At 33.9% G+C, this 72,089-nt stretch overlaps 2 protein-coding genes and 1 long non-coding RNA gene across 4 annotated transcripts; 2 read left to right on the top strand and 1 right to left on the bottom strand.

Annotated features, from left to right (window-relative positions):
• Positions 1 to 12,089: 12,089 nt before the first annotated feature.
• On the top strand, positions 12,090 to 15,048 carry LOC130955818 (growth-regulating factor 1). The gene is made up of 4 exons (XM_057882794.1): positions 12,090 to 12,935; positions 13,103 to 13,273; positions 13,365 to 13,803; positions 13,983 to 15,048. Exons 1-4 carry the CDS (start codon positions 12,395 to 12,397, stop codon positions 14,728 to 14,730), a joined length of 1,899 nt encoding a protein of 632 aa, XP_057738777.1. The 5' UTR covers positions 12,090 to 12,394; the 3' UTR covers positions 14,731 to 15,048.
• Positions 15,049 to 25,862: 10,814 nt separating this feature from the next.
• On the bottom strand, positions 25,863 to 29,422 carry LOC130957972 (putative receptor-like protein kinase At3g47110). 2 transcript variants are annotated; one of them, XM_057884843.1, is made up of 3 exons: positions 28,347 to 29,422; positions 26,814 to 28,130; positions 25,863 to 26,486 (listed from the first exon to the last, which is right to left on the bottom strand). In XM_057884843.1, the coding sequence occupies exons 1-3, from the start codon at positions 29,392 to 29,394 to the stop codon at positions 26,080 to 26,082; spliced, it is 2,772 nt and encodes a 923-aa protein (XP_057740826.1). In that variant the 5' UTR covers positions 29,395 to 29,422; the 3' UTR covers positions 25,863 to 26,079. The 2 variants fall into 2 exon arrangements, with proteins under 2 accessions (XP_057740826.1, XP_057740825.1); XM_057884842.1 differs by having other exon boundaries at positions 26,814 to 29,422.
• A 15,773-nt stretch (positions 29,423 to 45,195) lies between these two features.
• LOC130954263 (uncharacterized) lies at positions 45,196 to 46,570 on the top strand. Its single transcript, XR_009076236.1, has 2 exons — positions 45,196 to 45,455; positions 46,304 to 46,570. It is a non-coding gene; the product is annotated as an uncharacterized LOC130954263 (long non-coding RNA).
• The last annotated feature ends 25,519 nt before the right edge of the window (positions 46,571 to 72,089 follow it).

The following is a 72,089-nucleotide window of genomic DNA, read 5'->3' as shown; positions in this document are numbered from 1 at the left end:
ATGATAGCGGCTTCTGTTGGCAGGTTTTGTATATCCAGGCAGGTCTTGTTGAATCTCTCCATGTAGTTGCGCAGGATTTCCCTTTCTCATTGTCTGATTCCCAATAAGCTCGGCGCATGTTTAGCTTTGTCCTTTTGGATGGAAAATCTGGCCAGGAATTTCTTAGCCATGTCATTGAAACTCAAGATGGATCTAGGAGGGAGGTTGTCGAACCATCTAATTACTATTTTTATTAAAGTAGTTGGAAAGGCTTTGCAACGAACTGCATCTGAGGCGTCGGTAAGATACATTCTGCTCCTGAAGTTGCTAAGATGATGGTTAGGATCCGTAGTGCCGTCGTACAAGGTCATGTCTGGGAGTTTAAAGTCTTTTGGGATTCTTGTCTTCATGATCTCCTTGGTGAATGGATCTTGCTCCTTGTGGGTGCTATCTTCGGGAGTGGATCGATTGGCTTTAGTCTTGACATCGGCTTCAAGTTTTAGGAGTTTGTTATCCAATTCTCGGTGTCACCTTATTTCTCTTTGCAGGTCCTTTTTAGCCTCTCGTTGACGTAGAGCTTCTTCCTCAAGTTGTTTTAACCGATCTTGAAACGCATCCAGGGCTCCCTCGTTTGGGGAGTTCTTTTTATTGTTGATTTGGGGAGTATCTTTTGGTGTAGTGTCCGTATTTTTGTGCGGCGTTCTATCCTCTAGATCTTAGTCGTGGTTGTTGTCATGGTCGTCCGCCATGGTGCTGGGATGACTTTCAGGTTCACCGGCAACGGCGCCAATGTTCCGAGGGTTACCTGAAACTGTAGGTCGATCTCAGACGAGATCTTCTGAGCTGGTCGGGGCTGTTGTGTCCGACTTGGTGATGGTGTTGATCCTTCGTCCCTGGAGAGTGGGGGGTACCTGCAAGGGACTCCGATGCTTAAGTTAGCAAGGGTATTAACCAGGTATTGAGTAGAATCAGAGTATGAGTTATACCTGGGTGCTCCAGTGTATTTATAATGGCGTAGAATGACCTTCTTAGATAAGATAAGTTAGTTTATCTTATCTTTATCTTTATCTTATCTTCAAGTGAGGTCATCTTATCTTCATGGGAATCGCCTTTTTCTCTACGGGCTTGGGCTGCCCTTGGATTTGGGACGTGTTCCTCTATTTGGGCCCTTTGTTGGGCTTTCCTGTGACTTGGCCGAGCTCTTTGAGAAGAGGTCGGGTCATCCTGACCTGAAGAGGTCGGTCGCTTTGCCTATAGAACATCCCGGGTCGGACAGCTCGACCCAGAGTATGAACAGATACCATTACATTCTTTTGCCATTCCAAGAAAAAGGCGGGCTCATCATTTTCATCCAGAAAAAAAGGGTCGAGCTCCTTCAACAGCTTGGACCCTAAAAAAGTAATTTTTGAAGTCGCGGAAAGATTCGTCAAACATGGAGAAAACCTTTTTTCCCTGGGAAGCTCGGAAAGAAACCCAAGCGGCTTTCTTCTTAACCACCCCAGGCTTTGTCAAAACAAAGAGATAAAAGAAGAGGAATTGTGAAGCAGGGATACCGAGCTCATGACACAGCAACTGAAAGATTTTTATAAAACCCCAGGAATTAAGGTGAAGTTGGGATGGAGCTACATTACATGACCATAATAGGTTGGTCTCAAAAGGGGTAAAAGGAAGAGTAATATTCATTTGACTAAAAAAGAAGTTGTATGCATAGAAAAAGGGGCGCTCTACAGCAATTCGGGTAGAAAAACATAACCTTTCCTCAGAATTTGGAGATACGAGCTCATAGTTCTTCTCATCACTACCATTACCACAAATCCTATGAAATTGCCTAAGTTGCTGACAAAACTCAGAGTCAACCAACGAAACACACAGAAGAACCATTGAATCCACTCAATCAGCCATGCCCTTAGGGACTTGAGAAGATGTCTCGACAATATTTTTGTGAGAAGACATGAGGTCAACTAGTCCTACAACAAGAAAAGAAGATTTGATTACTCAAAAAAATCTCGGACGAAAGCAAAATAACTCGGCTAACATAATCCAGTGCAGTAAAAAACAACAAAAGGAAACCTCAGGACCCACACCAAAGATCCAAGGGCATCCTTTGGAGGCAGTCACAGAACAAGGACTCAGGAAAACCTACAAGCTCACACCTCGATAACGACCCCTTTCAACTAAAACAACACTCTGAATAGAAGGCCACGAGCCACAAGTAAAATCATCAAAATAACTACCCTTCAGACCCACAGTCCCAGTTTAGTCAACAAACGACGCAACCAAATAACAAAACAGCTCAAGAAGAAGTCATCAAAGACAACCTTTTTCAAAGAAATACAAAGGTCCCACAACCTTTTTCCCCAGGACCCACACCCTTTATCAACAAAGAAAACTATCAACGTGGCGAAAGACATCAAAGGAACAACCTTTTGAGAAAGCAAGTGGGTTCATGCAGATCGCAAAAGAAGAAAAATAAATGGCACAAACCCTAAGATACAGAAGGTTCATTTCAAAAGCAAGAAACACTCCCACAACAATAAACAAGCAGATGCACGATAATACAAAAAGGTTCAAACTTTCTAAAGTCAAAAAAGACACAATGCAAGCAACGAAGAAAGTAAGAAAGAACCAACCTGAAAAAAGGGAGAAAACTCTGGAGAAAGCTGAAAGCAGAAGTGGCAGGGATTAGAGTCACCTCTCAAACAGAAAGCTTCACAGAAGTTGAAAATGGAAGATGGAATCCAGAGTCGCCCTTTCACAGCAAGGAAAGCACTAATGATCGCCAAGAATACGGGACAAAGAAGAAATACGAAAACTACGAACTTCAGAAAACAGAAAGAGAGAAAGAAAAGAAGTTACGGAGAAGAGAAACCGTTTTTTAAGTGTGAAACTCAAAATAGAGAGGCTAAGAGAAACAGGACAATTAAAAACCAATTAATGAGGGTACTAAACCCTCGCATATTCCCAAGGCTAAGAGCGCTAATGCAAAAGCGCGCGCTTTTAAGAAGAAGCAAAAGAAAACATTCCATATTCATAAAAGGAGAACGCTACAAAGATGAAGTCGACAAGATGCTCGAGTTCGGCTTCACCAGAGAAGGATCGAAGTCCTAAAACTAAGACTCGACCTCAAAAAGAAAGACCGAGCTCGAGTAGAGGCACTGTTCATACCCTGGGTCAAGCTATCCGACCCGGGATGTTTAGCGACAAGGCGACCAATCTCTTTAGGTCAGACTATCCGACCTCTTCTCAAAGAGCTCGACCGAATTACCAAGAAAGCCCAAATAAAGGGCCCGAATAGAGGAACACGATCCAAATCCAAAGGCAGCCCAAGCCTATGAAGATAAGGGCGGTTCCCTTGAAGATAGCTGACCTCACCCAAAGATAGATAAGATAAGATAAAATAACTAACTTATCTTATCTAAAAAGGTCATTCCACACCTCTATAAATACACTGGAGCACCCAGGTATAACTCATACTCTGATTCTACTAAAAACCTGCTTAATACCCTTGCTAAATTAAGCATCAGAGTCCCTTGTAGGTACTCCCACCCTCCGGTGACGAAGGATCAACAGCATTGCCAGTCCAACAAGTCAGACACGATAGCTCCGGCCGCCACGCACAAGCCGGACACGTCATCTCCAATCAGTACAGAAGATCTCATCCGAGATCGACCTATAGTTTCAGGTAACCCTCGGAACACTTTATCTCCCAGGGATTTGGGAAGTCTTGCAAGGAATTTTTCTTTCTAAAAGGGTTGTTGACTGTCTTCTCTTGTATAGACTCTAGTAAGGAAGGTGTCCTTATACCATCGAAAGTCAGACAAAGTTTTGCACCTTAGATTGGAAAGTAATTCAGCAGAACTATCTTTCCAAAGAGATGGGTCACCAATGAAATGGCTGGCTATGGTAAAGATTAAGGTGTTAACGGCATCAGGGATGGGTTCTCCGTCATCACCAATTATGGGTTCATTTTGATCATCAACTTTGATAGCAAAAAAAATTGAGTATTTTTGGCTATTGGAAAGGTAGTTATCCCATCATCCTTTGAGTTGACCACTGAACCTAGAAACAATAACATTGGCTATTGCTTCTTCGGAGGTTTCATGGGCAGCCTGGTAAGCTGTGCCTACCATAGTCATATGCTGAAGCATACTCATGATGTTATATTCGGTTTTTCCGTCTATGTTCCATTCGTAAACATTATTGGCATTGAAGCTGACAAAACCTAGTTCTCTTTCTTCAAGATCTAGATCCGGAGTAGATACTCGATTATAACCATGCATAGAGGGTTTGGTTAAACACTTCTACTTGGTTAGAGAGTTGGTCATAATAGGGCTGACCTTGAAGGACGCCTTGCCAGAATCATCACTTTGCTCGGAGGAATATTCATTGGAATCATGGCCAAGGACATTAATGGCTTTGAATGAGCGAGTTTGAATATGAGAGGTAGATTCACCAGAGTTTGTAGGAGTTTCAGGGACAGTAGAAAGACGATTTAGAAGTTGATCAATCCTTTGCATGACTTCTGAATCACTAGACTGTTGTTTTAAAATAGAGGTTTTAAGACTTTGTTTTGCTTTGATACTTATTTTAAAAGGTTTGAAAAGGGGTTTTTCAATAGTTTTGGAAATAGAGGTTTCATGGGTGTTTTTTGAAGACAAAAAGTATCCTGAAGATGAAAGGTTGTCACCCAGACATTGTAAAAATCTGTTGGTGTAATTTGCCTGTTCAATAAGATTTTTTATATCTTTCGGGGCGACTGCTTCATCTATATTTTTGGTTTTGAAAGGAGAGGCCATAACCGGGTTATGTCCTTCCGTATTTGAAATAACAAAAGGTCCTTTCGGAGGAAATTCAGATCTGACTAAATTCCCATCTTTAACTTTCCAAGTTGAGATGACATTTGCTGAAAGTGAAGTTTGTTTGTTTTTGAAAGGATAATCGATATTATTTTTGATGGAATAAGCATGAAACCATTCAAAGAAAAGGACATGCATTTTAACATCGTTTAAAAATTTGTAGTACTTTCTTTGAATGATGAAATTTGAGCTGCTGTATACGTACGTAAATACCATTCTCTATGGAGGTCATATTCCTCAGATTCAAGGTTTTTACGTAAAGCTTCTCTATTTATAAAAAATTCTGTGTTACTCATTGGGCATCATTCATAGAAGAGTATTGGGCATCATTCATAGTTGAGTATGTTGGAGATAGAATGGAAGATTCTATTTCAACATCATCATCTGAATGCTTACCATCGATTTGATAAACTGCTTGAGAAATGTTTGAATTATTTTGTAATCCTGAAATATTGATTTTAGAATGTACTGGTTTTGAAATTTTTGAAAACTGAGATTGAGAAGTCACGGAGAAAGACCTTCTTGCTGAAGCAAAATTATTAGATGTTCCTGCTTCAGATCTGGAAGAAAAGGAGTTTCGTCTGTCAAAGAAAATCTCTACTTTTCCTGATTCGTCCTGTTTTATTTCTTGCAAGAGAGGCGCTTGTTTAGGTTGCATTGGGATGGCTCGGTCAATTGACCATGACTGGGAGAGGTCAATTTCATCCCACCTTATGAGCCTTTGGGATCGTGATGTTGGCCTTTGTCATGTCGGTGACAAACAAAGTGGTCTCACGATCTTGGGATTTAAGAAGGACTCTAGAGTTACAAGTGTTCATAACCTTGTATTGAATCCTATAGATTAAAGCGGTTGGAATGGATCCTTCCTTCATGTTGAGACTATGAATTTGGATGTTTAGGAAAAGAGAGTCAAGAATGTTAACATCTAACAAACTGACAGTTTTGTTTGGGAAACAATTGAAGTAGACCGGACTGTGTCCTAGACTTGTTTCAACTGTTTCGATTAAGGAGTCTTGGAAGTCATTATGTCTAATATCTCTAAGACACATGAGGATGGAGGCATTCAAACCTTCTCAGATGAGAGGCTTGACGGCAACTTGGACACACCCTATGTGGAGATATCTGTAGTGACAGGCATGTTCTCTGACTGATTGTTTGGTCAAAAGATGGAATTCCTCACCAAAATCTGGTCCTAGAGGAATGTTATTTTCAGCAGTTTTGATGATATAGTCTGATTTTCTTTTGTTGTCCTCAGGGATATATAAGTCTTCTGGAGGGATTTTGGGTATTTCCCAATTGCCAATGGCTTGATTGATATCTTTGAAGCAAACTTCTTCCTCAAAGATATTGTGTTTGGGAGAAAGTTCCTCAGGACGAGCTACTTTCTCGGTAAGCGGATTGGAGGAAGAATGGATTGGAGAGGTGGAAGAGGAAGACGGAGAAGAAGAGGAAAAACGTCTAGAAAGAGAGCGGAAGAGTTTAGATATATTTTCATAAAATCTGATATCATTGCCCTCCTTTGGTTCAGAAAGAACATATTTATTATCACTAAACTATCACTCAAATTTTTTAATCTGGGGTTTTTTAACTCTTTTTTTTAATAAATCCATAGCCACCAGGAGTTCTTACGTTCTGATCTTATCACCTTCAGGAACATCGTTAAATTAGCCTTACTGCCCAATCTCAAGGGTCTTACTACTATAGTTCCTTTAAGTGATAAGATTAAATAGCCTATACTTCCAGATTTAAAGTATTGAACAGTAAATAAGAACATGAACAGTAAACTAAATTCCCAGATCCATGAATTTCAGAGATAGTTTAAATAAAATAAATGGACCAAATATTTATCCAAATGTAACAATTGAAAACTGATTATTTTGTTGTCCTATTTTTTTTTATGTAAATCATAGAACTCCTTCTATTTTTTACAAAAACATAAAAATCGTAGTACCCTTTCCACGGTTTATGAAAAATGTAAAAAACACGTAAATCGTGGTACCCCTTCCACGGTTTATGAATAGTAAGCATGCATACATAATCCGTTCTACTCCTTCCACAGTTTATGAGGAGTAAAAAATTTATATATGCTCGGTGAAATCAATTGTATAGAAGAGTATTATTTTTACAATGGCAAGTGAAAAAGAGGATTTTCTAAAACTAGTGCATTGCTCTAGGAAAATTCATAGAAGCAACAGATGTGGTGTGAAGTTCACTGACAGAGAATCTTCGAGTGTATTTATCAGTTCATCGAATACGTTGTCAGATTTAAAAAACATCATATTGCAGAAGCTTGGGGTGAAGAAGTTATTCTATAAGATCCATATCGCAGTTGTGCCAACCGGTGTGAAGTATGATACGTTTGTGATAGCGTCCAATAAAGATCTTCGGGTTCTATTTCATTGTTGTAGGAGTTTTCCAAAGGTCAGAATACACGAGCTGTATGCGAAGTTGGAGGTCAGTGTTGACAGTTCTGGGCATCAGCTAATCTTCAGTTGACTGCCATGGGAGGTGCTTCTAGTTCGATGGCTGCGGTTGCCCCAACTCATCTGTCTGTTGCATCTCCTTCCTTCGCACCTGATTTAGACCGTACGGATGCAATTGGTTCTGTACCATTTGAGAACCATTCGGTCCGACAGCAGACAGTTGAGGTGGCTAGTAGTCCTGGCATTATTCCTGATGTTGTAAGGTTAGGGAAACCTGATCGAGTTGAGAATGCAATGCAGAAGGATGATTCAGACTAGGAGCCTGTTGATATAATTGGGGACAGTGATGACGATACAGGTGCCAATCCACGTACACAACATGACCCATCAAGTTCCGGCACACAGCAGTATCCTCTGCACTTTTCAACTCTAAACTTGGAGGCTATGGGGCAACAGCCAGACGGAGATGCTGTCATTGGACATTCTTCTACAGAATTTCAGATTGGACAATCGTTCTTCAGCATGTCTGCTATATCCATATAGCACTGTGTCTCACTGACATGATCCCCATTGTTCATACTCATACCAGTGGTAGCAAAATCAGTAAAGACACGTGTCTCGACATCCTCGAACAACTTAGAGCTGCTACCGAAAGTGTAGGTGTCATGATCGAGCCCAGCGTCGAAACCTCTGACACCCACACCCGCAGTATGATCTACCTGCTCTGCACCAACAGGACTACTGCTGTCTGCAGCCTGTCCATGACCACCTCTCCCCCCGTATCGTCTGGCTCTACCTCGATGAACACGATGATTGACATGGCCTCCATCATCAGCATCCCCTTCACATTCATCCATCACATCGTCTAGCCATCGCCACTCTCAATCGGTGGCACGTGTACTAATGCATCGGTGCTGCTCAACATGCATGTTATCAGACATGTTTGGTATTTGCACCCTAGCAAGTGCCTGGGATAACCCTCTGCGATGAGCCTTCTCCGAGATAACCATCAGCCTAGGATCATGAAATGCAGCATCCGGGAACAGAACTATGTGGGCCACACGATGCCACCAGTCCATGTACTCTCCCGATGGACCTGGATCAGCAACTCGCTCGAACTAGATGACTAAATCAACCCTATTACTCCAGTACAGATGCCATGTTTGATAATAAGTGGGAAACTATCGATATCCACCCCTACCATATTTTGCATGGAGCTAGTATATGTTCAGAGCCGGCTGAGAGATATGCTATAAGCCGCCGAGTTGCGGTACCACTCTATCAACCTGATGCCACTCTATCACGGCAAAATATATCAAGCTTGCGACTGCCCTCCACAGCCTATTGTCAACCAGTATCTTTGGATGGACAACTGCTGCCACCTCAGGAATAGAATACGGCTCTCATAAAAACTGTAAAGGACAAGTTAAGTCTAGATAACACCATAAAAAGATGCATAATATGAACTGCAAATTCGACAAACAGCAACAACTAAACAACTTATGTCTCTCAATCACACAATCTATCCAAAGAAAGACGTGTTGACACCACTCTTTGCTCTCTAGCATCGAAGGTTGGTAGATATGTTGCGCACCTACAATATTCATTGTAAGCATTGCATAGAAAATGATAGTACATCAAAATAGGCATGTAAGCTGCACAAAACATTAATCCATATCTAGAGGCTAGCGAAACTCCAAACATGTCAAAACCACTAGGTCTTAGTGTGAAAAACCTCTAGAAATTCCAGGACTATAGTAGCTGAAGTGGTCTGGCCAAGTTAATCATATTTCTGTTTGTCACTCGACACATATATCTATACAACTAGGCCAGTGCAGGAGAGCCCCAGTTGTATTTTCCCAACTCGTCCATCGACGCCACAAATGGCAACCATCAAAGGTGAACCCGGTTCGCGTTCTTGTCCCAAAACAGCTAAGTTGACAACAACATCATGATGAAAGCATGCGCGTATATACGCACTGTCTCCTCACTCGCATCTGATGGGAGCACCCGAAACCTCTCATTAAACCATGTGAAGTGAACCGTCATTTGTTTGACTTTATTTGGTGGCGGTAGCTCACTGAATAATTCTTGAAACTACTTCCACGTTGGTCTTTCATTGTCCATGAACTACTCAAAGTCAGTGAGGCACGCACTAATGGCCTCCCCATTAATGGGCAAACCTAGCTGATATGCCACATCTTTAGAGTGACGGTGCATTCTTCAAACGGCTTATGGAAGGTGTGTGTCTCAGGATGTCACCTCTCAATGAATGCGCTAAGTAGAGACTTATCAACCCAGAACCAATGACTGTTCAATCTAGCCAAGTGATACAAACTCGTAGTTTCCAAATACGGCCTGATCCGTTCATATAGAGGCATATTATGTTGTCTCCTAACACTATAAATACACCTAGTCAGCTGCAACATGTGGAAGAAAAAAAATATTTTGAAACTAATCAAATTTTAAAAATATACAGTTCATTAAGGAAAAAAATTAATTCGACATATCAAATTTTAAAAAAATACGGTTCATTAACGAAAAGTTTAATTCGATACTAATCAAAATTTAACGTACAAATCACTATAATATAAATTATTTACGAATTACACAAAGCACACATAACATTCTAACACATAAATTAACAAAAACAAATTAACTCCTTACTAATGAAATTTTAACATATAAAAAATTAAGCTCTTGGTTGATGTTTCTAGCCACGTGAGCAACACCGTTCAATCGGTACATGCGATCTTAGTTTTCCATGACCCCACCACGCCAAAGTCTCGATGCCCCGGATTCTCTCCCAAATGTTGTTATCTCTAATAACTCTAACACCAAACAATATAACCCGTCATTCAGGGTCGCGAATTATGTATATATATAGCTCTTCATAAACCGTGAAAGGGGTACCACGGTTTGTGCTCACATTGTTTTTTTTTTGTAAACCGTGGAAGGGATACCACGCTTTATACACACAAATTTCTCTTTGTAAACCATGGAAGGAGTATTATGGTTTGTGCATACATTTTTTTCTTCATAAATAGTAGAAGAGGTATCACAGTTTACATATTTTTGTAAAAAATGGAAGGAATTTCACATTTTACATAAAATAAAAAATAAGATAATCAAGTAATTATTTTTCAATTGTTGTATTTGGATAAATATTTGATCCATTTATTTTTTATATATATATATATATATATTTTTTAAATAATGAAGATTTTATTAACAGATATTATTTTAAATAATTTTATCAAAGTTAAAAATCTAAAAGAAGATAGTAAAAAATTATACATTAATTTGATATTTATATTTATATTTAATTTTTTAATTATCACGTCTTTGTATTAATTTCATTATTTTTTTTAATTTAAGCGGGTAGCCTGCCAACTCGTAATAAAGCGAGGTGAAATAGTATTTTGAGTCCGCTTTATTTGGCAGGATAAATCGGCCCACTCTATTTTTGGGACGGGTCTTAGCGGAGTCAGTGAGAACAAACTACTTGCTTTGTCACTCTTAGCATTAAAATTTGGTATTCTTAGCTATTTTCCGTTTTGTTGTATACTTTCTTATGATATATAATGAGACACGATACGATAAAATATAATGTCATAACATCTATATAAAATATACAATATTTTTTGGATAAATTATAAATAGTCCAAAATTTTTTTGTTATTAAAATATATATTATTTTTTTATTTTTTTTATTTTTTAATTATATAAAATATTTAAAATATATTTTTATTTTAATAAATAATAATATATGTATTTTTAAATTTTTTTATAAATACATATTAAAAATAAGGTTTGATATACTTAAGTATGTTTAATGTATCTATTTTTTACTAAAATATAACTAAATAAAAAAAATATAAATATCAAACAAATATCAATAAGTGTCTTACTCAAAATATGTTTAACAAGCAATCATAATTCAACCAAAAATTTGTACTTTTTTTTTCAAATAGACAGAATAAGCAAGATAAAATTATATTATCCTTTCTTAAAAATATTATTATATATTAAAATTAATTATTATATATTTGAATATATATATTTTTAATATATATTTTATATTAATAATTATTTTAAGGGAGTCACTCAGATAAAGACACTTAAAACGTCTTTTTTTAAAGATATTTTTCAGTAATTAAAATTTAATACATATAATTGATTAAATTATATTATTTTTGTCAAAATTAAATAAGACAAATTAATCTTGACCAAAAAATTAGTAAACTACATCTTGATTTAGTCTAAATTAATATTTTTTTATAAAAAATGACCATAATATCTATTCTATTATAAAAAAAGACTAAAATACTATTATTATTATTATTATTATTATTATTATTATTATTATTATTATTATTATTTTGAGAACTAAAAATTTTAATTCTTCTCTTATCTCTGTACTATCATAAAATTAGAATTTAAAATTTTTAAAATTATACGGAATATATATGTTATTTTTTATAATAGAATTATTATAATTATTTTTATAAAAAATATTAATTTAGTCAATTCAAAATTTAATTTATTAATTTTTGATTAAATTAATTTGTATGATCTAATTTTAATAAAAATAATACGATTTAATTAATTAATTATATGTATTAAATTTTAATAATTAAAAATATTTTTTAAAAAAATATTTTAAACGTATTTATGTAAGTCTTTAATTTAATAGTTGATTTTAAAATACGGCCGTACTCTTTCGTGCACGCAAAAGTGATAGATACGTTACCACAATAAAAATAAATAAATAATAAAAAAAAAGGGATAAGCTTTCACACTATTTTGTCCGATAGCGTGAGGTGCGAATGTTGGAAGCATGGAAGCAAAGCAAAGGGCGAGAATGGCGGCAACCCATAACTCGATCATAAATCCCCCATCAACCCTCTCACTTTCTTTTCTCCATTGAGAAACACCTGGCATCGCCACCAAGAGAGAAGATTCCACGTTTGCGTTTGTTACTTTTTATTATTTTACTGTTGCACACACCCACAACCCCCCTTCTTCGACTTCAACTTCAACTTCAACTTCAACTCAAAGTATCTTCCTTACTTCAAAAAAGTGATCTTTTCCTATTTTGGTAAAGTGGGTTCTATTCGAGAATTCATCAGGGCAATGGGTGAATTTGGCGTTTCGCTCAAGGAAACTAAAAAAAATAGTGTTGCTGCTGCTACTAGTAATAGTAATGTTCTTGGGTTGGGTAGTGTGAGTAACAAGGTGCAGGTGCAGCAGCAGCAGCAGCATAATAATATTAATATTAATAATAATTATCTTGAAGCATTTCCTAGTAAGACGAGGATGATGATGATGATGATGATGATGGTGCATCATAATCATCACCACCATCCATTTGACAGTGATTCATCTGCTTCTGCTCTCGGTGGTGATGGTGATGGTGATGGTCCCACGCTTCAGCACCATCTGTTAACTACTAATCATAATCATAGTATAAACAACGCTGCAGCTGCTAATAGTGGTGTTAATACCGTTGTTGTTGATGATGATGATGATGGTGCAGCAGCATCTGTAGAAGAAACAAGACAACCTTTGCAGCAGCCTTTTCACTTTTCTCACTCTCCGTATTATTCTCCTTCTTCTGCTACTACAACTACAACCACAACCACAACTACTACTCGCTATCCCTTCAAATCGCCAGGTTCTTCTTACTTTGTGGGTTTGGTTCTGAATAATTTTTATATTAAAAAAGATTGCATCTTTTTAACCGGTAAAAAAAAAAAAAAAAGTGAAAGAGGGTCAGAAGAGAGAGAGAGAGTACTGTTTACTATGTCGGAGATTCTGAGAAACATGCTTGTGTTAATCTAGGAACAAGTGGTGGAATGATGGCGGCATCTTTAGGGAGGTTCCCTTTCACAAGTGCGCAATGGAGGGAACTTGAAAGACAAGCTATGATTTACAAGTACATGATGGCTTCTATTCCTGTTCCTCCTGAGCTACTCCTTATGCCTATCGCTGCTGCTTCTCGCTCATCTCCTTGTATGCTTATTTCACTTTGACACTCAAAAAGTTTGTGCCTTTTCATGTTGTTTCTGTTTATGTATTCTAATTCTACTGTTTGTTGGAGCAGTGGAAGGAGGAGGAGGTGGTGGTGGTTTCAATCTGAGGCTTTCAAGCAGTAACAATAATGATGCAGAACCAAATAGGTGCAGGAGAACAGATGGTAAGAAATGGAGATGTTCAAGAGAGGTTGCTCCTAATCACAAGTACTGTGAGCGTCATATGCATAGAGGCCGTCCCCGTTCAAGAAAGCCTGTGGAACTTCACAACAACAACAACAACAATGGACACAATCTACTTAAGAGGGCTCGCCATGATTCTCATCCTTATGCTGCCTCTAGTGCTGCTGTTACTGTCGCATTCTCTAACCACTCTACAAGGAAAGATCCTTCTTCACCTCATTTTCTTGCTTCTGCTACCACCAATCATCATTCATACCTTGAATCTGCTTCTTCCCTTTCTCTTCACAACTTCGGTGCTGGTTCTGTTCCATCAAGTAGGGAGCCCAGGTGAGTGTGTTTCAACTTTCAAGTTTGGATTTTTATTATGTTTCTGTCTTCATTCATGGCCTTCTCTTTCTTCATTTTTATTTAATTTTTTTCATATTCTGTTTGTTCCTGTTCTGTTATCATAGAAATGTTTGCTAGGCTAATAATCCTCTTGACCAATTTGTAAAATGATCTTGAAGGGGGTTGGATTGGATGCTGAATGGAGATCCTATTTCGCTTGGAACATCGGATTCAGAATGGAACACTCTGATGAACAACAACAAAGTTGGATTCAATGCTATGAGTTCCTGCAGTAACACTGAGCCTCAATATATGAACTCATTCCCAGTCTATAGCCCTGGATTGGATCAACAACACAACAAGCGCTCTCCAACTTTCCTTAACCCTGTTCTGGTTCCTATGGAAACTCTCCAATCTGATAAACCAAGGGTTTTCATCGATGCTTGGTCGAACGCGGCAACAGATCAAGAAACTAATGATGCCGACAACAAAAACTCTGTTTCATCAATTGAGAAATTGTCCCTCTCTTCTCTTGATTTATCAATGGGAGGTGGATATATGCATGAAGAAGTGGGGTTAGGCCTAATGGAAGAGCCAGAGCCAGAAGAGAACAACACAAGCAATGGCAATAAATCTGGCTTCTCAAATTGGCCCACACCACCACCTTGGGTAGCTTCAACCACCACACCTGGTGGTCCACTAGCTGAAGTTCTCATGCCAAGTACGGTCACTTCAACCAATGATGGTGCCGCCGCCACTTCCAATTCGAATCTGTCGTCTCCGGCCACGACAATGGTGTCATCTCCATCTGGGGTATTGCACAAGACACTTGCTTCATTGTCTGATAGCAGTAGCAATAGCAGCCCAAGGGTTCCATCTTCAGGGGCAAATTCTGAAATTGCCTTGCTCAGGTTCAATCAGAAGTAGTAAAAAAGTTATTAGCTTCTTTTTCCTCTTTAGTTTTTATATTTTGTTGAATTTGATTATCTTTCACTGTTTTGTGATCTTGCTTTTGCCTTTGCTTTTGCATATTTAGCTAACTGTGTTTGTGAATTATATAGCCTGTTATTTTGTTTAGGGCTGTTTGTTAATGTAAAAAAGCAAAACTGTGATGAACACAAACCTGTGTATCCTGTTCTTATGTGAAGAGACTATTTTGCAGCTTTAATAAATTCCAAGTTGCTACATTTCTCTTCCCCGTTATGTACTATAACTGAAAATGAATGTTCATCGGTTGTTTCGATTTGTGGTCCTTGGTCCAAGCTTTTGGAGAAGACATGAATATACCTTTGACTGTGTCAACCACTCATGTCTGTGTTCTCTCCCACCACAACATATCAAGTTGTTCCACTTTCACTTACATTTTTGCAATTATGTTATTTGCATATTAGAATTGGTGTTCGTAGCTTTTGATTAAATTACATGTGTTTTTTCAACACTTTAAAATGTAGTATATTAAATTAAATAAACATCAAAGTAAATAAATAAGCATACAATTAAATGTGCAAATAAATAAATATCCTTATAACATAATTAACTATATACTTACTGTTTATACAGTAAAGCATGTTTCAAAATCATTTCTATGTTAGACATGCTGATTTTAAACAACTTTAAATTAGCCTTATGGAATGGTTGTATTGTTGAAAAATTGAAGATATCAATTTCAATGGGAAAAAGAAGTATCTAACAACCAAATTTCACAGGAAAACATTCGAACCCTAAAAATTGAAAAAATTTCCTGTTTGTACGGGGTGGATCAAAACTCAAAACCAACAAGAATCGTACTTTGGTGGAGCCCAAATAGTATAAAAATTTAAACCTAAAAGATGCAGCAGTTAGGTGCAATAACGAAACTGTTGCAAATGAAAAGGAATAGACGTTAGAGAGAGGCATGAAAGAAGTGGAAGGGGAGCCACTGAAGTAGTGCATGATTATTATTGCTTAGGCACATGGCAGCAATAACATTCTCAGCTTCCAACACAGTAGAAGCCTGTGCCATATGATCACTCTTGTTATGTTAGGAAGCTACGTTATCCATCTTTGTAATTTTCCTACCTTACAAGAATCCTTCTTCATCAGTACGGAGTACAATTGCTTTTCATGTGAAAGCACAGTAAGTAGGGCAAGTATATATGCTCTTCAAATTACTTAGATTTGATAAGACATACATGCACCATACGGTTTAAAGATATTTATACGGCTCCAAAGCGATTCTTCAAATTAGTTTTATGTACTGACTTAATGTATGGATTAGTTGTATTTTTTTTTTTTTTTTGTTTCTTATGGTATATTTTAATTTGGCATATCAAGACCTAATTTGGTTAACCGGTTATTGTAATCCAAATTGTTCCTCATTAAATTGTTCACCAAAATACAACACCCAATAAAGGACAATTTACACATCTAAAATAATTAGAGCTTGATGCATAGGTAGCTTTTAGTTAGTGATTTTGTTATTGTAATTGAGATTTTTGTGCTTTAATTAATGTTTTTTGGAGTTGTTTTGAGCTTTGATATGCTTAGGAAAAAATCGAAAGATTTTAGGCAAAAACAAAAGAAGAGAAAGACAACCAAAGAAGCTCCTGGAAGAAACAAGGAAGGTAGCATGCAAAAGGAAGCAATCTCCCAGAAAACCAAGAATTGAAGACAAGTCCCATGGAAGTGTAAAAAAAATTTGTAGATGATGTCAGTCATGACCTCTTCATATTCCAACGAACATAACTTGAGATATGCAAAGCTTCGAAACGATATGCATATGTCTATAATGAACTTTCAGTTTAGGCTACAAACGACCCTCACTTTTGAGCTCATAAAAACAACGCTCAAAACCGGCGTACCACGCCTTCGATCACGCCCTCAACCAGCTTCCTCAAGGGCATGTCACGCTGCTCCTTGGAATGGCACACGGGGCCAAAAACCAGCAAGTCTCCTTGCCACTTCCAAGCCTAATGTGGCATGCCCATACACGCCCACACATGCCCGTGCATCCATCTTCTTAGGCCAACTCTCAGTGTTCATCCAAGTACAACACCACTCCACCCAAATCTCAAGCCAATTCTCTAAGTCCAAGGTCAAGTTGCAAACTCATGATTTCAACAAAGTATTATACCGAGTTTTGAATTTCAAATAGAATAAGAAAATCATTTTTAGTTTAAGATTAATTAAAAAAAGATTTGATTTGATTAGAATTGATTCTATTTGATTTTGTTTTGAATTTAAAAGATAGGTTTAAGTTAGAATATAAAAAGTCTAAGGAATTCATCGGAGGCTTTTTATCACGTGTTATACATTTTACTTTACAATCTTAGTTTTTTTTTTTTTTTTTTTGCATCATGAGTAACTAATCTCTTCTGTTAAGATTAAGAATTTTGTTTATTTTTATGAATTAATAATCTAAGTGTTTTATTTTGTTTGAGGTTTATATATTGATCTATTTTATGATTGTGTTTTTGTTCTTCATCCTTAAATATTAGAATTGTTGGAAATTCTAACTCCGTTTTGGATTCTAGTATTACTTTAAAAAATTTGATATTGGAATCACCTTGAAAATTATTTCTCATGACTTTTTTGTTTAATTAAAAATAGTGTTTCAAAAAGTGTGTGACACTTTATAATTTTCAATTATCTCTAGTTTTGAATAAGTGACATAAAATTCGGATTAGAAAACTTTTGAAAATTATACTTTCTTGTAAGTTTCAATTGTTTAGGATTAGCTTGAATACGTGACATATAATTTAATCTAAGAATTACTTTTGAATCTTATTTAAATCTAAATCAGATTTGTGCTTAACCTCTTTTGTTAAGTAGTTGACCAAGGAATTGACCGTTAGTTAATTAAGAAGAAATTGGATTGTCAAGAAATTTAAATTAAATTATAGGGTAAAAAACACATATATGCCAAGGGAAGATTGATACTACGCAAATCAGCCAAACAAGAATCTCATTCATCAATCAACCAGAATACACTATAATATAATTCGAATCAACTAAATTCGAATTATATTTTTTCATAATTCGAATCAACCTAGATCGAATATGACCAACCCAAGCATACAAGTAGTTCAAATCAAGTAGGGTCGAATTAGACAGCCATAATTCGAATTTAGTCCATTCGAATTATATGCATCACGTGACAAGGGGAAGTTCGAATCATATTGATTTGAATTACTCCCTCTTCGTAACAAATTCTAATAAATTTTTTTAATGAATTTATTTAAATTATACTACAAAAAATATTTTATTCTATGCAAAATAATTTTAAAAAATGGCTTAAAAATATTTTTTAAATTATTTTGCATACAATAAAATATTTTTTTGTGGTATAATTTAAATAAATTTATTAAAAAATATTTATGAGCTATCAAGAATGGACAGAAGAGTATTGTATAAAATTCGAATTGCTCACAGTATAATTTGAATAAGGCTTGGTTTGGTAAAACTTTTACTTTTTCAGAGTAGCTCATGAAAGCTGTCTTTTAAAAGACGACTTTTTAAAAACTACAGCACTTGCGTTTGGTAAAATCACATTAAAAATAGCTTTTAATAAGCACAAGTACTATAATTGTGTTTGGTAAAACAGCTTTTAAAAATTAAAAAAAATTATAATAAACATATTTATAACGAAAAATATTTTTTTTTTCAAATTTTAGAGACTAATAATTTAAATATTTATTTGATTTACTCTCTATATTAACATAAATAGAGTTATCATTAGTCAATAATAAAGCTTGTACTGATACGTCTATTACCCATTTATATATATTGACTCACTTATACAAATCACAAAAAATGAGACATATCTCAAGTAAAATTATATGAAGATTGTGTTAGAATTTGTGAAGGTTAGGTTGAAAAATTAGAAATATATGAGGATTCCAATGGCAATATAATGACAGGAAATATGTGTGGAAAAATAAATAAAATATATTTTTTATTGTTTTGTATGGAATAAAATATTTTCTTTAATTTCTAAATTATTATTAACTATGTAGAGTACTTTATTTAAAATTTGAGTACATGCATGTATTTACCTAAGTCATTAGAACATTATAAATTTTTATAATATTCCTAACATTTTTTTTAAGCCATTTTTTTAAATTGTTTTGCATAGAATAAAATATTTTTTGTAGTATAATTTAAATAAATTCATTAAAAAATTTATTAAAAAATATTTATGAGCTATTAAAAATGGACAAAAGTGTATTGTATGGAATTCGAATTGATAACTCATTAATATTTTAAAGAAGTCTCGTAATTAAATATTTTGTTAGTTTTTTTTAATGCATGAAATAAAATATATATTTTTTAATTTTTAAATTATTTTTTTAATAAATTTTTTTAATAAATCAAGGTGTAATTCGAATCATCCTGATTCGAATTATATGTAAATGGAGTTCGAATTGAGTAGATTCGAACTGTATAAAAATGGCTATTGGTAGATTCATGAAGTAGATTTTCATTTGGCTTATTTGTGTAAATTTTTTCTTCTCTTGATTTAATATAGTGATTTACCCTAAATTATATATGATTTGTCGTGAATTGGTTTCTGTAAACCTCAAATAAATTAACACAAGAATTGTTTTCTAGAGAGTGAACATTTTTGAAATCTTAACATTCTTATCATCATTGTTTTCATTCACAGCTTTGCTATTTATTTGCCTCTGTTCAACGTTCAATTCTCATTCCTCTATTTTTGATTTGTCTAATTAGAAGTAATCAATTAATTGTTGCTTGCTCGGTCCATTGATTCTCATGAGAATAATATCCACTCACCGTGGTATTACTTGATATGATTCGGTGCACTTGTCGAGTTGGTTTTACGACCATCAGAACTCAATTACACAAATGCAACATTCTCAAACAATTTACATTTTGGTCCTAACTGTAATTTATGTAAACCGCTACAAGCGACAGAACTTTTAAAATTTTCATATAAACTGCCATGCTCTGTCACGGATTATGTTTGAACACTGATAAACGTAAACCGTTGCAGCTTAAGGAGGATTATGCAAAGAACTGAAGTGTAGAAACCACTATAGGATACTGTTGATTATAAATGAAGTTGGTGACGTAATCCGTTGTAGCTTGCAACAGATTGCATGTTGAATATATTTTTGATAAATTAAAATTTAAAATTTAATTTTTGTTATCTAAATAAAATTTAACATAAATAAAAATAAAAATAAAAAATTTATACATAATTTACGTATAATAATAATAATAATAATAATAATAATAATAATAATATAGATGTATAGTATGTACTAATTATAGAAATATATATAAACCATGTTGCATTAGCTATAAATTCTATTTAGATCACATGATGTAAATCTATTTAATTGCACTACAAGAAAAACGATGATTACCGCCAGATTTACTGATGGTTTTGATGTGAAATTTATTTGGTCAAATCGTTATCGATGAATTCTTGATTCCGACGATAAATTCGTTGGTAATACTAGGAGGAAAAATAAACAGGAGAAATAAGCGCGAAATGTAGCGTGGGATTTATCATCAGAACAATTCTCCGGCAAACTCATTTTAGTAAAACGCTACGTTTTGGTCACTCGCAATGAGTTATCAACGGATTTATCCGCTGATAGATCTAACGGTAATGAGTCCTAAAATTCAAAGCACAAATCGTCTCCCTTTTCAATTCGAAACTACTCTTTGTAACCTGTCTTCTCCCTTTCGCTCTCTAGTCGCCTTTGAGACTCGCCGCGTTGTCAGCCCCACCGCCGCCACCGACGACGAGGCCTCCCTCCTTTCTGTGCACCTCCCATTCACCGCGACATTTTCATTGCAGCCACAGTAGCAAACCCTAGCCTCCGTTGCAGCCGCCGCTCTTCTCACTGTCGGCTAGCATCGTTGTTTGCGTCAGCAGCTTCTTTCCCTCGTCCAGCACGCTTTGTCTGGTGCCAGGTTTGTCGTCCTCCGCTAGATCTAGGTTAGAATCTGATTTAGCATTTTTTATAACATTTTTTGTTATTATTATTTCTTTTTGACATTGGCTCATATGGTAGTGTACATTTATACATATATTGTGGGTTTTTTAAGTGAATTTGATGAATTTGCCAATGCTTGTTGCAATAGATTTATACTAACGATTATATATATGGATTTAGTTTCTTTACCATGTGGTTGAAGATTTATTTTTTGCTGCATATATTAACAAGGATACCTATTACTTTTCGTTAGAAATATTTGCAAGTTTCTCTTCACTTAACATGTAAATTTTATTTTTCTATGTAGTTCCTTTGTAATACTTGTAGTAATTTAGTGATGTTAATATTAAGTTTCTTCCTACAATCTACCATGACTTGTTCTAATGAAAATTTATGACATTTTAGTTTGGCTATGAATGTGACATTACATATTATTTCGTTGTATGGAGAATTATTTTTTGAATTCTTTTTTTTAGTTGTGTTATATGGATACTTAGAATGTAAATTATTATAGACTCATATTTTACTTATTGATAGATATACAATTTACGTAGAACTTAGATTTCATACCATGTTTGGAAGAGGATGGGATTTTATTCTAATGAAAATTAGATGTGTCTATTGTATTTTGGTTCAGATTTGATAGGTTTTAAGTTATTGGTTAATTGGTTATGTAGGTTTTAAATTCAGCTATCAATCAGATTTTCTTAATTCTTATCAAAATCGAATAGCAACTTCCTTTAAATATATGTAATTGATTCCCCAATAAGCAAAATCACATGGGATAAAGTCCGAGGTGAAGATGGGAGATGTCTAGTATTAGAGCAAGAAGTTGTGGAGCATTTCATTAACTATGTAAACTATGGTAAATTTTGGAAATATGATTGTCAAAACTGATTTTTTACAGAATGTGATAAGTGGATAGTTAACTTCTAAAATTTATAAATGGTTTCATAGGGATCAAAATTACATAAGACTAAATGCTGATGAAAGGTAGATGTGTCTAGTATAATAGTATAGATTTTGAGAGAATTTTGATTTAGAATTTAGTGTGAATTTTTAAATAAGGATTGCCTTATTGATTTTTTTTTCCTAATTTGATTTTAGCAACAATGCAACAGCTTTAAAAATTCGTAATAAATTTTACGAAAACTTGAATTTATGTGGAACAAAAACAAAAATGAAGTTTAGTGTCCCTAAGGCTACGTTTAGTTTTGAGAACAGGAAAAGATAAGATAATAAGAATAATACACAAAAAATAGAGACACAAAATTATGAAAATCTAATTTATTCTTATTTTTTTATTCAAAAAATTTAGAACAAAAAATATAATAATAAAAAAATAATTATGAAACATTAACAATAATAATTGAAAGAAAAAATGAAAAATAAGTTATCTCTTGTTAGTGTCTTTGTGTCTTTCCTGTAAGGATGAATACAAAATACACTAATTCAGTTTCTCTAGATACAATGTATTTGTTTATGTCTCATCTGTCAAACATGATTTTGTGTCTCTGTATCCCTATCTTAGTATCCCGTGCATGTAAACAAACGTAACATAGGATACCTCTATCAAAGAAGTGAGTTAGCGCGGAGTCATTACCCATCATTTAAAAATTTTACAAGAAAACAATATGTAGTGTTGAGAGAATAGGGACCTCGAGTTCTCCCTTATTTTCTGGAGCTAAGATGTTCAGAACATATTTATTTATAGGGCAAAATATACTTTTTGTCCCTGATGTTTACTAAAAATTTTAAAAATATCCATAAATTTTAATTTATTTTAATTTTATCCCTCAAATTTTTTATTTGTATTAATTTTACTCTTGCTGTTAATTTTTTAATAATTAATATTTTTTTTCAATTATACTCTCTCCTATCCCTATCCCCTATCATCATCATCATCATCATCATCATCATCATCATCATCATCATCATCATCATCATCTCTCTCTCTCTCTCTCTCTACCACCATCTCCGTCGAGCTCCATTCTCAATGACCACCACTCTTTTTTTTCTTCGCACAAATCCAACACCACCGAAACCATCTCTCTCCCTTTTTCTTTGTTCACGGGCAATCACTCAATGTCGTCACGGCTCCTCTCCCTTTTCTTTTCTTCTTTTCCCTCTTCTTCTCTCCCTAACCCACTCTCCCTGTGTCTCACTCACTCTTAAACACAAAATTAGAATAGAGCAACATTATTTTTCTTCTTTTCGATGAGCTTGACATTTCAGTGACCACGTCTATTGCCTCTAATTTCTGTTAGTTAATTTTAATTTGGAGAGTTAAATTGATTAATTAGTTAGTAAAATACAGATATAATTTTCTATTTTAATGAATATTCTATTCTACGATTATTAAGTTGTGATATATTGTTGAAAGTATTGAAAATTGACTGAATTGATGAGATATGCCTCTATTGATATCGTAGATTTCAGATCTCGCCAAAGAAAAGTCACCGACGATATATCTTGGAACGGTTCGACAACAACAATAGTAGAATTACAGAAAATGTCTTTTATTATTGTAGAAATTTAAGTGGGTGGCAATTGTGAGGACGGTGTGTTCGGTAATGGTGAAATGTTAGAGAGAAAGAGAGAGAGTGAAAGAAGTGTGATGATGATGGTGTAGGAGAAGAGTATAATTGAAAAAAAAATTAATTATAAAAAAATTTATAAGAAGGAAAAAAATGGATACAAATCGAAAAGTTAAAAAATAAATTAAAATAAATTAAAATTTAAAAATATTTTTAAAATTTTTAATAAATATTAAGGATTAAAAATATACTTTATTTTTTTTATAATATTAAAAGATTTAGTTAAATTGAAATTAGCTTAATGTTACATACAAAATAAAGTTTGAAAAAAAGAGGGGAGGGAGGAGAGTTTTCATAATAGCCAGCCTCTTGTAGTTTATTTTAGTTTTTGACATGCTAGATCATCCTTATGCTTTCTTGATGTTTAGAGGGTGTTTGGAAACTTCTTGAAATTTAATTCCTAAGAATTGAATTTAATTCTAGCGTTTGAAATAAAAATAATTAAATTAGTTTATATGGAATTTAATTTATTTCTTTATTTTCTCTCAATTTCAATTCTAAATCAAATAGGTTCGATTTAAAATTTTATTCCATTAGAATTTCACTTAAAATTTAAAATGACTAAAATATTCTTTGAATCTAATTTCTTATTAACTTTTCTTACTCACTTTCTTTCTATGTGTCCCACCTTTCAACACACTCTCTCTTCTCTCACCACTTTCATTTCTTTTTTCCTTTCTTTCAATTTACTTAATATAATATATACTTTTTTTAAAAGGTCTACTATATAAATCTAAAAAAATACACACACGAATAGATTTTAAGTGTTTAACTTTGATTAATGACATCAAACATTTGTCAATACGTCTGAACATTTCAAGTGAAGTTGTGTCAATCATGATACTAACAAAAAGTGGCATAATTTTGTTCCATTTTAATCACATGAATTAATTGCTATAATGTACTATTAATAACTAGCCTTTTTTTTTACTTGCTATGTCATTAGACCACTCAACAAGTTGGTTCTTGATAGTTCATATTTGTTTTTTTTTTGCTGGTTTGTCGTTAGAATCAACCATGAAGAATCAATTAATTTTTTTAATTAATAATAATATTTTTTAAATTTAATATTTTTAGATGTATTTTAATTATTTTATATGATTTAATAAATATATTTATTATTTAAATATGATGTTATATTAATAAAAAAATTATTTATTATAAAATTTTAATTCATATGATAAACATTTTAATCACTAAAATTAAATTTAATTCTATAATTTTATTAATTCATTTTAAATACTAGAATCCCATTAAATTTTAAATGGAATTTAATTTTTTATGGAAGTCAATTCAATTCTATATCATTAAAATTTTTTGTTAAAGATCCATCTCAATTTAAATAATAAATCACGGTTACTGTAAGAAAAAGCATTCACAAACTAAATAGAATATAAGATGAACAAGCAAGTCCGGAAATGAATTGGTATTGTTGTGGGTTTGCTGTCAAAGTCTATGACTCACGCAATGGTTACTTGTGGTTGTGTAAGCATCTGTATATTTGGGAGGAGTGGGAGAATTGGCTTTGGCTTTGTGTCAACTTGTTTCAGAAAAGCACAAGTTTTTGGCTTGGTTGTGTCTTAAGAAGGCTCTTCCTGCTGCAAGTTTTCACTTTAGAAGAGAAATATCGTCATCGGATAGATATCCAAGATGTCTTTCTAGCTAGAAATCGGTTTTACATTGTATTCGGGATTGTCCAAAAGCTCAACTTGTCTGGCATAGGTTGGATATTTCTTGTCATCCTTTGGATTTGAAGAACTAGTTCTTGTATCATAACAGAGATCATCCGTTCAAGTTCTTTTTGAGACTTTGGTGGATATGGCGAGAAAGGAACAATGACATCTTTAATTCTCATGAAACTTGGCCTCCGGAAAAAGTGATTTGTCTGGCATTAACTTCAGAAAAAGAGTTTAGGAATATTTTTGAATTACAACGTATGTCCCTTCCCTCTACTCTAAATGGTTTTTGAAATCCTCCATCCATTGGTACTTTTAAGATTAATTGTGATGTTAGTTATTTTGGTTCGGGTGATAGTGTTACTTTTGCTTGTGTTATTAGAGATTGTAATGGGAGTTGGCAAATGGGGTGTTTATAAATGATTGAGAGTAATAGTATTTTTCAAGAAAAATTGTTTGTTATTTGGAGAGGATATCTCTTAGCTTGGGATGTGGGTCAACTGGATGTTATTTGTGAAACGGATTGTGTGGAAACATTTAATCTTATGGTTTTGGGTTTATTGATCTATTGGTGCTCAAAATAAGAAATATCATGCATTAGAATTGGCGTGTTGACTTTCGTTTGATTATGAGAGATGCAAACACGGTGGCAGATACTATGGCAAAGATGGCGATGAAGTTACAACTTTCTCATGTGGAGCTTCCTTCACCTTGGGAGGAATTTTAAAGTAGTCTTAAACTGAATTATTCCTCTATTTAAACAGTTCTTTTGTTTTGTTTGTTTTGTTTTCTTTGTTTAGTTTATTTCCGTAAAAAAAAAAAAATAGAGTATAAGATACTATAAATAAAAAATAATCCTTATAGATACTTGGTTTGCGAATTTGCGCACAAGCTATATATATACCAGATGATTACGGAAAAAAATTACATAGGTAAAATAAACTATAATTCTTTGCGATTTTTCTTTCATTCATTGGTGTTAAAATAAAATATTATTTAATTTAATTTAAATAATCATAATAATTTGAGCATGAAATCATATCAATATCAAATTCACAAGGCCAACATAGACTTTCTAATTGCTTGCAACTTAATTGAGGTGTCTCTCATGGTGCAACGATCTTTAGGTTGTTGAGCTGTACATGACAACCCTACTCTTATCACTGCATCTACACATTCTTCTGCTTTGCGCCTCCAATGATGCACACTATGGTTATCTACCTCAATGCTATAGCTTTGTGTTGAATATTCACTACTCTCATTTGTAAGAAACCTTCCATCACCAACCTTCATTATTACTTTATTCTCATGATCATCCATTGCTGAGGCAAATTTGTTTAGGCATAACCCTTCTTTGAACATTTCATCAGTTGGCCTTTTTCCTATGAACATCTCCAGCACTAAGATCCCAAAGCTGTACACATCTCCACTTGTTGAAACCTTCCCTCCTTCCCCGTATTCTGAAATTATATATAGATAGATATAACCCCAATATTAGAATAAACTAGTATTTTTATCCATAATAACATGACGCAAATATAAATTTTTTAAGAGAGATAGAATGAGTGAAAAAATGGGAGAAATAAATAAAAAGAGAAAGAGAAGGAAAAAATAACATGTTACTAACGATAAGAAGACTCGAACCCACAACCTCTAAATGAATATAAAGAGATTATGCCGTTTGAGCTATAGCTTGTTGGGATTAATAAATATAATAGATTATAAAACTTTTATACTACCAATACATGATAAAGATTAATATGGTTTATGAAAGCAATATTTTGTACCTGGTGCAATGTAGCCTATTGATCCCTTAAGTCCAAGTGTGCCACTTTCTTTCTGTGTTGCATTTTCAGGAAGAAGCCTTGCCAATCCAAAGTCTCCAACATGTGCAACCATGTTGTCATCTAGAAGAACATTCATTGGCTTCATATCACAGTGGACTATTGGTGGGTCACAATCATGGTGTAAATAGTCCATAGCTGAAGCAACATCAATGGCGATGTTCAATCTTTGCAACAAAGAAAGAGATGATCCTGACTCATCATCATTTGGGTGTAACCACATGTCCAAGTTTCCACTTGCCATAAACTGCATAACAAGTGCCTTGAAATCCTCTCCCTTAGAATCAAGACTGGAACAAGAAGTAATAACCTTCACTAGGTTCCGGTGCCTTGCATTCTTCAAAGCTTCACATTCTGCATTGAAACTCTTACAAGCCTTGCTTTGTTGCATGTCCAACACTTTAACAGCAAAGGTGGTGGTTTCACCGGTGTCTAGGGTGAACTCGCCCTTGTAAACAGATCCAAATGCTCCTTTTCCGATCAAATTTTCAGCTGCGAAATTCTCTGTGGCAATCCGTATCTCATTGTATGACATACTTTGGGGTAACCCCATCACTAGAGCAGATGTTGAATTGACATTGCTCTCTCTACTTCTCCTCCTTTTGAATATTACTATCCACAATAGAGAAAGCATTGAAATGAGAAGAATAGTAGCACCTATAACTGCAAGAATGATAGGGAGTAAAATATGTCTCTTCTTTTTGCCTACATGACATAAAAGTATCCCCAACTTCCTTGCAATTTCCATGTCAATGCTACAAAGCATGTCATTTGCATGGAGATCAACCCGGCTAAGGTTCATGAAAACACCTTTCATGGGAACTTGTCCTTCCAAATGGTTGAAAGACAAATTTAATGTATTTAGATCCTGCAGCTTCTCCAAACTTTCAGGAATAATGCCACTGAGGTTATTTGATGAAAGATTCAAAGTCTCCAAGGATGCTAAACTCCCTAGAGTACTTGGGATTAAGCCACTGAAATTGTTTCTCCCCATCTCAAGTATCTTCAAGGTAGAACATTCTCCTATTTCAGAAGGAATGGAACCTGAAAAATGGTTGTTGGAGACATCAAATGTCTCAAGCTGTTTCATGGTACTCACGCCAGATGAAATTGATCCATGCAATGAGTTTCCTCCAACGGATAAGTGTACTAAGCCAGGAAGGTCAAAAATCTCCTTTGGTATAGTTCCACCAAGCTTATTCATTCCAATATAAAGAGAGTTTAGTCCCTTGCATTGTCCTATACTTTGGTGAATTCTACCTGTGAATTGGTTGTATGCCATTGAAATAAAAGACAGAGAAGTGAGATTCCCAAAAATATCTGGTATTTCCCCTGACAATACATTGTCATCTATTGTAAGTTCCACCAGATTACTTAGAGATCCGATCTCTGATGGCAACTCACCAGAGAAATGGTTGGATTCAAAAGATAAAAACTCAAGATTTTGAAGTTTCTTCCATCCTTGAGGAATCTTACCAGTGAGAAAATTATCAGCTACACAGAACCAATATAGTTTGGTAGACAAATTTTGAATAGAACTTGGAAGTTCTCCAGCCAAATTGTTGTGATAGAGTATGAGAAATTGAAGCTTAGTTGAGTTTGTGAGGGAATCAAAGAACTGAGAATTCAAGGAAGTGGTGGAAGAGAGAGAATTGTTTCCAAGAGCAAGGTATACAAGATTTTCAAAGTTGTTGAACAAAGGCAAGTTCCCATGAAAGAAGTTGTTAGAAAGATCAAGGTGCTCAAGTTGTGAAGAATTGGATATGAAATGAGGAATCGGCCCTTCAAACCTATTTGTTGCAAGGGAGAGATTCTTTATATTTGGAAGTGAAAATCCTAAAGAAGCTGGCAACTTTCCTGAGAGATTGTTGCTTGTGACAGACAAGTATGTTAACTGAGAGATGTGGAAAAGTGAAGAGGGAAGTTGGCCGCTGAGATCGTTTTCCGATATTTGAAGCTGCGAAAGATTGCCAAGGTTTCCTATTTGAGTTGGAATTTCACCTGACAAGTGATTCCTTGCAATGGCAAGATACTTAAGAGATGAGAGATTGCACAACGTTGAAGGGATTTCACCGGTGAGATTATTCACAGACAAATCCAAGCTATGTAAACGTTTGAGTTGTCCCAACTGCGGTGGAATTGTGCCGCTGAGGTTGTTGGAAGATAAGAAAAGGATATTGAGAAGGGAAAGGTAAGAAATGTCTGGTGGAATTTGGCCATGGAATGAGTTGGCAGAGAGGTCAAGTGAGTGAAGGTAAGTGAGTTTGGAGAGTTGAGAGGGTAATTTTCCAGAGAGGCTCAGTCCTCTTAGATTCAGAGATTTGACCCTTCTTCCAATATTGGAGCACTTCACACCGTACCATTTGCAATGCTGGGAGTCTGTCGTCCAGCTTGAGAGTGTGTTTTGGGGGTCAATGACTTGGGATTTGAATGAAAGAAGGGCTTCTTTGTCTGTGGCAAAGTTGCATGCAATGCCTCTAAGATGAACGAGTAGGAAACAAAGGAGAAACAACATTGTTGTCATGAATTTAAGTATTTAACTATGTGTTGAGTTGGAACTCATGGTTCCTTAATGAATATGCATACATATATTTATAACTGAATATTTACTTGCATTACTTCACGCGTTTGTTTGATATATCGTTGTTTTTGCTTGGGAAGGGAGAATGAGTCATAAACGTAACCAAAAAGCTAGACATATCAACATTTCAGCATATGTTTTAGAATCTGATTTTGTTAGACAGACAATAATTTTTTTAAATAATGTAAATAATAAGTTTTAGAATTGATTTAATAAAGTAAAAAAACATTCTACTTCTAAATTATATTCTAAACTTTAACATTAGAATAATCATCCGCATACCTAATAAATTGATCATCTAACCATTGTTAATTGTGCATGAGTAAATTGAATAAAAAAATAACTATCCAAATAAGAATAATCAATATAATCATCTACATACCTATTGAATTAAATATTTAATATATCTATTGTTTATATTATTCAGAATGTCTTTATACTTTTTCTTTAGAATAAGTCTCTTTGTTTAATTTCCAAAGTGCCAACACTTGAATGTCGACATTGTGTTAAGACTTAAGAATGGAAAAAAGTGCAATGAAAAGCGATGTAGAGGTCCATGATACTCACAAGGGGTCTTGTTGAACTTAGTGTCTACTTCAAAGTATATACGTCCAAGCAGCAAGGCACTTGACTCATTCAACTTACTTTTATGTTTATATTCACATCTTCACATAAAAGATAATAATTCAGAATTATTAGATAATTTAATATATTTAATTAAATTATTTAATTAAATATATTTATATTTTAATTATTATTTTTACATAAAAATATCACGTGAATAACTATTTTATTTGTAAAAAAATTATTTTAAAATTACTAAATTACCTTGTTAAAAATATAATTCCCTTCAATTTTCCTCCACTTATTAGCCACCAACGTTACCATTTAATTTGGCAACATAATTGACTAGAAAATATTTTTATTATTCAATTTCCATTTTCATAAATCTTACCAAATCTAACCAATTATAAAATTGTTTGTGCGTGTATTTTTCTAGAAATGAAGTTTCTATCATATAACAACTAAATTAGTTTTTGGTGACTTATTTAGTTGTTATATGTCAGGAAAAACTAATTTAGTTGTTATAAAATTAGTTTGAAACTTAATATTTATCACTCTTATTTTTCTAAATCTAAATAAAAACTAAATTGATACAAGATATACATAAACTTGTGGATTAGTCTATTGCATAACTAGTTATAATACACGGAGAAGAAACATTTTTCGAAAAAATGATCACACCACCACATTGGACTTTTGTTTATTTCTAAAGTTAGGTTTGGTTCGATAAAATAAGATACTAAACATAAAATATAAAAAATAAAAATATAAAAATTAATATTTTTATATTTTATTTAATGATAAATTAAAATAAATTTTAAAAATTTAATTTATTTTTAATTTTTTAATAAAAAATATAATTATAAAAAGTCAATAAAAAAATAAAAATAAAAATAATTATATCTTTGGTTAGTATTTTTATAAAATTTTTTAATTAGAATATAAAATATATTATTTAATACATCTAAATATAATATTTTATTTATATTTTATCTGTTAAATATAATTTTATATTTTAATATTCTAATTTTAATATGTTGTGGAGAAAATAAACGCAGTCTAAGATATTTAATCTCTTGATAGATACCAACTTTAAAGTGCAATACTTTTCATTCTCTCAAACTTAATTAAAGCTACTAATACTCACAAATATCTTATAAGATAAATATTATAGTGTCTAAATTATTAAAAAATAAATAAATAATATTTAATAAATTTCAAATAATATATTTTTTATTTTAAATATTTTATTTTAAAAAATAAGTTAAATAATTTAAACACCGCAACAAAAATACAATAAAATTCACCTAAAAATAATGCCCTTATTTAGTGTCTCCAAATTGATGTCATTTGCTAATGTACTAACGATATTTTTATTGGTCATGTCCTCCAATAAGTCTCGTTATTTAATTTATCCACATATATGTTAAGATTGGAAAAAAGTGCAATGGAAAGCGATGTAGTAGACTAGTAGTCTATAATATTCATAAGTGAACTTTTCGTAGCATTGCATGCCTATGAAGCACGGCACTTGTGACTTGACTCGCTCAACGGGCTTTTAATATTTATATTAACATTTTCGGCAAAAATAAAAATTAAAAATAATTAAATAATTTAACATATTCAACTAATATAAAAATATTACGTGAGTAACCATCTTATTTATAAAAAAGTAATTATTTAAAAAAAATTAAATTATCTTTCTCATCAAAATAGTCATTTTTTTCCGTTGTTTCCCACTTATTAGATCACCAATAATACTATTTAATTAGACAATAAAATTATTTAGAATATTATTCGGTCATTTAAATTTTATTACAATAAATCTAGCCAATAATATAGGATTGTTTTTGTGTCTTTTCTTAAAAGAAAGTTATTACTCACATATATAACTGTCCGTGTTAGAAGCGAAATTACGATCTGAAGGGGTAAAGACTAGAGATCTTAACTTCGATGTGTATAAAACCAAGTCAGATGGATAACTTATAAGTAGGGGTGGCAAACGGGCCTAAATCTGCCGGGTCGGCACGCGTAACCCGCCAAAAAAGGTAGGTTGGGCTGGAAAATCGGGACCGCCAAATAGCAAAAGCCCGCCTAACCCGCACCGCTTAAACCGCGAGGTTTGGCGGGCTTTGGCGGGACGGGACGGGCTTCCTCGCCGGGCTAAGGTTTTTTTAGTAAGGGGGTATTTTTGTAATTTTTTGCCAAAACCTAACTTCCTCCAACCTAACTTACAAGAGTATGAAGATAAAAATTGAGTGTTTTGAATTATGTTTATGTTATTTTAGAGACAATATTTATAATTATATTTTGGATTATGTTTATTTTGCTTTGGAGAGAATATTTATACTTATATTTTGAATGAAAATTTGGTTTATAATTATATTTATTAGATATTTATAATTACAAAGACTTTAATGTTTGTTAATATAAAAAATATAATTTTTTATGCCATTAGAAATTATAAATTTATTAATATGGTTGTGAAATTATATATATTACTTAGTAGTTAATAGTAAAAAAAAAAAGAGGAGCTTTGGCGGGCTTAGCCCGCCAGCCCGCCAGCCCGCAGTTAGGCGGGGCGGGCTAGGATTCTAGGACCGCCTCACTAGGCGGGGTGGGGCGGGCCAGCCCGCCAAAGGGCGGGCTTCTGGCAGGACTGGGCGCCGGCGGGCTTCCCCACTTGCCATCCCTACTTATAAGACACTCCGATACTAATGTTAATAGTGTATTAAGTAGTGAGAAATTTATTCGTGTCCTTACTTCTTAGTTGCTTTTTCCTTTTAACTCTGCCTCGTAAGGCTGCCGTTTTTCTGGCATCTAATACTTTTATGTCCTATCGTTATTGTCGAAATTCGACAATTACAGGCTTTGATAGTGCAGCCATTATGGTAATCTTGTCGTTATCTCGTAATGTCGGTTATGACTTAATTGTTTTGTCCGTTACATTCTTATTTGTCTAGAATAGTACCCCCAACTCGGATTTTTAGACCTAGACTTTTTGGTCGGGGGCATCTGAGTTCAGAAAGTCGGACCCGTCTCTAGATTGGGATTTAGAAGAGTTCATTAAAAGAAACTGAACATTTTCTTTTAATTTCGAAGCAGTTATAATTTTCTTATTTTACAAATCGTCAGTCGCAATCTCAAATTCTTTCTCAATAATAAATGCAACATTAGTTTGAAATTAAATAACCTTTTATTTTCACTTTACCTTTCATTTTCCAAAACTACTCCCACACGTGAACAGTCTCTCCTTCCTCCCAATGAACTTCTCTCTTGTCTGGTCTCCCTTCTGCATCGCCTTCTTCGTCGCCGTCACTTCTTCTACCAGCACTCCAACACATTTGTTCAAGGTTAGTGGAATTTTTTGGTTTCTTTCTATTCTTATGTGTTTTGCTTTGCGGTTTTTCCTTCTTTGTAAACTTTCACACATTTTTTTCTTTGCACATTTTCCATGTTTTTTTTGGCATTGTTTGAAATTTTTCTTGCATTTTTCTTTGTTTATTTCTTTTGATTAGGCTCAATGCAGCTGGGGCACCACTGTTTTGAGTTTTTTTTTTCAAATAATCGATGATTTGTCTTACCCTCATTTTTCAGAATTTTTATGTTTTTAAGGCTTGTTTTGTATCTTACTTAAGTGAGACATAAATTTTGTAGCTCTAGGACTTTTTGTTCTTTGGTAACGTAATGGTGGTGACGTAGTGGTGGTGCCCCTATAGGTGATGGCTAGGAAAAAGGTTATCACGATCCGAGAGCGTGGTTGTGTTGTGAATTTGCCGAGACAGCGACGTGTCCCTATCCAAAGGATGACTAGTGAGCTCGAGGTGGATATCTACTCATGGATGTCCGAGGAGATTAAGGCTACTCCCTCCACGATTAGGCAAGAAGAATTTGACAATCTACGAGAGACTTAATTTGTTTTTTATTCTGATATTAGCAACTTGTATATTTTCTCTGTGCTGAGGTCTGAGAATCATTTGTGCCACATAAATGAATATGCCGGCACTGTCCCGAACTGGTTATGGATGTATGAGACCTTGTTTTCTAGGATTGGGGTTTGTTTACCATTTTTTGACTTCGAAGTGAGTGTGTTAACTCATACTGGATGTGCCCCTTCGCAGCTCAATCCTAATTCCTGGGCTATTATCTGAGGTTTTGAGCTTTTGTGCTCGTTCCCTATAAAAAAAAGGTCTACGGTCACACTATAACTAGTAAAAAGGGTGACCATAAGTCTATAATCATGGTTTTTTCACCGTGGCCATAGATTTATGGTTACGATTTTTCTACCTATGGTCACAGTTTCTATAGTCACGGTCGCAGTGATCAAATTCTGGCACTTTAGACTACGTTTTTTTTACCGTGACTATAGATTACTCTATGGTCACGTGTAAAAGCCGTGACCATAGCTTGCACTATGATCACAGTTTTAAAGAGGGGTGACCATAGATAAACTATGGTAGCTTAGGCGTTGGTCACCTTTTTGTAAAAACCGTGACCATAGCTTATCTATGGTCACCCCCTTTTAAAACTGTGACCATAACCTTATCTATGGTCATGTTTTTTACCGTGACCATAACTTATCTATGATTACATCTATGGTCACCCCCCCCCCTTTAAAACCATGACCATAGCTTATCTATGGTTACGGTTAGTTTATCTATGGTCACCCTTCTTTAAAATCGTGATCATAACTTATCTATGGTTACCCTATTTTAAAACCGTGACCATAACCTACTATATTTTATGAGATTTATTTTTTTTAAAGCATAATTGCATCTTAAATTTATGATAATCACAAAATAAGTCTAGAGAAATTCAAGAAATGTAGATCATAAAATTTATATTATAAATTAGATATGTTTTCTTATCCAAACAACACAAATAGAAATATAGTGTAATTCATCCATTAAAGTATATATATATATATATATATATGAGAACACATCAAAATCTGTTTACATGTAATACCAAATAAAATCTGTTTACAAAAAAATACATAACACATTAAAATATTACATTTAGATAATTAAAGTATATATATATATATATATAAGACTTATCCCATCTCATATTACTATGAAAAATATTTTTTTCATATTATGTTATTCTACTAGTAAAAGAAATAAACATGTAAGAATAGAACAATCAAGTTCAAACACTAAACAGCAAGTAGCATTTTCTAGGATTTTGAGCCACATAAAAAGAAAATCTTAGCCAAAACTTATACATATACATGTAACAGAAATTGTTCGCTTGTTCAAAACCTATACAAAGAGTTATTCTTCTCTTCAGTTGTTCAGTACCAGCAATTAACCAACATTAATTAATTAACAATATATAACATGAATCAAATAAAGAGGAGACAAATTAAAACACCTAAGTCTATATTAATGAGTTTCTTATTCAAAGAAGGTATGCCAACATCAAAATTTCATAATTAACTACTACAGTAATCTATTATATATATGTAGAATAGATAACCTGTTATTACACATCTACATAAAGAGGTTGATCTATTATTTTGTTATTGTTTCCTACTTCATAGAGCTGTATCAAGCACCAAAGGATTGCCTTAGGATCTATGTGTTGAATGTTAAGTCCATGAATTTTAATAGATGTAAAAGGAAATTTTGGTTATAAATTATACATTATGGTTTAGAACTACTTTTCTAAAAGTTCACACGTCTTTGTCAACATTGTAAATGGAGACACATTACACAAGAACTTGGATAGACCGTTCGTTAGAGTAAACATATAGAAATTGCATTGAGGTGTAGCTAGTCAAAATGAATGTGATCAATACACATACACTTGATAGAAATGGCATCAAAGTTCTTTTAAATACACGCATGTTGAATTTTGAAACATAAATGAAAAGGAAACTCTTGTTTTCTTCGATAATTTTGAGCTTGATCCATAAGAACATGCAAGCTGTATATGAATTGAAAGTGAGCAATAGTGTAACCTACCAATGAAACTATTCACCACGACTTTTTGTGGTTGCCACTCATCAATTTGTCTAAACTCAGAATATATGTAAGCTGTCGTTGGTGGAAAATCTGCTAAACTTTTGTGGAATAATAATAAGGTTTGAAAAGTAATTTTAATAGTTAAAAAGATGTCTTAGTTCTATCCTTCTTGCACTGATCCTGGTCCAACATTGAAAAAACACTGATCCTGATTCAAAACTGATATTAAAGAGAAAGAAAGCACTAGTAGAAATAGCAGTAGCAGTAGTCTTGCGATCTGAACATCGACATAAAAACGTGGTTACCTTGGTCTCCCTCAATTGAACTCCCATGATTCTGCCATCATTTCAGTTAACAAACACACGAGCCAAATCCAATTAAACGGTTCTTTTCTTTTCTTGTTTTCCTTTAACACTAATCATGCAATGCAATAACTAGAATACTTCATTATTGAATCATCAGTTATGCAGCAAAAATTCCAAGCATACATGAGATTCTCAAGGTTTCAAACCAAAAAAAAAATTAAGTACTCTATCTATAACAGTATAATAATAAAAAGGCAACACACATCTCACATGAACTCTACTTTTCAAAATTCAAAATCACAAAAAAAGACTTATAAACGGCAGCAAAAATGGAATGGAAACACAGTAAAGAGGCGACAGAGGAATGGCGGAGCGGCGACGAATTGGTGACCGATGAAGGAGCAACAACTTCGTTCAACCGGTTCTGCATAACTGGCAAATGGTTCTGGTTCTATGTCTGAGAAGATGGGGTGACCACGATGACGGCGGCAGTGACAGTTTGGGGAGCAAGATGACAAAGGTTTCGCACGACGAATGGGGAGCAAGAACGAAAGAGGGCTTGGCTAAGGTTATCTTTCTTTTATTTTTTCCTAAGTTAAGACCTAGCTACAAGGGAATGGGGAGGGGGGGTTGTTGTGTGTGTTAAAAAAATTTGAAAAACCGTACTCTATGGTTATCCTTTTTTGAAAAACCATGATCATAAACTATTTAAGGTCATTTCCAAAATCGTAACCATAAACCCTTTTAAGTCACTCTAAAAAACCATGACCATAGATCCCTTTCGGTTACCTTTTCGTAAAACCGTGACCATAGACTCTTTTAGGTCACCCCTCAAAACCGTAACCATAGATGTCTTTTGATCACAGTGAAAAACTGTGACCATAGACCATTTTAGGTCACCCCAAAACCGTGACCATAGACTCTTTTAGGTTCTCCTTTTTTGAAAAACCGTGACCATAGACCATTTAAGGTCACCCCCAAACCATGATCATAGACCATTTTAGGTCACCCTAAAAAATCGTGACTATAGACCTTTTTTTGTCATCCCAAAAAACCGTCACCATAGACCCTCTTAGGCCACCTTTTTTTAAAAACCGTGACCATAGGTACTCTATGGTCACCTTTTTTTAAAAAACCGTAACCATAGCTTTTTTTTGTCACGGCAAAAAGCCGAAACCATAGACCCTCTATGGTCACGGTTTTTTATCGTGACAAAAAAACTGTGGCCATAGACCCAAAATGTTGTAGTGGTTCCTGGATATTAAACCTACCCTTAGAGTCTTTTTTTACTTCTTCACTTTGACCGTTCTTTTTAGGTCTCAGGGTCGTGGATTCATCTCTTTTCGAGGTGTCCCGAATAGAAAATTTTTACGTTGTTTGAGGAGTTCTATCACGGATTCAAAGAAAAATTTTTTAAGATCGAAGGGATAAAGGGCACCACTCCTTTCTTTTTTACTTTGGAGAATGCTAAAAGATTTAATCTTTATTAGAACTATCATGTTTCTTCACCAAAAATCTAAATTTTTTGTGTGAATTCCAATGAACTCCTCGGCATCAATTTATTAATGATGATGTGGAATAAACATCCTCTAATTTTACGGAATATCTTTATAAATGAGCAGGTTGCTCAGAATGCTATTAGTAAGTCTCCTATCCTTCATATCTTTATTTTTTGCTTTGGTGCATGTTTAGTTTCTCCATTTTATGGATTGCCTTCTGCTTTTGTTTCCTAGTTGATATGGTTGCGGGACTTGCTGCTATCGCCGATATGAAGAGGAGATTGGTCACCCAACCTCCGATCACGGGTGGTGGCGACAAAGTTTCATCTTCTGCCATTGTTAGTTGTTAACCACAGTCTCAGAGGGTCGAAGAGAATGGGAAAAGGCAAGGTCCCGAGGTCTACATCTTGGAAGGGGATTCTCCTACCAACTCCCCAGCCAACAAAAAGCTAAAGAATGTTAGACAAGATAATGCTGCTGCCTCAGCCCCCACCTCCTTCAAGCATGTGTTGAATAAGGGATTTCGAGCTCCTAAATTTGTGAATCTAACACTTTATGGTTGAAGACACCAGGAGTGTTCTTGCTAATATACCTTTGAAAGATACTCTTCCTCGAGTTCAGAGGATGCTCCTGTGTTTTGTGACTTATGTTCAGGACACAGAATTTCTTTCCAAGAATAAAATGATTGCTGAGGCCAACACCCAAATCCAAAAGCTAAATAGCTCGGTTACCGATCTTTAAGGTAAACATACTTTCTTGGAAAACAAGGTAAAAATCTAAAGGCAGTCTAGGCTACTTCTGACTTAAGGGATGCGGCTTTGAAGAAGCAGGTCTCCAAGTTGATGAAGAAGATAGAGGAATTGGATCTTTCAGTTAGAAAAGTTGAAAATGCGACTGTTGATGGCGTGTTCGATGCCAAGAAGAACATCTTTGACTAAATCAAGTTGAAGGCTCCCCGACTTGAATATCTCCGAAGTTGATGCCTTAAAAAAAGTGGTAGATTTTGGGTTTAAGATTTTGGTTGTTTCAATATTATAATTACAATTTGTTACCTATTTTTCTAAGTGTTTTGAATTTACTAGTTCGGAATTGTGACACTTTTTGTAGTATCCTCTCCTGTTGTTTTTTCGGGATTTAACTTTATTTGTTCCTGTTATATTCGGGATTAACTTTAACGTTTTATCATTTCACTGCTTAATGTATATCCTTCTTCATCAGATCATTTTATTTCAAACATTATTTTTCATTTCGATTTCGTCTTTAAACGAATGAGGGAATATTTTAACGCATAACATACAAATGAGGGGGTATTGTAACATGAATTTATTATAGGATTCACAAAAAGTATTTAATAACTCAAATGTTTATTTAAAGTCGCAAAAAAGTTTCTTTTACCGAATACAAGTGGGGTCTCATTAAAAACCTAGATTGCTAGGAAAAGAATGTCCTTATTCTACTTAGCAAAGAAAATAAAGGGAAATTTAAAAAAGTTCCAACATTTCCTAAGAATGATACCTTTTTAAATGGGTTGCACTCAAACTTCTCGAAATTTCGGAATAGTCCAAGGTTTCTAACTTGTATGCACCTTTTCCCAGTGTTTTTTTCACTGTGAAAGGTCCTTTCCAGGTCGGGACTAGCCTACCTCGTATTCCTGGTAACACGGCATCGGCTTATCTTAGACCTAGATCCCCAACTTAAAAACTCCTGTGTCAGATCTTTGTATTGTACCTTTTGGCCACCCTTTGTTTTAGAGCTTATTCTGTCAAATAGTCATGCCCCTGACTTTATCAATTAGGTCCAGATTCTCATGAGATGTTAATGTTCCTAAAAGTATTCTTGGACTTGGTTCTCAAAGTTCTATCAGAATCACCGCTTCTTCACCACAGATAAGCCTGAAAAGTGTCTCGTTGATAGTGGAGTGCACTGTAGTTTGGTATGATCACAGTATTGACCACACCTCGTCAGTCCAAGAATTTAGGTGTTCATCCAATCTTTTCTTCAACTTATTCAAAATTACCTTATTCATAACTTCGACTTATCTGTTTGTCTGTAGGTGTTTCACTGAAACAAATATTTGTTGGATTCTTAAGCCGGATAATAATTTCCAAAACCTAGAATCTGTAAATTGGGTTCCATAAATCTATTTTAAAAATATTTTTGTTATTCAATTTTCATTTTCATAAATTTAACCAATTATAAAATTGTTTGTGCCTGTATTTTTCTTAAAATAAAGTTTCTGACATATAACAACTAAATTAATTTAAAACTTAATATTTATCACTCTTTTTCTTCTAAATCTAAATAAAAATTAAATTGATACAAGATATACATAAACTTGTGGATTATTGTCTCTTCCATAAGTAGTTATAATACACAGAGAAGAAATATTTTTTGGAGAAATGATCACATAACCACATTGAACTTTTATTTATTTTTAAAATTACGTTTAGTTTCAGAATGAAATAAGATAAGATACTAAAAATAAAATATAAAAATTAATATTTTTATATTTTATTTAGTGATAAACTAAAATAAATTTTAAAAGTCTAATTTATGTTTAACTTTTTTTCATATAAAAAGTTTGAAAAAAAAAATATAACAATAGAAAATATAATTATAAAAATTAATAAAAAATAAAAAAATAAAAAATTAATTAAATTTTTTGTTAACATTTTTATATTAATTTTTATTAGAATATAAAATATACTGTTTAATACATCTAAATATAATATTTTTATTTATATTTTATCTGTTAAATATAATTTTATGTTTTAATATTTTAATTTTAATATCTTGTGCAGAAAATAGGGCTGCACACGGATCAGATCGGATCGAATACAATATCCGCAATTTTTCAGGCCGAATCCGATCCGATCCGATCCGCAAGTATGCGGATATCAGGTATATCCGCATATTTCAAGAAAAAATGTTTTCAAATTTTATTTGGCTATTTTTACAAAAGAAAAATCATTTTTCACCCGTTTACGCATATTTAATTTTAAAATATTATCAATAAAAGTTCTTTTGAATAACAAAAAAAAAATAATAACACAAGATTTAAGTTTAATTATTCTAAGTCGAAGTATAATATAAAAAATAAAAAACAAGATATCATAAAATTCATAAAACAACACACTAAAATTCATATCACATTAGGGTTTATTTTCTTAAACTATGCTATTTATATGTGATGTGCGGATATGCGAATTTGCGGATCGGATTCGCGAATATCACTGCCAAATCCGCAATCCGATCCTATCATAGTGCGGATCGGATAATATCCACAAAATTCGGATCGAATACAGATAATTATCGGAAATATGCTGATATTATCCGATCCATGTGCAGCTCTAGCAAAAAACAAACACAACTTAAGATCTATGATCTCTCGATAAATACCAACTTTAAAGTGTGATGCTTCCATCCTCTCAAACTTGATTGAAGCTACTAATACCCACAAATATCTTATCCTCATTCAATTAGAAATAATGCCTTTTTTAATGTCTCGAAATTGATGTCATTTACTAGTGTACTAATAACGATATTTTTTATTCGTCATGTTCTCCAATAAATCTCGTTATTTAATTTATGGGCTAATACTTAAATTTATTTTTTAAAGATTATGTATTTTTTATTTTTATTTTTAAATAATTTTTTAATTAAATTAATTTTGAATAATTTTTTTTAAATTGTGTTCATTTTTCTATTAATCTCTTTACGTTGTCATTAATGATTTGCTAACCTAAAACGTGAAGTTGTAATACATAATCTTAACGATAAATGTAATTTATATTGTCACTTTACATTCTAGATCAACAAATCATTAATAACAACGTAAAATTTACGAAAAAATGAACGTAATTTAAAAAAATTATTTAATAATTAATTTAATTAAAAAAATTATTTAACGAAAAAAATAAAAAATTCGTAATCTTTTGAAAACGAATTTAAAATTTTAAATATTAACCCTTTAATTTATCGACATATATGTTAAGATTGGAAAAAAGTGCAATGGAAAGCGATGTAGTAGACTAGGAGTCTATGATATTCAAGTGAACTTTTCGTAGCATGCCTATGAAGCAAGGCACCTGTGACTTGACTCACTCAACGGGCTTTTAATATTTATATTAACATTTTGGATAAAAATAATAATTAGAAATAATTTAATATATTTAATTAAATTATTTATAAAACAAATATTCATATTTTAACTATTTTGTTAGTATAAAAATATCATGTGAATAACATCTTATTTATAAAAAAGTAATTATTTAAAAATTTTAAAATTATTTTTTCAGTCAATATAATCGCGTTTTTTTTCGTTATTCTTTACTTATTAGACCATCAATATTATCATTTAATTAGACAATAAAATTGTCTAGAACCTATAATATTCGAACACTGACATGGACACGGGAGACGATACGACACAGGACACGCCAATCTGCAAATTTTAAAATTTTATAAGATATCGGGACACGTATATATATAAAATATAAAGTATTTTTTAGATAAATCGTAATGATATTTTAATATTTTATTGATATTAAAATATAAATTAATTTTTTAATTATTTTTAATATCTTATTTTAATTATATCAAGTATTTAAAATATTTTTTATTTTAATAAATGATAATATATACTATATCTAAATTTATTTCAAAAATATATGTTAAGAATAAGACTAGACACTGTCATGGTCTTGGACACACTCCAACGTTACCGTGTCGGCACTCAGACTTACTCAATCTCTTGAGCTAAGACCAAGTCAGCCTAACCCTCAATACTTAGCAAAAAAGTTAAAAACACAAGAGAAATGAAGTTTTGGTGGATAGAACACTTTATTGTTCAAGTATTTGTTACAAATCACTCACACATGATTCTCACATTAATTCTCACTCCCTATTTATAGCCATTCACCTCCTCAATGGATGGTTAGAATTAAATCTAATCAACGGTCTAGATTAATCGTCTAGAACTTTCATTACAAATATCTATCATTCTATATTTATCTAAATACGTTTAGATTGTTCCATACTACTCTTCATACTCGTATATACGTCCACACTCTTCTAGAATACTCTATGACATTCCAGACTCTTCTACAACCTTCTACAGTATTTCAGGACCTTCTAGGACATTCTAGAACGTTCCGGAACCATCTAAAGCATTCTCAAATGCTCTAAAAAACTATACAAACACTGTTAAATCTAACCTTCTAAAGTTTATCGTTACAACACGCTGACACATGATGGTATTTAAGTGTGTCCAAGCGTGTTCTAAAAAATTTTTTTTATTTGTTATTAAGACACGATTTAACACAGGAAACACGCATGTTAGATGAGTGTCGATTCATGTCCGAAATGTGTCCAACACACAAATACGACAACTCAACGTAATGTCCTACTTCATAGTCTAGAACATTATTCGGTCATTCAATTTTTATTACAATAAATCTAGCCAATAATATAAAATTGTTTTTGTGTGTTTTTCTTAAAAGAAAGTTATTACTCACATGTATAACATAAAATGAAAAACTATAAGTTTCAAACTAAATATTTAAGTCACCAAAAAAAAAAACCTAAATATTTATCACTCTTATTTTTCTAAATCTAAATAAAGACTAAATTGATACAAGACAAACAGTGGATTATTGTATCTTGCACAAGTAGTTATAGACTTATAGTATAGTATAGGGAAGATGTTCACGTGTTCCGTTGTACGGACACGGAACATTTTGTTCTAAAAATTATAAGCGTTCAGATATAATTTAAAAAATTTTAATGGTTGCAATTAAGGGATATCTGTTGCAGTGGATACGAAGATAAATAGGCCCACGTTGGACGTGCAGCTGGTCCAGCCATTACGCAGTGTATAGGAGTTTAAAATTCTTTGTTTGCCAAAGCCGCTTGGAAGGAGGCTGAATTTGAGCTACTGTTACCTAAAGCTGGCTCGTTGTTGAGAGTTGGGTTTATGGATGTGAGCCTTATAGAAACAGCGTTTCGCCTTTGGAAAGATGGATTGAATTTTTTTTGAAGGTCTTATTTAATAAATTTTGGCTAGAGTGCTTCAATTTTCACAATATAAATCACAATTCTGATAAAAAAAAAAAAATATAAATCACAATTAAATTCTGATTTAAAAAAAAACACAATAAAAATACATAGTACATTTAGAGTATGTGATAAGAATAAAAAATACATAACATTTTCAATACTTTAAAAATATGAATGGTAAAAAAAATTGACATTCAAATAAAAAAGAACGTTAATAAAATAAACATATCATAAATTGAAAGAATATTTTTTATCTCTACCACAAATTTTTGTAATATAAACATCCAATAATAATAATAATAATAATAATAATAATAATAATAATAATAATAATAATAATAATGTTATTATTATTATTATTATTATTATTATTATTATTATTATTATTATTATTATTATTATTATTATTATTATTATTATTATTATTAATCAATCAAACGTGGAGGTGTGCCTTTTTTGGAGGCACTAACAGTGTTTTCATACTTTATTTAGTGTGTGGTACATTCTAATTGTTAATTTTTTTGAAAGTTAATTATTATTATTTAACTGTTTATGCTTCAAACCTTTAACATTGGTTTCAAACGTTTTTAATCTTATTATCTTTTACTTCAATGCAAATAGACATATGAGAATGTCTTAAAACTTTGTATTCTTGATAAAATAAAATAAACCCATTTTTTGTACTTGTTTTGATTTTAAAATGTTAATGAATGGATTAAAGGCGTGATAAAATTAATAAAGACAAATAAAATATGTATACATCATTTTTAGAATATAAAGTTGATAAAATTATATAAACATAGATTAGTATGTATGTATTATTTGCCTAATTTTTTTTTTTTGTGTTTTGATTTATTTTTCAATTTCTATGATTAATAACAACTAACTGCTGCTGATGGAAAATGTGAGTCAAGAAGAAAAATTCTTATTGATTTATTTTATTATTATTTTTAGGCAAATATTTATTTTATTATTAATAATATGATAATAATCGTACATTTTTTTTTCTTTTCTTTTTTTGGAATGGTACAAGTTTTATGAATAGTTTCTATTTCACTGGATTTGAATAAAATGGGGGAGACCCACTTATGCAAAATTTCGTTAGCTTCATTTCTTTCAAGTCATGAGTCAATAACATTCTTTACCTCAGCTGATCACTTCAGACAATTCACTACTACAAGGGTGAGTATTTTCGACATTTTAACATTAGCTACAAGACAAAAATACTATTGACTACCTGAACGTACCATGAACATCGTGTTCACCATTTTGTCAGGGAACACCTGATAATTTTCCTATAGTATAAGGAGAAGAAATAGTCTTCGACGGAATACGAAATGAACACGCCACCACCTTGATCTTTTCATTCATTTCTAATATCTCTTGATCTCTCTATAAATACCAACTTTAAAGTGTAGTGCTTCCCATCCTCTCAGGCTTGATTGAAGCTATTAACACCCACAAATATCTTATCATCAATCAATTAGAAATAATGCCCTTCCTGAGTGCCTTGAAATTGATGTCATTTTCTACTGTGCTAATAATATTTTTATGCCTCATGTCCTCCAACTTCGCTGCTGCAGGCCTTAACCCTGCGGACTATAAACTCGGTATGTCCTCCTTTTTAATTTTGGAACACCATTCATAAGTTTCCATTTCCAACACCCCAATTTAAATAACAATATATATAAGTGGAGATTCACTTACACTGCCTGTAAATTTTGTCATATTTACATAGTCAAATAATTTTTTATAGGTTATGAACTTTAACAACTCAATTTTTGAATCTTAACATCAGTAAAGCTAGGCGCTATACATTTTTATTTATTAATATTAGTCAATACTTTAAATTAATATTTTATTTTTTATATTATGAAAATTTAAAATTTAAAATTAATATTTAGTATTTAAAACTTAGCTAAACATTGATAAAAATAATAATAAATTTTATTTGTCATATAATATTATTTTTCTAATATTTTAATGTATAAATCAATCTAATAAAATTTTATATAATTTAATACGTCATTATACCATTTTATTTTAATATGTAGTTTTAAAAATACAAATACTTATACTTATACCAAAAATAATCAATTTCAGCCAATAAATAATTACCGAACCACAACCAAACAAATTCACTCACTATTTCTTTTGAAATTACTTTTTTTTTTAATCTTTTCTCATTTCTTTCTCTTTTCACCTGACACCTTAATTTCACCTTCAACCACGGATAACTTACCACACTCCTTGCGACTACCATAAATACTTAACCCTAACTTTTAAATTTCAAATCCTAAATTTTAAAATTACTTAATCTTAAATATTAATATATTATACTCTAAATTGGTTTTAATTTATTTCACTTTCATACGTTTTTTTTTACTTAAGTTTTAAATTTTTTATTATTTTTAATTTTATGTTTTTTTTTTTACATTTATTTCTTTATATGGTACAGGGCGAAAGCTTTTCCAGGGATCCGAATATCCACAATCATATGGCCCATATGGTGGTGGCGGAGGATATGTTCCATCAAACAACGGTTATCCATGATTGGAAAAATAACCAATGGCCCGTAGCCATGCATCCAGTTTACTCCCCCATACTTAGCTAATATAAACAAATAAATTGAACATGTCACAATTTGAGATATAATAACCCCAATCATTATGTTTCGTGCGTGTTTGTATTAGAATTGTAATAAACGGGTTTGTTTTCTTTGAAATCACTTAGATAATTATTTACAGCTTATGAAAATCTCATTCTCCCGCGTATTTTGCAATTATTATTAGTACTCGCATCAGCCGTGTATATCGTCGATGGCAAAGTACCAGAATATATGTTAATAGAGGAACCGGTTAGAGTATGCCACTGTATTGAGTGGAACGTGATATTCTATTTCTCTCCACCATTGAGATATAATATAATTTATGTGAAGAATCAAGATTTTGGAAGTTTGTTCTGAATGCATATGAAGAATAATAATTTACGGTGAACTTTCAGACTAAATAGTTGAGAGGTATTTAAGTTCACACATTGTCTTCTTTGTCCATGTAAATTTCAATTAATCAATAAATAATTAATTAATAGATTAATTATGAGTAAAAAAAAATTAAAAAATTAAATTTTATAATTTAAAAAAATAAAAATATTTAAAATACATATTAAAATATTAATCATAAAGATTTTGATTTAAAATTGAGTCAAATGCACCAAACATCAACCATAGGCCACACTTGGATCCAAAATCCACACATTAATACCCCTTGCCCTAAAACAGTCACAATATTCCTAAGTAAAAGAGAGAGCGCAACGGAGGGGGGAAGAAGAACAAATGCCTTATGTCATTATTCACATATCACACTAAATTGTTCGTAACTTTTAATTTTGAGCTCTGATTGACGAACCGTTTGTGATCACGTGTTCGACTCAAAATCTTCTTTAAATTTATCTAAATAAAGTGGTAAAAAACTCAAAATTTCTCACCTAGTTCTTCCTTCTCTTCACTTTTACATTTTGGTTTGTGTATTGAGAAATTTTGTAATTTTGACGATTTAGGGGTGCTCTAGTATAAACTATTGCTGATGTTTCGAGAGTTACCTGAAACATTGATTTGGGTTTGAACATGAGGTCTAGACTCCTTCTGAGGCAGCGTCCGACTTATTCTTACGCCGAGGTGCCGCCGTCCGAGTTCCTTGTGAGAAGAGGGTGATACCTACAAGAGATTCTGACCGTTTGTGATCACGTGTTCGACTCAAAATCTTCTTTAAATTTATCTAAATAAAGTGGTAAAAAAACTCAAAATTTCTCACCTAGTTCTTCCTTCTCTTCACTTTTACGTTTTGGTTTGTGTATTGAGAAATTTTGTAATTTTGACGATTTAGGGGTGCTCTAGTATAAACTATTGCTGATGTTTCGAGAGTTACCTGAAACATTGATTTGGGCTTGAACATGAAGTCTAGACTCCTTCTGAGGCAGCGTCCGACTTATTCTTACGCCGAGGTGCCGCCGTCCGAGTTCCTTGTGAGAAGGAGGTGGTACCTACAAGAGATTCTGATGTTTAAGTTAGCAACAGCTTTAGGCAGGTTTTTGTAGATTAGAACGTGAATATATTTAAAGGGTGTCAGTGTATTTATAATAGAGTTAATAACCACCTTTTGGAGTAGTTCTATCTTTATCGATGGATAACCGTTCCCTTTATCTCGAGAGTTTGTTAGAATCTATCTTTTAGTGGAGATAGAGATAGTGGGAGAGATTCGGGGAGGCATTTACTTATTTGGATAAGTAAAACTGGCCCTTCTTGTCATGTCTGACCTCTTAGGAGGCCACGTAGGTGGGAGATCGGATGATGCCTGTAGGTTGGACATTATTTATTTTGGACCTGGCTAAATTTGTTGGGTCAGGGTATGAACAGTGCCCCTGCTTGAGCCTTGAGCTTTCAAGAGGTCGGGCTAAAGCAATTTGTGACCTTTGTTTCGACGTCGGATACTCCGCCTTCTAGAAGTCGGGTACTCGACGTGTTTATGAAAATTTGAATGTTGCCCCCTTAAAGGAGGGGCGAACGGTGCACGGCAGTTTTCTTGGGATCCACGCACCTCTTTAAGAGGGGGTTGAAAGGACTTTTTTGCCACTTCTCTCTTGTAAAAACGCTTTAGTTCTTCTTCTTCTTTTTTTCCATATTTTTGAAAGTCTTTCGATGCTCCTTTCTTCACAAAGAATCTTTTATTTCTCCTTCCTTCCTTACTTTGTTACCACTCTTAGTTCTAAGATTTCTCCATCTTAGATCCTCTAAAGGTCTTGATTTGGTGTGCAGAAGGGAACATTCGTGTTTACTGTAACACCCTTATTTTTAATACTTCATGATTATACTAAAAGTTCAGACGTTACTTACCTCTAATCCTTTAATTTGATACTATATTTATTTAATATTGAGCGTTCATGAATATGAACCGAATCTTTAATTATGAAAGTGATGAGTGGATATTTTATACGCTTTTTGGGGGTAATTTCATGTAGATTTTAGTATGTTTTAATTAGTTTTTAGTAGAATATTATTAGTTTTTAGGCAAAAATCATATTTCTAGACTTTACTATGAGTTTGTGTGTTTTTCTGTGATTTCAGATATTTTCTGGCTGAAATTGAGGGAACTGAGCAAAAATCTGAGTTAGGCTGAAAAAGGACTGCTGATGCTGTTGGATTCTGACCTCCCTGCACTCAAAATGGATTTTCTGGAGCTACAGGAGTTCAATTGGCGCGCTCTCAATGGCGTTGGAAAGTAGACATCCAGGGCTTTCCAGAAATATATAATAGTCCATACTTTGCGTGAAGATAGACGACGTAAACTGGCGTTCAATGCCAGTATCATGCTGCTATTTGGCGTCCAGCGCCAGAAACAGGTTACAAGCTGGAGTTCAACGCCAGAAACAGGTTACAACCTGGCGTTGAACGCCCAAAACATCCCCAGGCACGTGAGAAACTTAAGTCTCAGCCCCAGCACACACCAAGTGGGCCCCAGAAGTGGATTTCTGCACTATCTATCATAGTTTACTCATTTTCTGTAAACCTAGGTTACTAGTTTACTATTTAAACAACTTTTAGAGATTTACTTTGCACCTCATGACATTTTAGATATGAAATTTGTACCTTTTGGCAGCATGAGTCTCTAAACTCCATTGTTGGGGGTGAGGAGCTCTGCAGCGTCTTGATGAATTAATACAATTACCTTTGTTTTCCATTTAAACACGCTTGTTCCTATCTAAGATGTTCATTCGCGCTTAAACATGAAGAAGGTGATGATCCGTGACACTCATCACCTTCCTCAGATCCATGAACGTGTGCCTGACAACCACCTCCGTTCTACATCAGACTGAATGAGCTTCTCTTAGATTCCTTAATCAGAATCTTCGTGGTATAAGCTAGAATTGATGGCGGCCACTCTTGAGGATCCGGAAGGTCTAAACCTTGTCTGTGGTATTCCGAGTAGTATTCAAGGATTGAATGGCTGTGACGAGCTTCAAACTCGCGATTGCTGGGCGTGATGACAAACGCAAAAGGATCAATGGATCCTATTCCAACATGATCGAGAACCAACAGCTGATTAGCCGTGCTGTGACAGAGCATCTGGACCATTTTCACTGAGAGGATGAGAGGTAGCCACTGACAATGGTGACACCCTACATACAGCTTGCCATGGAAGGAGCCTTGCGTGTGGAAAAGGATTTCAAGGAAGAGTTGAAGTTCAGAGGACAAAGCATCTCCAAAACCCCAACATGTTCTTCATTAATAAAGTAACAATTACTTATTCCAAACACTTTTACTTCTTACAATTAAATCCAAATAACCTTATTGGCATCCTGACTAAGATTAATAAAATAAATATAGCTTGCTTCAAATCAATAATCTCTGTGGGATCGACCCTTACTCATGTAAGGTATTACTTGGACGACCCAGTGCACTTGCTGGTTAGTTGTACATATTGCAAAAAGTGTGATTGCAAATTCGTGCACCAGAAAGCGAAAAATCTTTACTTTAAAATTACATAATCACATTTCATATCTACATAATAATATATACATAAACTTATTCAAAACTTCTTCACATATAGGTCATATAGGTCCTGCCCCTCTAAAATCTCAAAATGACAAATGACGAGGGGTAAAATAAAATCTAAGACTAATTAAATATAGAAAGTGAATATATATATATATATTCTGTAGGGAAGTGAGAACATCGTCCTTGAAAGAGTTCTCAGTAGAGGGTTTAAAAATTGTTATAAGAAGATATATAAAAAGAGAAGAATTGATTTCAAGGCAGTGATTATCGTTCGTTCTATGAATCTTTTAAAAAGCAACGGCTAATCATCCAAAACTTTTTCAAAAAAATAATATTTAATTTTTCAGAAATCCAAAACGCTTCTTTTCTTATAAAAAAATCTTAATCAGTTTTCTAGACTGTATGAATGACCAACCTGTTCCAAGCATGGGTTCATTAAGTCTATGCTGAACCAGCTTGATTTTTCATACTTTACTAAAACCTCCATCAGAAATCAATCATGGCTCCTAACTCAAGCAATTCAATCAAATCAACAATCAATTATCACATCGGCAAAACGACCCTCAGCTTCACCCCCCACTAGCATGAGGGATTTTTCAGTTGCACATACATACAATACAAATAAGAAAATCATAGCTATAGTTCAAGTATAGCAAGTAATACAAGTAATAGATAAAATGGCTAAATAATTAGGCAAACCAAAATAAAAGCACACTCAGTCAAAATATACAAATGCATATGATGCATGCCTGTCCTGTAGCTGATGAGTCTCATCTGTCGGTTATATAGCCAACCCGACATGTCTTGGTAGTTAACCATTGAACAGTTCCTCTATGCGCGCATCCCCAAGCTCAAAAATAATATCCATGGAGTCAAACTACAAGCTCAATAATATAATATTTCATGGAGTCAAACTCCAAGCTCAAATATAATATTCCACAGAGTCAAATTTCAAACTCAATAATATTCCATGGAGTCAAACTCTAAGCTCAAATATAATATTCCATGGAGAAAACTCCAAGCTTAAGAAAAGCGCCCCTACCTTGAGTAATCGAGTCATAAACTAAACGGGTCAAGAAACCATTTGCTCTCGGCCCGCAATTAGCGGCAGCCGCAACCACAGTCCCAAACCACTTTTGCAGCAGCCACAGTAATTCTAAAAGCAACATGCAACAACCAGAACTCGACCCTACGTTACCAAAATCTCAGAATCTCTAACCAAACATTACAAAATATTGATTTTCAAGGAATCCAAAATGAAGACGCTTACCATAATTGAGGAACAATTAAACCGAACAGCAACAGCTCCGACGATGGTTCTGGCGATAGAGATGCGGCTCAACTTACCATCAACAGCGACGAAAGAGGGATGATACCGTCAATAATGCTCTCAGGCAGCCAGGAATGTGGCGGTGCGGCCTCCAGTAGCTCGGCGGTAGCATAGGTCTCCTTCTTCGTGCGACTTGCTCCTCCCTCGCGCGTCTTCTTCCCATGGTAAAGGTGGACAGTAACGGACTAAGCGACGGTGGCGTGATGTGGCTCGCGTCTTGCTTTATCCTCGGCGCATCTCTCTTCCGTGACGACACAGCTGGTAGTGACGAGGACAAACGGCGGTGAAGCGGTTTGACGAGTTTGGCGGTGACGCAGTAGAGCGTGGTGGCGGCGAGGCAGCAACAAGGCAACAACGACTCCTCCCCCACTCTCCTATTCTTCTTCCTCCGATCTCTATTCTCCCTCCCTCATTTCTTCCTTCCTTTCTTTCTTTCTTTCCTTTCTGTTCCCGTTTTTCCATTTTCTTTCCTTCCTTTCTTTCTTTCATTTCATCTGTATGTGTGTTTATTTTGGGAAAAGGTGGGTGTGGCAATGGAGGGTTTATGGTTAGGGTGAGCGGCGGTGAGTGAGTGTGGATAAGGTTAGGATAAAATTAGGGTTAAGGATGGATTTGGGGATTTTGAGTTAATTGGGGTTTGATAATTTTAATTAAATTAGGGTAAAGTATATTTAATTTAAAATCTAATTTAATTCCTTAAAATTACTTTAAAATATTATTTAATCATCAATTTGCTATTTGACTTTTAATCTAGTATTATAATTTAGAATTAGAAATAATATAATTAATTTTTTTTGTTTATAAAAATTAAAGTATTAAATTCTAAAATCTTAATTATTAAACTAAATCATATAAAATTCTTATTCTTTTAAAACTATTAATATTTATAATTAAATATAAAAAATTATTCTATAATTATAAAATTAAGTAAAACTTTTAATTTAATTATCAAAACTTAATTTAATTATTTTTAATAAAATAATTTTTAAAAATAAAGTTTTTAATGAATAAATAAATTGAAATTAACTCATAATAAGATTTTTCGAAATTTCCGAGTTTTACATTCTCCCCATCTTATAAAAATTTTTCGTCTTCGAAAATTAAATACACAAGGTATTACATAGTTTTATTGCTTTACTTTTGAATACTTTAGAAAATCAAGAAGTCTTGGCACACATATAAATTTTCAAATATCGAATAAGTCATAAGACTTATATATAAAGGAAAGAGTGTGGTGTAAAATAAAAGTTAAAACATAGGCTCAAAACAAGGAGGTTACATGGTGTCAACATCAAGAGTTTTAACATAGCTCACTGTCACAACTCCCAACTGTACTTTATCGCACGATTCATCCGAAAGTTCTCAACCTCATTAATCATTTCACCAACCCACAACCGGTCACAAGCCTAATATCAACAAAACTCTTTAGCGTAAAACAAAGCTCCACAGTATCCTTTGGCATTGCACAGTTACCAGTTTCACCTTCTGCATCCACCAACTGTGTTCCAAAAATTAATGTATCACTTGTCATATCTAAATGTCACATGTGACATTAAGACAAATCTCAAATTTATTCATAAGGATACAAAATTTTAGAAAGAAATAACAAGCAACAAGAATATTACTTATAAGGATTTGAAAGAATGAATAGAATTGCAGATAAATAAGGATACACAAATAATAAGGAGTGTCAGAAAGAAATCAATTGGCAACTTGAAGGATAACTGTAAGACACCAGATTTTCAGAAAATAAATACCGAGTTATTTATGTTTATATATGTAGTTTTATTTTTAGGAATGTTATGAAATTTTGAGTTTTAAATTAATTCGATTTTATATAAATTTTAATTATAATTAGATATTCTTTATTTACTAAAAATAATGATTCTTGCTTAAATAAAATTCAAAGTTTTAGTAATTGGAGATAAAAAAAAATTTTGTATATAATTTAAATTAAATAATTAAAAATTTTGATTAATATTATGAACTAAAAGAAAAATTTATTTACTTATCTATAAATTTTAATTAAAAGTATTTAATTAAAAATAATTTATAATTTAAAAAAATAAAATAATATTCTTAAAATTAATTATATTGATTAAATTTAATTTTAAATTAAAACTTTACTCAAACCCTAAATTCCCAATTCTAAACCCTAATTTCTAATTCACTAATTCTAATCCCAATTTCTAAAATACACACATATACCCTCGTCCCAACTTGTTAACTCTCGGTGAGCCACGCCATCCTCTCCTCACCATTCACTCACATTCACCGCCACACCCCCTTTTCCCCAAAACCCAACACAGCTTCAGAAAAGACCAAAGGAAGAAAGAAACGGTGAGGGTAGAAGAGAAGGTGGAGGGGCTGTTGCCTCGTCGCCGCCGCTGCAGTCGCATCCCACCGCCGTGGTACCCGTCATGAGCATCGCCGCCGATCTGCCTTGGAGCCACTATCCTACGCGTCACCCACAAAGAGCAGAGATAGAGAAGACGCGATGGAGGAGAGGACACCGCCAGCTCTATCGCGCCTGGTCACTGTCGAGCTCACCGTCGAAGATGCCACCGCCGTAACTGCCGAACCCTAGCAGTTGCAGCCACGCCTGTCGCAGTCGCCATCGACATTGTAGCAGAGAAGGAGGAAGGATGCACGAACAGAAGAGGGAGAAGGAAGTTTCCAGGATCCGTCGCCGCCACCGTATTCCACGCCGTTGCCGTCGCCATTAGAGGAGGGTGAGGAAGCAAGTGCGCCAGAAGAGAGTAAGAGAGACTGAAGCTGTGAGAGGGAAGAAGTGATGAATGAAGCTTTTGCAGGAACCGCGAGCCAGAGGAGCCACTGCCATCATCCGAGCTTGCTACTGTTGATGATGGTAAGCCAAACCGTCGTCCTTGATGCCAGAGAAGAACACTAGAGCTGCTGTTCTGGTTTCGATTCCTCCATTTCTGAAACTATAACACTCTCATCCTTGTTCTGCTTCAAACTTGTTCTTCTTCCATGTTCATGTTCTAATCCTAGTCATGTATATTCTTATTTTATTTCCGCCACGTTGCTTCTAAAATTTTGTTTCAACTAGTATTGGTATCGATGCCGTTTTGGGACTGTTGTAGCTGCTGCTCATTCTATGTGAGGCTGCTGCTGCTACGAGATAGGAAAATGGAATTTATCGCGGTTAACGATTTCTTCAAATTCCGGTTAATTGAGGTAGAGGATGTATTTCAAATTTAACTGTTTTAATTCATGAATGCCAATGAGGTTTAATGAGTAACTGCAAATAATTTATAAAATTTTTGTGTGATTAATTGATAAAGATAAGCTTGGATTAAGGTTGTGAAATTGTGATTGGTGTGGTATTGAGAATGATTTTTATTTGAGGCTATGATTTGTGAATAATGGTTTAATTTTTTGAAAGTAACTAATTATTCGAATTCTTGGTTACGCTGAATTCTTGATTTAGTTGTGAAATTGAGATTTATTTGATGGTGATGGATATTATTGCAAGCTTGTTTGAGAATTATTAGTTGCTAAATATGTTAATTTGACTGAATAATATTGTGTTGAGTGTTAAATTGATTTAGGCTTGTGCTCGGTTTGGATTATTGTGATGATGGTTTGATTGTGACTGTTTCTTGAGTATTGAGAATGAGTGCTTGTAAATTTTGGTTATATTATCAATAACTTTGTTCACTAAACTGAATGGGTTGAAAATCTTGCTGTTTTTATCGTTGTTGAGAAAAAGATCAGTGAATTGTGGAGATAAAGGTTTGATGAACCAAAAATAGATTGAGCTTGGATTTCTAAACTGATTTCTTAAAATTGATTCCCTAATTGAAGCAATAGTTTTGAGGGTTTATGAATAATTTTAGAATTACCAAAAATTATATGGCTATAAAATATGTTGATTATTAAGAATTTTGCTAATTTGATAATTGTTGAGAAAAGGGCCGGTGAATTGTTGAAAAAGGGGAAACCCGTAAGGGTGGCTAAGTTCGAGTTTTAGGGGAGGTGTTGTCGAAATTTTATAAAATTTGAGACTTTGTTTGAAATGCTATTTTTAAAAGATTTGGTTGTGGAAAATTAAATTATTTGAGATTTATTTAGTTAAGAAAAGATTTATTCTATTTTGAATTTAATTTATTAAGAAAAGTATGTTTTAAATCCAATCTTTTGAGAAGAGATTTCGTTTAAATTATGAAATGAGTTTGGTTTGATAAGAAAGAAAGAAAAGAAAAAGAACGAAAAGTAAAAAAAAGAGAGATAATTAAAGGAATCACTATTACAGGAGAGCAGAGAACAAAGATGAAAAGATTGCATTAACTGAAGAGGATCTCTGCCACAGGAGAGCAGAGGACAAAGATAAAAAAAAAGTTTTAAAAGACTGTCTGCTACAGGAGAGCAGATGCGACTTTGTTTGGGCTGTAGTGCCAAATGTATACTGGGCACGCCCACACACTGAGAACTGTTTTCTAGATGTAAGCACATTGATATGAAAGTCACACTGTATGCGGCCTAGCCGTAAGACTTATAAGCACACTGTATGCATCTGGAAAGCACACTGTATGCCCGGGTAATGTCAGGAGCGGGTAGACAATCGACACATGAGCTAATGGCCTGCGATAGGACTAGACATGCATCATCCTTGTTTGTGCACTTGCATTTGGTTGTGTTTGTTTATTTTGTTTCTCTGTGATTGTGCTGTTTGTTTTATTGCAATTTGTTTGTGTGTTGATCTGTTTCTTGTGCTATTAGGTTGTGATTGAGATTTGTTTTAAGTTCGAAAATTTTAAAGAAGGTAATTAATTATATAAAGTAAAAGTAAAAAGTATTTCCAAAGGTTTAACAAAATAGTTTTATTGAGCAAGTTACTTATTGCATTATATTCATTATTTTTACGGCCTTTCGATTTCCTACTGAAAACGTGTGGTTTGTTTTCACCCCAAAATCTTCCACCCTTTCAGTGACACAGGTTTGATGACTCAGTATGAAACTGTGGATGATTAGTAGATTTACTTATGATTCATGTCGCTTTTATAGAATTCCCTCGCCCTTGTTGCTTTAGTTTCTATTTTATGCAGAGGGAATATGTATTGTATTCGAGTTTTATATTGAATTTAATTGTATAGCACTTATTATTAATAGTGTTTATGTGATTATTATTATTTGAAGATCTATGATATGTGATTTTAATTAATAGAAACAATTTTGTGGAATTTTCTTAAAATCTGAAATGCGATATTGACATAAAAGCTCAATATTAAATAGATAATAAAGAAAAATAGGTTAGTAACGCCTTAATTTTGGTATGATCATGACGTGCTAAAAGTTAGGGTGTTACAATAACTCTTGAATAAAAAAATTTGATAGGATTAATAAGAAGAAAAATAACGCATTAGTTCGAAACAGATTCAAGTTGAGTCGAGAAAGTATGAGATTTTATAGAAGAGAAATGATCAAAACCAATAGTAGCGCATTGCAGCGGATCAACTTCAAGTTATCACAAGGGTTCATAGTTCGTGGAGGATAATGAGGTCAACAATCGTGTTGCAAGAGTATAATTGGAAATATAAACAGATCAAGATATGCGTAAGGTACACATTGTGAAGCAAAGAAAAATGAATTACATCTCAAGAAAAGAAAAAGGAATGGCACGTCAAATCAAATTACATGGCATGATTAGAACGCATAAGCTTATCCCGCCTAATTAAAAGGAGCACTTAACATTTTCAAAGATTTAAGGATCCATGTCGTACCAAAACAATTTTCAAAGAGATAAGTGCGAGTATGTTCAAAGAGATACAAATCTTAGTAATAGAAGAACAAGCGACAAAGATAAGATTCACATGAATTCGGAAGGAGGCGTATGATTACAACTAAGCAACAATGTACATGTACGAGAAAACATTTCAAAAAGAGTCATTTCGCATCTTAACAAGAAATATTGAATCTAGGAACTCCAAATGAAACAAGAAAAGGGTAGTAGTAAATTAGATCAAAATAAGCTAAAACCAAATCAGAAGAAGCACAAAAGATAGGGTATCATAATCAACCACAAAAATAATAAATATCTCATGTGATACATGGTTATCTATCTTTTGAAAGACCAGAGACCCCATTTTGTTTTACATTTCTATCAATGTTTGACGAAAGAATAATGTTACATATCCAAGCTTTTTTTTATGAACTAAGTCCAACCAAGTTAAACAATAAGACTTAGAATAATGCTAGCCATAACTGATTTTTGTTATGTTAGACTAGTTTGGTTATACTTGATTAACAAATTAAAAAGACTTAAATATATAGCATTATTCTTCACGAATATCCTCAAACTTCATTTTCACGTACCTTTCCAAATAATGCTTAAGTGATGAAGTCCCATATTATTTATCACTAGCCTTAAGAATCTGTTTGCATTCATCATATTGAGCACATCCTATCTCATCATCACCATATCCTAGTTTTTGAAAATATTTTCACACCTCATGTTGACTTCATCTTTTTAATTTTATTATTTTTTCTTCATTTGAGATTTGTTTTCAAATTTAGACTTTTGTCTTGAATTTCCAGCCTCAAAACTCCATAAAGACAAAGTTATCCATTACAAAATTCATCTTCTGAATTTTTAGAACAAACTATCACAGATTCAAGCTTTCACAAATTGTTAACAGAAACTTTCATAAATTTAATCATTCACAACAATATTTTAATATAAATTCACTAACACAATTTAACACAAATTATTCAAACATTCACAAATTATGATAGAACTATTCAAAAATTCACAAATTGATAGTACATATTTAACACAAATTGTTCAAACATTCAAAAATTACATAGCACAAATTTAACACAAATTATTTAAATATTCACAAATATCACGTATTCAAATTTCTAATGTGCAACAAATTACAAGATAGTCAAATTATTTAAACATTTACTTACTTGTAGAGGAAGTAGGAGTCGAGGAGAAGGAGCTCAGCGATGAGGCGAATCCGGAGATGGCAGATGAGATGGAAGCAGTGGCGACTGGCGAGTTGGAGGCAACGACAAGCTTGATAGAGACACGTTGGAGGAAATAACAAAATGGAGGTGGTGACAACTTGGACAGAGACGTGCTGGAGGTGACGACGACTTAGACAGAAATGAGCTAGAGGCGACGAGGCTAGATGCAAGCCCAATTTAGAGGCTAAAGGGAAGAGGGGGAGAGAGCGAGAGAGAGAGAGAAAGAGAGAGAGAGAGAGAGAGAGAGAGAGAGAGAGAGAGAGAGAGAGAGAGAGAGAGAGAGGCGGAGTCATCGATACGATGTGGATGTGAAGAGGCGTTGTCGCCGTTTCCAGTGCTGACAATGGCAAGAGAAAAAGCGATAGTCATTGAATGAAAAGAGAGTGCCTATGATGGTGGTTCAAAATCTCAGCTTGGCCCACCTTTTTTGGTTGTTTTGGCTGGTCTGCCTAACTGGTAATTATTTAATGTCCTGGTGACAGATGTATTGATTTGCAAATAGCAATGATAATATAGATAGAAATAAATTGTTCTAAAATTGTTGATTGAAAGAAGAAGACTCAATTTTTTTATTATTAGGCATTAAATTATTTTATAACAATTTTTATGGTTTAATTACTCTATCGATCTCTATAATTTCACTAAATTTGTAATTAAGTCTCGATACTTTTTTCTTTTCAGTTAGATCCTTATACCATATTAAATTTTGTAATTAAGTCCTTATTAATAGTAAATCTTAAAAAAAATGTTTATGCAATATAAATTTACTGATTTATCCATATTCTTCACCCATGAGAACCATCTTCCTAGGTAGGATTCACTTTCTTTGCCACCCCTTCCCCTACTTTCTTTACCAACAAGCTCTCCTTTTCTTGTTCACATATAAAGCACCGATATTTCGCTGAGTTGTTGTGTCTGTGTGCTGGACACATTTCGGATACGATACTTACTGATACTCGTCTGACATGTTTAACACCCTACCACAATGAACTTTAAGCTTAAGTCGTAAAACAGAGGTGGTGTGGTATTACGACCTCTAAAATATAAAGTGTACATATAATAGTAGAAGAATTATAATATACTAGGAGCTTTGAAGAATGAGAGAAATAAAATTCGCGAAAATAAAAGTGTAACGCTCAATAAACGAGTTAACTTGTGTGCTAAGAAAGCTATAACCATCAAACATAAGAGTATAAAAGTAGGAATAGAGTGCTAAAGATACAAAAAAACAAGCTCTTAACTCAGCCTGCGAAATCAAGACTGGCCGGAGAATATTTACACATATCTACATACATATCCAAAACCCAAATATACATAAACAAAGTATTGCCTCTCCATAAACCTCTAAGAGGACCAAAAAGAATAAGTTATGCGGAGAGAAAGAGCTAAGTACATATATATATATATATATATATACATCACTGTACAACAAAATAACCCAGTAACCACTTCGCCTCAGGGGTCAAGATGCCTAACGAGATGCCTCTCGACCTGCATCTGAAAAACAATAACATAGTATGGAATGAGAACCGGAGGTTCTCAGTATGGTAAAGGTGCCACACTCATAATATATAAGGTCCTGGGAATGCCAGAGGCAATCCTAGAACGCTGACACTCAGATTATAGAGCTTAAAGTATTAAACAGAAGCCATAAAAAGTGGTTTTCTAAGAGTATCTAAGCCTAACGTAACTTATCCTTAAATCTAAGTCCCATACTGCTATTCCTCCATACTTCCAACTCTATCATGCATTTCACAGACAAATAAACAAATAAAGGCAAGCACAAGAAGGTTACAAATACTGCAGGTAACAAATATACATTTAGTATGGCAAGTACATTTAGGCACACCTAGTTAAAGCACATGCAAATAATTCAAGTAATATGCATATGATGCATGCCTGTCCTATGGCTGATGAGGCTCATCTGTTGGTTATCCAGCTAACCTGACAAGTCCGAAAACCTTAGACTGTCCCTCGATGTGCATCCCCAAGAGTCTATGCATAGCTTTTTCTCAAATAGTCAATATTGCTCAATGGGGGTAACATTTCCGGGAATTTATAGTGCCCGGTCACCCTTACGTCGTAGGGGTCAACAGAGTATCGAGTTTTCAACCTGGTACACGTGGTGGCAAGCCACGGTACTTTACCCAGGGAATCTTGTATATCAGATCATTCAAATTCATAAGCCATATAAATAATTCAATTATAATTCATCAACATCCACATCATTCTCAATCGCATCTCATTCATCATTATACATCAATCATACTCAATCATTATCCTTCATTATCACACCTCCCATTCCGTCCATCAATAGTTCCAATTCAAAATATATAATTCATTCTTTTCTAAAATGAATCAAACTTAAAACATACTCATTTTCTTCATAACTCAAAATCAAACCATATAACCTTTGAATCTAAATCTTTTTAAATAATCATCTAAACAAAATCTCTAATTTTTATAAAATTTCGACAGTATCTCCTCTAAAACTCGGACTTTGCCACCCTTTTCGGGTCCAAACCTACATTCTTTTCAATTCAACGTACCCTTCCTAATCATCATAGCAATCACCACAATAAATCTACCTTAGATCAATAATTATACTCATACAATATTCAAATTCATCAACCAAAATTCAACCAAGAATCATAGTTCACAATCCTAGGCTTCTAACACAAAACCTCCATAACAACCTCATTATCATAACAACCTCCACAATAGTTATACCTCAAATCAATAATTCACCAAATCACTGATAAACCCCCAATTTGGTGGTTTATCTTATGTTGAATATAGGGGATTTTATCAACTTTTTCCACATTTATTCACTAAAATAGCATGGTTTTGTAAATTCTCCTGTATTTGCGCTTAAGTGTGAAAACATATTTTTTAGGTCTTAAAATAGCTAAATTTAATTCACATTGATTCCATTCGATGCCTTGATATATTTGTTAAGTGATTTCAGGTTTAGAAGGAAAAGATTGGATTGAGGGAAAGAAGAAAAAGAATGTAGAAATGGAGAACTCATGAAGAAATGAAGGAATCACCAAGCTGTCAATCTTGACCTCTTCGCGCTTAATCGATCATAACTTAAGCTACAGAGGTCCAAATGAGGCAGTTTTAGTTGCGTTGAAAAGCTAACATCCGGAGATTCAAAATGATATAAAATTTGCTATAGTTTCCTAGCGTTTAGAGATACGTACGCGTCATTCCACGCGTCGCATGATCAGCGTGGGTCCATTTTAGCAATTCGTGGTCAGCGATTTCTGAATCATTTTGGGCACAATCCAACCCATTTCTGATGCTATTGAACCCAATGATTGAAGGGGGATGAACCAAGTAGTGTTAGTTAGAGTTTACACCATGCTTTAGGTAGAATTCTAGAGAGAGAAGCTCTCTCTTTTCTCTAGAAATTAGGTTAGGTTTAGATTAGGATTTTCATAGATCTAGTTTTAATTTCTTGTTTTCATCTTGTCTTCCTTACGATTTCTTGTTCTTATACCTTTGGTCATCTCGATTCTCTTGTTAATTTTCCTTTTTATACCTCTTTTATGTTTATGCACTCTTGTTACTTTGATTTCCTTTTAATGCAATTTATGTTTTATGTTCTTTTAGTGTTTAATTGCTTTACTATTGTTATTTCTTTGCATTGGGTAGTTGAAGATTTACATTTCTTGTCATTTTACTATGCTTTCCTTTTATGCCTTTCAAGTGTTTGATAAAATGCTTGGTAGGATGTTAGAGTAGATTTTTCTCCTCTTGGCTTGGATTGAATAATTGGAGATTCTTGAGTTATCAAACTCTGTTGTTGATTGATAATTGGAAGTTGCTAATTGACTTGAATGCCACTAAAGCTAGCCTTTCCTTAGAATTTGACTAGGACTTGTGGACTCAACTTGATTATATCCACTTGACTTTCCTTCATAGTTAGAGGTTAACTAAGTGGGAGCGATGGACAATTCTTGTCACAATTGATGATGATAATGAGGATATGACTTCCAGTTCTCATTCCTTGCCAAGAGCTTTCTTAGTTGTTAGTTTATTCTTTTGCTATTTACATTTCTTTGGCTCTTATTAAAAACCCCAAAATATACAATCCATAGCCAATAACAAGAACACTTCCCTGCGATTCCTTGAGAGACGACCCGAGGTTTAAATACTTCGGTTATTTTTATTTGGGGTTTGTACTTGTGACAAACTAAATTTTTGATTGAGGATTGTTTGCTGGTTTAGAACTATACTTGCAACGAGATTACATTTGTGAAATTCTTTACCGATAATTTTTCTCCATTAAAATGGTGCCGTTGTCGGGGAATTACAAATGTGTGCCTAGTTATTGGTTATTGTACATATGTTAATATTGTGAATAGCTTGATTTTTGGATTGCTTGTTAGTTTTTGCTAGTTTTAAGACTTTGCTTTCATTAACTCTTATTAGCTTTTGATTTTATTTTATCTTTTCACCATGAATTCTCATCAATTTGGCTATGAGTGTAGTTACAACTATGTTGTAGGAAATAAGAATTTCAATGAGAATGTGCATCAAGGATGGGACCACCAAATGTGGGAGGAGCCTCAAGCTTATAACCAACCTTCTTGGCCACAACCTCCTCCGGTCTCTTATAGGTATAATTCCATTCCTAATGCATATCTATCTAATGGATATGGTGATCCTCATTGTGGTTGTCAACAACCACCACCATATGCCTATGAACCACCCCCTCAACCCAGTTTTGAACCACCATACTCACAAGTCCTCTACCACTAAACACCTCTATATGACCCTAATCCTTATCCAACATACCAACAACCATATGAACCATATGAACCATATGAACCACACATATAACCACCACAATTCCAACACAATTACTCCCAAGAACCACCTCAATACACACCATCTCTATATTTCTACCAAGAAGAACCATCTTCGTATTATGAACATTTCCTCCCAAATAATAAACCCTCCTATCCACCCCAAGCCCCAGTGGATGATTCTCTCACTTTGTTGCTTCAAGGGCAAAGAGAAATGCAAAGTGAGACACTAAAATTTGTGACTACCTTGACCAAGGTAGTAAACACTTTAGCCTCCCAATATTTTAATACTCAAAGCACTCCCACGGACACATGTGGGGAATCAATTAAAGAGTATAGCATGTAGGAGAGATTGAAAACTCCAGTGAAAAATGAGGAATGCTACTTTGTGTTAGAACAGTTGGAGGAAGCCATGATTATTGAAGAAGAGGAAGAAGTAGTTGAAGATTTAGGAGATGTTGAAAGTCCATGGGAATATAGAATTAGAGAGCCCTCTTCCAAGAAGCTTGACATTGATGTTGAGGAGGGTGCGCAACCTCCAAGGCTTATCATGGTTGAAGACTTTGAAGAGGTTCATCAAGGGATGGATTCAATCATTGAAGAATTCTTATCTACAATTGAATCCTCTCCCATTGGACATGTGATTGAGATTAAAGAAGAAGGCACACAACCTCCCATGCCCTTGGTAAGCAATGAAGAAGAGATTGAATTGGAAGAAAGCTACCAAGAAAAAGAGGTTAAAATTGAAGAAGCTTGCAAGGAGGTGGAAGTTGACAAGGAAGAACACAAGGGAGTGGAGCTTGCAAGGACATTGGAGACGCCTCTCCCCAAGCCATCACCATCTATCCTTTCATTCAAGTGGGTAAATCTCTTATCTAAGCTTCATTATCCCACTTGAATATGGTTTGCTTGATACGGATGGTCAACTTAGAGCTCTTTGTGGCTTTAAGAGCAAAAGGGAGATGCTTAGCGGTTGGAAACATCACTCTAGGTTCATGATGGTTGCATGTTCAAAGTTTGAGTGCAAGGTTTGGTGTAGAGTTAGATTACTTGGGTCTAGGAGGATGTTTGGGTGCTTAAATGAGAATTCGAAGGCTAACCCACCCGGATGGAATCATGATTATCAACTTGAAGATGGGTATGAAAACAAAGTATGAGATCCTAGATTACAAGAGGAGGATCAACTTTGAGAGCTCATGGTTTGTGAAGAACTTCATCAAAGCTTGGAGCTATTAATCTTGAATGATGGAGCTTATTTGAAGTCCAAGCTTTGGTGGATGTTCAAGGATGGATTCAAGCACAAGACACCTTGATGAGAACTCCCCATAAGTCCAACTTAAGGACAATAAATAAAAGTGCTAGGTGGGAGATGCCCCACCATGGTAAACTCTTTCCATTCTCTTGTAAATATAATCAATGAGTGATTTGAGTTGCCATTGTAGGTAGTTTTTCTTATTTTCTATACTCTTATACATTTTGCTTTTATTGATAGGTTGTTTGTTAAATTCATGCTTTGATTAGAATAGTTATTTTTGAATTGTATTTTGCTTATAGTGTAAGTTTTGTTTGTTTTGTATTTGAAAATTTTTCAAAAACCAAAAGATTTGTTGTTAAACTTGAATTTTGGGTGATTTAGAATGTTTATAGGTTAGGAGAGTGTTAAATTATGTATTTATGCTTCTAAAAAAAAGGTCAATCCACGCTTAAGCATGGGCGATGCTTATGCGTGGATTGCCATATGGGGACTCCTGGTACAAAAACCAGAGAGTTGTGCCTACTTTGTGCTAACTTTGTGAGAAAATCCACGCTTAAGCATGGGTGACGCTTATGCGTGGATTGTCCCTGTTGCAATCCACGCGTAAGCATGGGTCACGCTTATGCGTCGATTGTCCCTGCTGCAATCCACGCTTAAGCATGGGCGACACTTATGCATGGATTGCACCCTATTTTTCTCCCTTCTCCTTTCTTCTTCTTTCTTTTATTCTTCTTCTTTCTTTCTACTTTTCTTCTTCTCTCTTATTCTCTTCTTACTTTTTTCTTTTCCCTCTCTTCAAAAAAAATAATAATAAATAAATAATATATATATATATATATATAAATTATTTTTCTCATCTTTAATTTTTCTTTGTTTATTGCATTTGCATACTTTTATTCATTGAATTTTAATTTTGTTTTCATAACTTATTCTTATTTTCTTTTATAAGTTTCTTATTTTAATAATATTGTTGAATTTTCCTACAAAATTGTTGAGAATTTCTTGCATTATTTTGATGCCTCTTGACTTGTTTGATATTGATGGGTGATGAAACTTTTAAATCAATGCTTAATCTTTTATGACTCTTGTTTTCCTTGTGCATTGATATGAACTCATATTATCTTTCATGATCCTTTTTTCCTTGTTTGAACTTGATGCTCAATATGCTCTTCATGCTTTGACTTTACTCTTACATCAAGTGTTAATATGCCTTAGCTTATATTGTTTTCTCACTCACATGCTTAGCTACCATGTAGTTGAGAACATTACCCTTATTCGGCATTAGCCCCTGCCTATGTTCTATTTGCTTTGATATCTTCGTTGTAGGTTTAATTTTCTTTCTTTTTCTCTCCTTTTAGGCTGGCCACCAAGAAGGAAAAAGGAAAAATTTCTACATGGAGGACAAACAAGTTCATATGCACAATCCTTTGAAGAAGCTCATCAATTGTACCAACCCGTCCACCTTGCTCTTCTTTGCATGCAGCGAGGACGGTGCAATCTTCAAGTGTGGGGACGTTCGGTCGATGACCGACTTCTGTGAGTAACCACTTCCTTTCAACACCAATTCTTAATTTTCTCTATTAGATTAGTCGTTGCATTGCATGATAGGTTGCATGTTAGTTAGAATTTGTATATATTTCACCACTTCTTTTTATGTTAGGACTACTTGGTTAGGGTGATAATTTCTTTTCCAAGAAATTGTTTTAGGGCACCCTACCAATCCCTACCAATTTGAAAAATTTTTTGTGTTGAACTTGCTTGAAGAATTTATTTTGGAACATAGTTTTTGAGCTAAGAACACATAAGCATGTGAGTTTTGAGCCCAATTGTGTGGTTACATCTTATAACCACTTATTTCCATTCTTGTGTGCATTATTCTCTTTCTATGATTGTAATCTTTGATTCTTTATGTCCATTATTCCATGTATACATGTATTTATATGATTGAGGCCATCATTTTATTTAGCTCACATACCCAAATAGCCTACCTTTCATCAACCATTGTTAGCCAACTTTGAACCTATTTTAATCCCTTTGTTCTTAATTTTAGCACATTACAAGCCTTGAAGTGAAAAATAATAAATGTCCCTTAACTTGGATCTTTGATTAGCTTAGGCTAGTGAGTGTGTATCATTCAAGTGTGGGAAAACTTGGGACATTGGTTGAGATAAGAGTGTGCTTTTATTTTCATTGAAGATCTTGGATATTGAGTACATACTCATGCATTGATGCTCTTGTATATATTTTTAGTTTGAAAAGAAAAAAATTATACAAAGGAAAAATAGAAAAAATATATATACAAAAAAGAAAACAAAAATAGAAAAAGAAAAGCAATAAAAAGGGGACAAAAATGCTCCAAAGTAAAGTTCAATAATATCAATGTATATAGGATATGAATTGAAAAGAGAATGCATGAGTGTGTAAAAAAGTGAAAAATGGGTAGTTAGGCTTGTATTAGAATTAAATAGGTTGTGTTTAGGATAGATGGGAAGTTTAAGTTAATCAAAGATTCAAATCCTAGTCCACTTGACCAAATATAACCTCACCTTGACCCTAACCCCATTACAACCTATGGATAAGCCCTCATGATATATGTATGCATGCATTAAACAATTGTTGATTGTTAGATGAAAAATAAATCTTGAAAAGCATGATTAGAAGAGAATTAAGTGATCAACCCTATACACTCAAGCGACTATAGTGCAAACACTTCCGGTGAGGGTTCGATACTCAATTCCTTGTTCCCGACTTTCATGAGCTTTCTTCTCGCAAGTCTATTTGAACTTCATTTTGATATTTGAAGTGGTAGGATTCATGAATCGGCATACTATGTTAGCCCTACTTGCTCATATATGGTCTTGGAGATTGATTTATTTTTAACCAAGTAGGTAGAATCATTTTGCATTTAGTTGCATTCATATAGATAGGTTTATATAGTTTCTTTGCATTGAATAAATGTTCATTCCCCTTTTCCTATCCTTCATGGTTTAGCATGAGAACATGCTATTGTTTAAGTGTGGGGAGATTTGATAAACCCCAATTTGGTGGTTTATCTTGTGTTGAATATAGGGGATTTTATCAACTTTTCCCACATTTATTCACTAAAATAGCATAATTTTGTAAATTCTCCTGTATTTGTGCTTAAGTGTGAAAACATATTTTTTAGGTCTCAAAATAGCTAAATTTAATTCACCTTGATTCCATTCGATGCCTTGATCTATTTATTAAGTGATTTCAGGTTTAGAAGGCAAAGATTGGATTGAGCGAATGAAGAAAAAGCATGTAAAAATAGAGAACTCATGAAGAAATGAAGGAATCGCCAAGTTGTCAATCCTGACCTCTTCACACTTAATCGATCATAACTTGAGCTACAGAGGTCCAAATGAGGCAGTTCTAGTTACGTTGGAAAGCTAACATCCGGGTCTTTAAAATGATATAAAATTTGTCATAGTTTCCTGGCGTTTAAAGACGCGTACGCGTCATTCCACGCATCGCATGATCAGCGTGGGTCCATTTTAGCAATTCGTGGCCAGGATTTTTGAATCATTTTGGGCCCAATCCAACCGATTTCTGATGCTATTAAAACCAAGGATTGAAGGGGGATGAACCAAGTAGTGTTAGTTTGAGTTTTCACCATGCTTTAGGTAGAATTTTAGAGAGAGAAGCTCTCTCTTCTCTTTGGAAATTAGGTTAGGTTTAGATTAGGATTTTCATAGATTTAGTTTTAATTTCTTGTTTTCATCTTGTCTTCCTTACAATTTCTTATTCTTATACATTTGTTCTTCTCAATTCTCTTGTTAATTTTCCTTTTTATACCTCTTTTATGTTTATGCGCTTTTGTTACTTTGATTTTCTTTTAATGCAATTTTTGTTTTATGTTCTTTTAGTGTTTAATTGCTTTACTATTGTTATTCCCTTGCCTTGAGTAGTTGTAGATTTACATTTCTTGTCATTTTACCATGCTTTCCTTTATGCCTTTAATAAACCCATATTTTGTTATATATTTTGTGCTTAGTTTAAGTGATTTATTCAATCCTTCACCCACTTATTCATATTAATTATATGGTTTTACTTTCCCTTTCTTATTATGTGATGTATGTGAAAAACATGTTTCCTATGCTTTAAGATTAATTATTTTAATTACCTTTATTTCCATTCGATGCCGTGATTAGTGTGTTGAGTAGTTTCAGATCTTCTAAGGCAGGAATGACTTAAAGGGTGGAAAAGAAAACATACAAAAATGGAAGGAAAGCGTAAAACGGAGTTTTGGAGAAACTGGCATCCACACGATCGCATGGATAACGCGACCACGTGCCAAGAGCGAAGAAGCAGCGACGCGGCCGCATGACTGACGTGACCGCGCGACAAAGAAAACTCCAATCGACACGACCACGTGACCCACGCGGACGCGTGACAGAGGCCACGCACCAGAAATTGCAGAGAACGATCCCAGCATTTTCTAGAACCCTTTTTGGCCCAAATCCAAGTCCAGAAGGCATAGACCAGAAGTTATAAAGTGGGGGAATGCATCCATTCATAATCATGCTTTTCATAATTCACTTTTCATGTTTTAGATGTAGTTTTTAGAGAGAGAGTTTCTCTCCTCTCTCTTAGGATTTAGGTAGGATTTTTAGAAATTAGGATTTAGGACTTCTCTTAGTTTTAGGAGTGACTCTCGATCCCAGGTTCAATGTTCTTTTACTTTATATTTATTTCTTACTCTCAGATACTTTAATGCTTGCTTGTATTGGTTATGTTGCCTATTTGGCTTATGCCACATTCATGATGATTTTCTTATTTAATGTTATTTGAGGTATTTCAGTTTAATATTGCCTTCTTTTATTTATGCCCTTGATTATTCCCAATCTAAAGACACTTTCATTCCAGTAGAATTAATTTACTTTTCCCTTTTTGGTCTTGGTTTAGAAATCAGTAACTCAGGAGTTATCTTAGCTTAACATAATTGATAACTGTTATCTTTGCTAATTGAACTGAACTTCAATAATCCCAACATTTTCTTAGGAAATAAATAGGATTCGAAGGTCAAACTAATTAGTCCCTTGACTTTCCTTTGCTTTAGCAAAGGTTAACTAAGTGGAATTAAGATTCAACTTTTATTATTATTGATAAGAATAACTAAGTCTGGACTTCCAATTTCTCATACCTTGCCAAAAGGTTTGCTTTACAGTATTTATTTATTTTAATTGCCATTTAAATTATCTGCTATATTCATTCCTCACTCTCAACCCCAAAATACACTTTTTCATAACCAATAATAAGAACATACCTCCCTGCAATTCCTTGAGAAGACGACCCGAGGTTTAAATACTCGGTTATCAATTTATTTAGGGGTTTGTTACTTGTGACAACCAAAACGTTTGTACGAAGGGATTTCTGTTGGTTCAGAATCTATACTTACAACGCAACTTTATAAAATTCTTTACTAGAAAAAATCCTAACGTCAAAATGGCGCCGTTGCCGGGGAATTGCAAACGTGTGCCTTATTATTGGTTATTGTAAATATTTTTTATAAAGAAAAAAAAAATATTTTTTCTTTTACTTGTTTATTTGCTTTCTCCTTTTTCCCCTTATTTTTGATTACTACTATGAATTCTCACCCCTCTCGCTTTGAGTTTGGTTCTAACTTTGTTGAAAGAAATAGAAACCACAGCAGGAATATGCATCAAGGTCAGACCAATCAAGGATGGATGGAGCCAAGAGGATCTAATCAACCCTTTAGGCAACAACACCCTCCAAGATATCATGGACAACGACCATTCTACAATGCATGCCCAGCTGAAAGATATGGTGGACAACCTTGTAACTGCCAACAAGCCCCACCCTGTGCTCAGAGACCATCCTCTCGACATAACTTCGAACCACCACACTCACAAGCTTCTTTTTACCATTCACCGCCGTACGATCCTTATCCACCCCAACACCAATCCAAGTACTCCCAAGAACCACCACTCCCCCATACACCATGCCCATATCCATCAAAGCCAGAATCATAGGTTCACCTCGAAGAATCAATAAACAAATTCAATACAACCCTTCATCAACTGGAGCAAGCAATAAATTAACTATCTTCCAGACGTTCAGCTACTCAACAGACCCCCATGGCTTCATGTGGAGAATCTAATGAAGAATGTATTGTGAAGAAGACACAAGAGACTCCAGTGGACAACATAGAGCATAACTTCATCCTGGAACAAGTCGAGGACGCTGTCATTGTAGAAGAAGAAGAGTTGGTTGATGATTTACGAGATACTGAACCTCCTAGGGAATATAGAGTCATGAAAGACCCCGTCAAGGATGTTACAACTGACGCTAAAGAGGATGTTGCACAACCTCCAATGTGGATATCTTATGAAGATTTAGACGGAATTACCCAAGACACATGTTTTCTTGATGATGATAGTCACCAGTAAACTCCTCCTAGTGATAAACTTGCACCCGCAAGTGAATTCTTTGAGACAGAAGAATCTTCCCCAAGTGAATATGAAGATGATGCAGAGGTCGACTTTTCTCAACCTCCTATTTATGACTCAAGTGACGAGGAAGATATGGAAGACTTTGACCAGAACATGGTTGGAATGGAAAAGGTTTGCAAGGAAGTGGAGGAATCCTCTGAAGACCATAAGGGAGTAGATCTTGCAGAACCACTGGAAATACTAATCCCAAGGCCATTACCACCCAATACGGACTTCAAGTGGGTAAAATCCTTGACTCTTATCTTTATTTTTTCCACTTGAATATGGTTTGCTTGAAATAGATGGCCAGCTTAGAGCTCTCTGTGGCTTTAAGAGTAAAAGGGAAATGGCTCGCACTCAGAGCTGGTGTACAAGGTTCAATAAGGCTCTACGCTTCAACTCGAAGTGAAAGGATTGGTATCATGCTCAATTGAATGGATCACAGAGAACGTTTGGTCGCCGTGGTGAGAATCTACTTTTTAAACCGCCCGGATAGAATCATGTAGATCAAGACGGAGGCAGATTTAAAAGCAAAGCTTGGGATCATGGATCCTATCCTGACATTCGTCATCCCGGGAGCCTGAAAATTTGTTTGAAGCTGCTCAGAAGCTTTACATGCCTAGTTTGGGACCCCGGAGGCTATTGGCATTCCAAGCATTGGTGGAGATTTCTGGATGAATTTAAACATAAGCCGCCATAACAGGAAGCTCAACTAATGTCCAACTTAAGGACTGTAACCAAAAGTGCTAGGTGGGAGACAACCCACCATGGTATGATCGTCCCTTTTTCATTTTTTTTATTTAGTCTTATTTGTCTTCAA

The sequence above is a fragment of the Arachis stenosperma genome, chromosome 10, assembly GCF_014773155.1.
Source record: "Arachis stenosperma cultivar V10309 chromosome 10, arast.V10309.gnm1.PFL2, whole genome shotgun sequence".
In the NCBI taxonomy this organism is placed as follows: domain Eukaryota; kingdom Viridiplantae; phylum Streptophyta; class Magnoliopsida; order Fabales; family Fabaceae; genus Arachis; species Arachis stenosperma.
This window is presented reverse-complemented; position numbering and strand designations above follow the sequence as displayed.

Excerpts from the sequence above, each read along its gene's own strand:
- LOC130955818 (XM_057882794.1), top strand. The coding sequence starts at position 12,395 with ATGGGTGAATTTGGCGTTTCGCTCAAGGAAACTAAAAAAAATAGTGTT. Across the intron at positions 13,274-13,364 it reads TGCTTCTCGCTCATCTCCTT|TGGAAGGAGGAGGAGGTGGT; the intron begins GTATGCTTATTT and ends TTGTTGGAGCAG. Across the intron at positions 13,804-13,982 it reads CCATCAAGTAGGGAGCCCAG|GGGGTTGGATTGGATGCTGA; the intron begins GTGAGTGTGTTT and ends ATGATCTTGAAG.
- LOC130957972 (XM_057884842.1), bottom strand. The coding sequence starts at position 29,394 with ATGACAACAATGTTGTTTCTCCTTTGTTTCCTACTCGTTCATCTTAGA. Across the intron at positions 26,487-26,813 it reads AATAGGCTACATTGCACCAG|AATACGGGGAAGGAGGGAAG; the intron begins GTACAAAATATT and ends ATATAATTTCAG.